This window comes from Myotis brandtii, unplaced genomic scaffold, assembly GCF_000412655.1.
Source record: "Myotis brandtii unplaced genomic scaffold, ASM41265v1 scaffold187, whole genome shotgun sequence".
Taxonomy (NCBI): Eukaryota; Metazoa; Chordata; class Mammalia; order Chiroptera; family Vespertilionidae; genus Myotis; species Myotis brandtii.
Genome location: NW_005356944.1, coordinates 3,063,649 through 3,134,876, shown reverse-complemented (window position 1 = coordinate 3,134,876; position 71,228 = coordinate 3,063,649). Strand labels below are relative to the sequence as shown.

Sequence of the window (71,228 nt, the reverse complement as noted above, 5' to 3'; positions counted from 1 at the left end):
AAGACAAGGGCCATGTGTCTGTCCCACTGTGACACACTTGGTTACATAGATAAACTAAGTAAATGCAGGGAGAGAGCAGAGAGGGGTAGTTGTATCTCAGATACAGCTCTATGCAATAGAAATAATTTTAAAATTTTTCAACTTGATTTTTAGTTTTTATTTGCCGGGGGGGATGGGGGAGAGTTATAAAAAGTTATTTTATTGACTCAGCTTGGTGTAGAAAATAGTTTTAATTGCTATAAAAACCACAAACTTAAATTAGTACAGGTAAAATGTAAAATTATCCAAAGTGCTTTTAAATTATAAGCATTAGGGAGTTCTAAACATTAGAACACAGTGATTTGGGAAGTCATTTTTTTGCTGGCTAGACTGCCAAATTTGAAATTTCAAAACATATACTTTATGTGAGAAGTGCTTAAGTTTGAAATGAGAATTAAACTGTGTAGTTTCAATGGCTGAGTTCCATTGACTCAACTATGCAAGGAAGGGGGGATCCCAAAATGAGGGAGTACTGCAGGGTTTTGTCTAAAGGACTTTTTTTTTTTTTAAATATATTTTTATTGATTTCAGAGAGGAAGGGAGAGGGATAGAGAGAAACATCAATGATGAGAGAGAATCATCAATCGGCTGCCTCCTGCAGGCCCCCCACTGGGGATCGAGCTTGCAACCCAGGCATGTGCCCTTGGCTGGAATCGAACCTGGGACCCTTCAGTCCGCAGGCTGACGCTCTATCCACTGAGCCAAACCGGCTAGGGCTCTAAAGGACTTTTAACAGGGGGGAAGTTAACAGTTTTCTTTAAATTATTTCTACCAATGCTATATCCCCACTCCCAAAAGAAAACCTCTACAAATCTGTTACTTTAGTAATCCCTTTTGTACCCCATAATTGGGTGTTTCTAGAAGGGTTGGCTGAGAGGAGAGATCATGCCTGATCAATATCTAACCCAGTATTCATTAATGTGATTGGGATTTCTTTTTGTTCTAGTCAAATTAAAGAACATTTTTTACCCACAGACATACCTTGTTTTATTCAGTAGACAGGTTCCCAAATTTTAGTCTTGCGTATCTTCTTATATATTTACTAGAGGCCCGGTGCACGAAATTCATGCACGGGTAGGGTCTCTGGGCCTGGCAGTTGATCAGGACCAATCGGGGCCTTCTAGCTGCCGGCATGGGCCTTCCTTCATTTCGTGCCACCCCCTGGTGGTCAGCGCACGTCATAGCAAATGATTGAACTGCTGGTCTCCCGGTTGAACTCCCAAGGGGACACTTTGCATATTAGCCTTTTATATAGAGAGAGATTTATTTATTATTATTTTTTAAATATATTTTTATTGATTTCAGAGAGGAAGGGAGAGGGATAGAGAGAAACATCAATGATGAGAGAGAATCATCAATCGGCTGCCTCCTGCAGGCCCCCCACTGGGGATCGAGCTTGCAACCCAGGCATGTGCCCTTGGCTGGAATCGAACCTGGGACCCTTCAGTCCGCAGGCTGACGCTCTATCCACTGAGCCAAACCGGCTAGGGCTCTAAAGGACTTTTAACAGGGGGGAAGTTAACAGTTTTCTTTAAATTATTTCTACCAATGCTATATCCCCACTCCCAAAAGAAAGCCGCCTCCTGCACACCTCCTACTGGGGATGTGCCCGCAACCAAGGTACGTGCCCTTGACTGGAATCGAACCTGGGACCTTTCGGTCTGCAGGCCGATGCTCTATCCACTGAGCCAAACAGGTTACGGCATTGCACATCTTATTTTAAATGCAGTCTTGGATTTTACTCTTTTAAAGGCATGCTGTAGAGAGACTCCATCTCTACAAGAAAGAATCATCACCTTATTTTTGTAATCCACATTAAGGTCTAATGTTAACTTTTTTTCCAATCCTCATCCGAGGATATTTTTTCCATTGATTTTCAGAGAGAGTGGAAGGGAGGGAAGGGGGTGGTGAGAGAGAGAGAGAGAGAGAAACAAACATCATTGTGAGAGAGACACATCAGTTGGTTGCCTCCCCCACGCACCCGACCAGGGCCAGGGATCAAACCTGCAATCGAAGTACATGCCCTTGACTGGGAATTAAAGCCTGAACCCTTTGTCCACAGGCTGATGTTCTAACCACTGGGAAAAACCAACCAGGGCTAACGTTAGCTGTTGATCCTGGTATTGCTCAGAGGCAGTAAGTTAGTGTAGGTATATTATCTTTATATAGTTCCTGATGGAACCAGGAATCATTTACATTAACTGTAAAATATCTTCACAAAAGGGAAAATAAGTCACTGATTTCCATAATTATTGATGCTTTAAATTATGTTTTGCTTCATAATTTTTCTTTCATCACGCTAAAGGGTTCCGAGGACCATGGACTAGTTTGATCACTCACTGTCTCTGGTTCCTGCATCTGCCAGGCAGATTGGGGGCTGGCTGGTGTCTGTGTGAGGAAAAACTCGACCACCACACAGTCTTCTAGGGCTGTATATAATTAGGACTATTACATATACATTCTCTTCTGGGACTAGTTGGAGGGCCACTGGAGTAAGTATCAAAACTAGTGTTCCAGCCCAGCTGGCGTGGCTCAGTGGCTGAGGGTTGACTTATGAACCAGGAGGTCACAATTCGATTCCCTGTTAGGACATATGCCTGGGTTGGGGACTTGATCTCCAGTGTGGGGCTTGCAGGAGGCAGTCAGTCGATGATTCTCTCTCATCATTGATGTTTCTCTCTCTCTCCCCTTCTCCCCTCCTCTCTGAAACTAATAAAAGTATTATATTTAAAAACAAACTTTTGTTCCAGTTTGCTCTGTTATTATTTATATAAGACCATCGAGAGGGCCAACTTTCTTCATCTGTAAAATAATGAAACATTAATCTCTTTCATTCAGTAGACAATCCTATATTATAGTTTATATTTTACATTTAATTGCCACCCTATTCTAAGGACTATTTTAATCATATTTTGACTAATTGGTTTATATAGTTCATCTGTATATTCATATACTAGTAGTTTTACTCCTTTAAAAAAATCAAATTGATGATATAGCTTACAGTCAATTGAGTTTTATAATCAAGAGACTTGGGTATATCACTGGTCCCAAAATTTTGATTCTTAAGGTCTATGTGGCTCCTACTTGTCAGTTGCATCTCTGCAAGATGTCTTATTTTCTGTATTATAACAGTACACTAAAGACAAAAGTAAATAGACCTGGGGAAGCATTCCTCAGTGATAGCCTCTTTATTTCTGACTGAAGCACATGTGGCTCGAATATCGGAGTAAATCCCCAGACTGCAGCTTAAACACTAGAGCAGGGGTCCTCAAACTTTTTAAACAGGGGGCCAGTTCACTGTCCCTCAGACCGTTGGAGGGCCGGACTATAGTTTTAAAAAAAAAACTATGAACAAATTCCTATGCACACTGCACATATCTTATTTTGAAGTAAAAAAAAAACAAAACGGGAACAAATACAATATTTGTATTTGCATGTGGCCCGCGGGCCGTAGTTTGAGGACCCCTGCACTAGAGCTTTAGATCCAGCCTTACCACTTAACTTCCATTTGACTTCAGGAAAGCAACTTTATTTCTGAGCTTTAGCCATCTCATTTGTAGTGATAATACCCGACTCACCTACATCATAGGGCTGCCAAGCTGGCGAACTCTTGTTCCTGTGTGTTAGGGTGAAACAAACGCCTGTGTTCTAATTGTGCACCTTTATAGAAACACCTGGCCTCTAATATAGGAACAGCAGATCTCTAATAGTACTGGGATTGCCTCTCAGGTGTTAGGCTAGAGACGCCTTCAGTGAAGGGTCATTCAGCTTCCTGTTCTGTAGACGGGTTTTCCTGAAAGCTGAAGCTCTTGTGCGCCCTCTAGTGTTCCTGGACACAACCAATATTCCAGCACCACGAACAGTGCCCAGTGGCTCCCAGTAGGTTCCTGATAAATGTTGGATTGAGTGGATTCTAAATCTGCAGGATGATTCATTTTGTCTGTCTAATTTGTGTAACAAGGTTGAAGTATCTGATAAATTATCCATGAGGTGTATTTTTATTTTCAAGAAAATGTTTATGTGGCACAATGTGGAGGGATATATTTCTTTAGCAAGAAAACCAACCTACTCTTAGGAAGGTGGACCTCCCCGACTGAGGAGTCGAAGGGGGCCTGATTCTTCAGCCAATGAGCCAGTGGAGTCTTGGGCTAGAGAGGCCATATGGAAACCTTCTCCCTCTCCCTTAAAACAGAAACAAAAGCAGACCTCACTCAGGTCCAAGAGGATTTACTAGTAGACAAAGCCAGTGGCCTTAGAAACTATGTTCATTGGATATAAATAGGTACCAGGAATGTTTTGACCCCCAAAAGGTGATTGTTTCTGTATTTATGCTTTTGATTTATTTTCCCTGGTCATCCAGTCTATAGTCTGTTCCCACATTATTCTGTCTCTTAGCACCCTATTTGTGTCCTTTAAAGCTCTTACCAGAATTTATAGTTTCATGCTTATTAGATTGTTTATCTCTTCCCACATTATTCTCTGAGCTCCGTGAAATCAGGAACCGTGTCTGTTTTGTTCTAGGGTCTTATTCAAATGTGAGGCAAAGTATAGTAAGTCCTCACGTAACACCGTTGATAGGTTGTGTGACTTTAAGCAAAATGACATATAATGAAACCAGTTTACCATAGGTTAATTGATATAAACAAGAGTTAAGCTCCTATGGCAGGCATCTCATCAGGGTTACAACAAAATGACATTATTGGAGGACCTGTCTATGTTTAAAATTTTGAGTCAGGATTGTATTGCTTATATGGTGTCAGGAGTGTATAGTCTCTAAACCCCAGCCTTGGCTTAATTTTTTCTAATTCTCTAAGGCTTGCTCTCATTTGTAAAATGGGCTGATAATAGTAGTATCTTTTATGTTACTGTATAATTTAATTTTTTATTATATGTGAATGAATATATTTAATATATTGTACATGTTAAGGGACTGTGATGTGGGCAAGTGACATACACATAAAGCTATCAGCACAGACCTTGGATCATAGGGCAGTACTGTGAAATAGTACCCAGAAAACCAGTGCTTAAGAGGTGTCTCTCAGTTGTGCCCAAGACTGCAAATCATCCCTACGGCATTCAGGTCTTCACTCACGTCTTGAGCAGATAGTTATTTACATGTGTGGTGGACACTGTGCTGGGCACTTTACAACAAATAACCCTGAACAGTGTAAGTGGGGATGCTGCTTTGCAAGACCTGTCTCTCCACAGTGCCAGTGCTCATTTTACTCCCTTCTCTCTTTCCTCCCCTTTTCACTTTCAGTTAACTGATAAAGCTCAAAAAAAAAAAAAAAAAGGAAGTTTGGTTTTATGTATTGGTAGCACATTATGTTGTCAGAAGAAGGGAATTACTTTAGGTAGGTAATTTCTCTCCCTGAGCCTGCTTCTTTTATTCTAAGACTGTTTGTTCTGAAATTCTGTGATTCTTTGAATTAAAATGATATTGGAATGCTTGGTAGTCTGTAAAGTCCTTTTTGTTAATGTTACTCTTTCACAGTCCCACTTCTCTCCTGAGTTCTAACATCCTATGCCAGCTTCACCTGGTTAGTGCCCCCTCCTCAAATTTTGCAAATCCAAACTTTCTCATCTTTCCTGCAAACTTTTCCTCTGTGTTAATGGCAACCTTGCAGTCGCCCCAACTAAAACTTTTGCCCCAACTAGAGATTTCTGACTCATTTGGAATTCCTTTCTGTCCCTCACCACCTAAATCTAATTTGTTTCCATATCTAGCCAAGTTTATATTTGAAACACCAGCGCCTTTCTCCCTTCCCACTCACTGCTCCTGTTGCATTTAATTTTCTAACTGGTCTCTCTGTCTCCAATCACATGCTTTTCCACCAGTGGGATCCTTTCTAGAGCACAGTTAAGCAAATTCTCTAACCTCTCATCTGTGTAATAACAACAGGTTTACAGGGTGTGAGAATTAACTGATAAAATGAATATAGGAAGTACCAAATGAATAGAGGGGCTATGATTTACTGGTATTTTTTTAAAAATGGAGTTACAGTAAGAAATAATGTTTTACCAGATACACAACAAACTAAATTCCACTATAATAAAATCGTTAGTCCCTCTGAACGTTGATTGTGAGTTGTAGTTTGGTATAATTTTTAATTTCACGTTGTTGCCAGAGGTCACATTCCCCCTGTTCAGGAGCAGTAGGAAAGCAGAGCTGGTCTCAGCTCTGGAGCATCAAGTCGCACCCCTGGCCCTTGGTTATTTTCCTGAAAACTTGTACTTTTTAATGGATGAGGTGATGTGGTTTTGTGTGGGAGGGGGTGGGGTGGGGGGGAAGTTTTGGTAGGGTGAGGAGTTAAGGGGAAATTTCTACTTGATTGTTTAAGGTTTTGTGAATAATGGGCCAGCATGCCTGGCCCTCTTTGATTCTGCTGTAGTTACTCAAAAAGAGACTGTGGATAACTTTATTTTATTAGCAATTTCTGCTCATTTAATCCTTTTGAAAAACTTAGGAGGTAGGCTACATTTTCATTTTATTATTAGGCATTAATGAGGTTAAATGACTTGTTCGTGGTCACACTGCTCACACTGAGAGTAACTAGTGGAAGCCAAGGTGGGACCAGGCACTTTGACTCCACCCAGAGCCATGTCCTGAACCACTGTGCACTCTGCACCCCGCAAAGTCCACATCCTGAAGTCTTGGCTTTTAAGACCCACCCCAAGAATTGCCTTTTGGAAGTTTTTCTCACCTTTGTCTTTGCCCAGTAAGAATTAATTATTCTTTGTTCTACTTGCCTCAGAGCTCCTGAGGAACTGAGGGCTGTACTTGCAGGCTTTTGACATTAGGTGGCATCTGTTTATAGAAAAGTAAAACGCCGTTTAGGTCTTAGAAGACAGTAACAAAGGAAGCATCCTTGATTTTATTCATAGGCCCTACTAGGTAGGTAGGTGGGTCAGATATGGAGAGATGGGCAAGCAGGTTGTTTTGGAACATCTACATCAGCTAAAACCTTTATTTTAAAAATACCCACTAAGGCGATTTGAGACACAAATTTTTATGTGAAATTCTTTGTTGTGTTATAATCAGACGTGAGTAAATAAGGAACTGTGAAGCAATATTTTCTGTAAGGATGCTGTTAGAGAGGGGTTTATTACATGTCCAGCTGTTGTGTTGTAAATGTCTGATTGCCGAATTACTAGTAGCGTATATTTTGCTGTTTAAAATATTCTTCTGAAGCCCTGGCTGGGTATCTCAGTTGGTTAGAGGGTCATCCTGATATGCCAAGGTTTGCAAGTTCAATCCCCAGTCAGGGCACATACAAGAACCAACCAGTCTAGTATATATATATAAAAAGCCAGCTACTGGAACACGGTAACGACCAGAACGACCACTGCAGCGAGTGAACCTGCCTGACCAGGGGGTGGGGCTGGCCCGCCAACCTCCTGCAGCCTCTTGCCCCCAATAGGCCCTCATCACCCCAATCGGCCCGCAGCTCCTCCCCCTGGCTGGCCCTGCCCCTGATTGCCTCCCAATAGGGGGCAGGGTCAGCTGGTCAACCTCCTGAAGCCCCTCCCCCCACCTGGCCCCACCCCAGAGCGGCCCCCACCCCGATCAGGGGCAGGGCCGGCCAGCCAACCACCTGTGGCTCCTCCCTCCGGCCCCAATGTGCCCCACCACCTCATCGGCCGCAGCCCCTCCCCCCAGCCAGCTCTGCCCCTGATTGCCCCCACACACACCAGTCGGGGGCGGGGCCCGCCGGCCAATTGCCCATGGCCCCTCCCCCCAGCTGGCCAGGGCCCCGATTGGGGTGGGCCAACCAGCCGACTGGACCCCACCCGTGCACGAATTCGGGCTTCTAGTGAATACATAAATAAGTGCAACAATGGATAGATGTTTCTATCTCTCTCTCTCTCTCTCTCATCAATTTAAAAAATAAAGTTCTAAATGAAAAATTCTAGTAGTTTTAGTTTTCATTTTTATTGTTAATTTCATATAAACATAAACATGTTCCATCCCAGTATTTCTAAGGAAGGTCTTGGTTAACTGGGCTTACGCACAGTTCGTGAGTAATTTAATTACATGTGGGATTGAGACTTTAGCTCCAAACTCCACTGTAGCTCTATCTATAGCTTTGTTTCACACTTCCAGTTGAAGAGGGGAAATGACTTTTTGAAAGTGTATCTAAAACAACTTTTTAAAGGTGTTTAACATCTTTTTTTCCGTGATACATTGGAATTTTGTGTGTTTTTGAAGTCTGTTAACTGTAAAGCATTTTTACTTTGGTTTACTTTTTCGTGGTCTCTATTAGTTTCCTGTGAGTGCTGTAACATGATTGCAAACTTGGTGGCTTAAAACAACAAACGTATTCCCTCTCAGTTCTGGAAGGCAGACATTCACCATCAGTTTCACTGGGACAAAATGAAGGTATGGGTAGGGCTCCACCCAAAGGCTCTAGGAGAATTTGCTCCTTGCCTCTCTCCCAGCTTCTGGCGACTGTGGCATCCCCTTGCTCGTGGCCACATCACTCTAATCTTTGCCTCTCCTCTTGTGTGTGTGGTGGCATTTAGGGCTCACTCAGATAATCTCTTCCATCTCAAAATCCATAATTTAATTACATTTCTAAAGACCCTTTTTCTTATAAATGAACATTTGCCAGTTTGATATCTTTGGGGATCATTTTCCAGCCGACTACAGTATTTTTTTTAAAATATATTTTTATTGATTTCAGAGAGGAATGGAGAGGGAGAGAAAAATAGAAACATCAATGATGAGAGAGAATCATTGATCAGCTGCCTCCTGCACGCCCCCTACTGGGGATTGAGCCCGCAACCCAGGCATGTGCCCTTGAATTGGAAATGAACCTGGGACCCTTCAGTCCGCAGGTCAACACTCTATCCACTGAGTCAAACCAGCTAGGGCTACTACAATGTTCTTTAGAGCAGTTATTGCAACCAGTTTAGCATAGTGAGTGATGCTGTCCTCTAGGCATCCTAAAAGGGTGGTGGGTGGAGCATCATTATGGGAAACTGCTCTGAAACAGGCCATCTCTTGCTTGTCCCAATGGGGCTTCACCACCTGAGCTGCCTGTGAAAGCTATTAAATTGGCTAAAGCAAAATGCATATCAGTTTGACTACAACAGCTGGCAAAAGAAGGCAGAAGAGAAACTTTTAATAATAACATGATAAGTAATTATTTTATAGGTACCTATAAAAACCTGTTTTTGCTCTGGAGTTTGGTGCTAGATACCCAATCATCATTGAGTTTGCACGATACCTCCAGTCTTACGGCAACAGCTCTGCTTTAAGTGAAGGCTTAATTGTGAATTCAGAAAAACAGAATTCCCCAAGGTTTCTCTTTCATAGCACTAGCTGAACTCCGACAAGTCACCTAAATTCTCAAATGACGTTTATTTCTGACCACAATATTTATAGGAGCAAGTTTTAAGGTTACAGGTGCTATCATGAATTCATTGTAGTTTTCTAATGAATTAGCAACTGAACAATTGCCCTATTTTACTGCACTGTAGTCTTATGAGAGGGTATTGATCACAAATGCTCCTGATAGCTTTGCAGGGCTTCCTATATTGGTACTATCATGTGGGTTATTACTAGAGGATTCCATGGAACCTTGGATATATATTATTGCAGATGGATTTGGAGTAACCATTGATAAAGACAATGTGGAATTCTTTGATATGTTGTAGGGTCCTTTTGTAATTTTAGATTTGAGGGAAAGAACTAATAACTACTTGGGCTTATATGTTGGCAGTTAGGTTTAAGACTAAAAAGGGGGTTGTGAATGGACCTATAGTGTGTTGGGCCTGTGCTAGGTTCCAGTGATATGAAAGTATACCTCAGTAGTTTATAGTGCAGTGGGGAAGACAGTGTCATCAAGTAATTGCATAAAGGAGTGAGTACAGTTGTAACAAGCACCATGAAGGAGAAATGTTAAAGCATGTAACAAGGCAGGCGGTGGGCTGGAGGTAGGACTGGTTGTCAGGTTGGCAGTATCCCAAGTATAAAGGCCAGTGCTGGGAAAATGCCTAGCACTCTACAGCAGTGGTTCTCAACCTGTGGGTCGCGACCCCTTTGGTGGTCGAATGACCCTTTCACAGGGGTCGTCTAAGACCATCCTGCATATCAGATATTTACATTACGATTCATAACAGTAGCAACATTACAGTTATGAAGTAGCAACGAAAATAATTTTATGGTTGGGTCACACATGAGGAATTGTATTTAAAGGGCCAGAAGGTTGAGAGCCACTGCTCTAGAGGGATGTAAACCAGGCTGTGTCTGGAATATTAGCTGGGCTGGATCTGCAAGATCCCGTAGCCGTGGGCTAGGTAAATTCTGTTAATAATGGTTCTTAACAATTCCGAATACTTTAATATATTTTTTTTTATTGATTTTTTACAGAGAGGAAGGGAGAGAGATAGTTAGAAACATTGATCAGCTGCCTCCTGCACATCTCCTACTGGGGATGTGCCCGCAACCCAGGTACATGCCCTTGACCGGAATCGAACCTGGGACCTTTCAGTCCGCAGGCCGACGCTCTATCCACTGAGCCAAACTGGTTTTGGCCCAAATACTTTAGTCTTGCTATTGCATGTAATTTTCACAAGGCTCACTTAACCAGTGGGATGTTGTTGGAAATGATACTCGCCAGAGTGGCCTCACTCCTGGTCCAGTGTGGACGCTTTTGTTCTTTTGGTGTGTGTTACTTGTTTTCTCTTTGGATAGTGCTTTCTCTCATTTTTAAAAAATATGTATTTTTATTGATTTCAGAGAGGAAGGGAGAGGGAGAAAGAGATAGAAGCATCAATGATGAAAGAGAGTCATTAATTGGCTGCCTCCTACACTTCCCACGCTGGGGATCGAGTCCACAACTGGAGCAGGTGCTCTGACTGGGAATTGAACCGTGACCTCCTGGTTCATGGGCCTCTGCTCAACCACTGAGCAACACCGGCTGGGTTATGTTAAAATTCTTGCTAGTTATTCAGAATCAGTGTTTTTATTTTTCTAACAGATTTTTAAAAATCCTGGTTTGTGTTTAGAACATTCATCAAAACTCCTGTCCAAAAGCTTTAAGTAAAAAAGGATTGGAACCACAGTTCTCAAATTAATTGGGCATGAACAGTTAACTCGGAAGTCACTAACGTTTCTAACCCTCTGTGTCATAGGGGACAGTAGGAGTGATCACGGTGTTGGCATCTGTTGGCCCATCACTGCTGGGAATAGAGTGGGCACTTCACATGAACCAGACACATTTTTTATGAAACAATTCTGTGCTTTCTTTTGAAACATTTTCAAGTATCAGTAATTTTTCCCAATTATTCATAAATAGGTTTACTATAAACATTTTGGGGGTGGGTGTGATTTTTAATGTTAATCCCATTCCCTCAAAGATAGCTATTCTGTTGTTGATTTGGGATAGGGGTGATGTGGTGTGCACGCGGTTTTCCCTGCAGTGGTATTTACATGATTAGACGTTTTCTCTTTAAATACAACTCTACATAATTCTTTAACTACTTTCCTCTTTAAATGCAATCTTATTTTAGCACTTTTCCAGTATGTTTTGTATTGCCATAAGTAGTCTGCCTTTTGTTTATGGTTGGTACTAGAATCTGGAGCATGTGCTTCCTCCCCACACGTTGGTGCAGTGAAATTTGTCAGGTGAACCTTCCTTTCCTGTTGGCTTAGTGTCAGGTGAGCTTCCCATGCCGGGCAGTCACACTGATTTCCTTAAGAGAACCTGATCGTTCTTGTGAACTCATAAAAGTAGAGGGAGCGAAACTTGCACTATACTCTCAGGGATTCCACCCCATTACCAGAGAATTTTTATTATGCCAGTCCAGAGAATTGGCGATGTACTCATCTACATCTATTCGGTTAAAAACGGTTTTGTTTATTGATTTTAAAGTAGGGAAGGGAGAGAGAGAGAGAGAGAGAGAGAGAGAGAGAGAGAGAGAGACAGACAGACACATGGATAGGTTACTTCCTGCACGTCCCCTCCTGGGGATTGAGTCCACAACCTGGGCATGTACCCTGACTGTGAACTGAACTAGTGACCTCCTCCTGGTGCTTGGGGCATTGCTCAACCAACTGAGCCACACTGGCTGGGCTCAGTGTTTTTTATATAAAAGATCCTTATAAACTCTCTCAGGACATACTGTTATCAAATTAACCTATCCCCCTCTTCTCCTACCCTTTGAATTTAATTTACATATATCTTTTCTGAATGTGAAATTTCTACTCTTTTTCTCTTATTTGAAACAGATGACATAAGATTTTAGGGCTCTTTTTATTCCTTATTTCCCCTCTGCTATCCAATTCTGTTCCCACGAGCCTATGTTTTGAGACATGATGTCTATTTTAGAAGTTCTCTATTTCTGAAAGAGGCTCACAGATGGTGAGTAGACCATCCTGTCTGTGAGTTTCAACTCTCATAAAGGAGGGATTTGCCTTCGGAGCCTGGCGGCCTGTGCCCAGCATGGCTGCTCCCTCCTGAAGTGCTGATCCCTGCTTTGCTCTGGCTTCTCCTCCCTCCTCACTAGTTGCTCCTTTCACTGTCCTGTGCTGCTGCTGTTTTCTCATGTTGATCCTTAAATGCTAGGGTGCCCCCTCAGTCCTTAGGTTTCTTTTATCTAGACCAGCGGTTCTCAACCTGTGGGTTGCCAACCTGTGGGTCGCGACCCCTTTGGGGGGTCAAACGACCCTTTCACAGGGGTCGCCTAAGACCATCGGAAAACACATATAATTACATATTGTTTTTGTGATTAATCACTATGCTTTAATTATGTTCAATTTGTAACAATGAAAATACATCCTGCATATCAGATATTTACATTACAATTCATAACAGTAGCAAAATTACAGTTATGAAGTAGCAACGAAAATAATTTTATGGTTGGGGGTCACCACAACATGAGGAACTGTATTAAAGGGTCGCGGCATTAGGAAGGTTGAGAACCACTGATCTAGACTTACTTCCCAGGTGATTTCATTCCATCCTCTGACTTGAAATAGTATTAGTACTGTACTGACACCAGGTTTAATTATCCAACCTGCACGCCAGGCCCTGGTGTCCAGCTGCCTCTCATCATCTCCACTTGGTCCCTAATGGGTATCTCAGATGTTACCAAAAGCAAACTCCTGCACTCTGACCCCTGCCCAAACCTGATTTCCCTGTCATCTTTGTCACCGTCATAAATATTAACTTCATTCTTCCACACGGAGGCTGTTAGCAAATCCCATCTACCAGCAAAACCTTCAGGAAAGATCCTGAAACTAACCACCTGTCACCACCTCTGCTGCTGCAAGCCACCAGGATCTCTCCTCTGCTGTAGTGCAGTAGTCTCTTAACTGGTGTTTTCTCTCTTGCCCCACAGATTATTAATAGCTTCATTAGAACTTCTTTTTTTTTTTAATATTTTATTTTATTGATTCTTTACAGAGAGGAAGGGAGAGAGATAGAGAGTTAGAAACATCGATGAGAGAGAAACATCGATCAGCTGCCTCCTGCACATCTCCTACTGGGGATGTGCCCGCAACCCAGGTACATGCCCTTGACCGGAATCGAACGCCTCCTGCACATCTCCCACTGGGGATGTGCCCGCAACCCAGGTATATGCCCTTGACCGGAATCGAACCTGGGACCTTTCAGTCCGCAGGCCGATGCTCTATCCACTGAGCCAAACCGGTTTCGGCAAGAACTTCTTTTTTAAAAGCATTCATTGTGAGCTCTCCACATAGCAAGTAGCTAGCAGGGGCCTTTACGACTGTAAGTTGAATCATGTCGCTGCTCTGCTTTGCGCCTCACTGAGAGTCAGTGTCCAAGTCTCAGCAGGCTTTGAGCCCTCAGTTGCATGATGTTTCTTCTGGCAGCCTCTCTGACCTTCCTCCTGCCCCTTTCTCTGCCCCCGCCACCCTGGCTCTGTGCTGGTCCTCAGATGCTCTTCCTCAGCTTCATCCGTGCCCTTTGCCTCTCACTCTCCCCACTGCTGCCCAGCTTTCCCATCAGGCCCCTGCGCCACCCAAAACACTTCCTGCTGCTTAGAAACCGCTTTGTTGTCTCCCAGTGCTGGCATTTATTTGTGAATTTGTTATTTCCCGGGGCTTTCTTCTTTAGAATATAAGCACAAATGAGGGCCGAAACCTTGTTTTGTTCTTTGCTGTATCCTCAGTGATTGGAACAGTGTCTGGAATATCGTAGGTGTCTAGTAATTTCCCTGGCATTTTTATATTTTGAGATCAGAACAAAGATTTGTAGCTGTTATGCCATTTAAGAAGTGGTCAGTACTCATTTCTGGAAATCTTTTTTTCTGCCAATTTTGGGATAAATTTGAGGTAATTTTAACTTCTAAATATAGTCAGTGGCCAGTTAGCTAGGTACTGTCAACCAAGCCAAAGACCATGGTGGCCTTTCCATGTGAGCCAGCTGTGTTCTAGGCCAGAGAGACGCACCCCTGCTTATGTTAGGAGGGGGACCTCCATGTAGCCACGAAGCCTCTAGGTTTTACTTGCCATCTGATGTCTGCAGCCTGTTTCTCCACAGTCTGCCTCCGTATTGACTGTTAGTTTTTGAAATTCCATCTCCACCTCTGATACATAAGTGTTCTTTCCTCCCACTGTAATCTTACAGGGAAGAACATGCCAACAAGAACAAATTCCACACTCATGGGGCAGAACAAACGATGACCTGATAATTATTTTTATTGTATATAAAGAGTTTTTATTGTTTATACTCATCTTGAGCCAAAACATTATAAATAGCCCCCAAATTTCTGATAGCTTTACTAGAACTGCTTTCACCAGGTATTCATTAGTCTTTTACCTTAATGAGCTGTCGTTTTCTGGACGAGTGAAGAGTATTGGAGTCTCTGCTAGAATATATCCAGACACAAGCACTCTCATACTTGAAGTTATGAATTTGTTCCAGTTTGGATCATTAACCCACATTTGGCTGAAATTATGTATAAGTTAGAGTGGATATCAGTCTACATTCCATGAACTGGGCTGAAGTGTGCTACTAGAATGATTTATTGGTGAACTTTTCCTAATTTTCGGGGGCGGGGGGGGGATTAAGTTGATAGGTACAATTTCCTCCAATTAAAATGTTTTATTCCACAATTTTCCTTAAAATGTTGGCATCTGTCCTTTGCCTTAACAACTGATCAATTGAATGGATAAGGAACTTAGAACAGTTTTCACACTGGAGCTTGGATCAGAATCACCTGGGGGGCATATTAAAACAAATTGCTGGGGCTCATTTCAGGTTTCGGCTTTTTGTCTCTGAGTGGGAATCTGATGGGATGGGACTTACGGATCCTCTGTGGAGAGATGACTAGCTATTTCATCTCTTAATTCTTTCTAGTTCTTGTGGGGTGGTTCAGTTGGTTGGAGTGTCATCCTGTTTATGTTTTGCACTTTCTTATCCTAGAGCCTTTTAGTTTGACTTACACTAAAAGCATATTTCCATAATGAGGTGATGTCATGGACATCCTTTTTCTCATTCCATTACCAACAAACAATCTATTATACCCTCACTTCCAAAGGTCCTTAAAATTACAGGTATCCCTCACTGTCCAAATTATTCAGTTCCCAAATTCAGCTAGTTAGCATTCATATAGTGAGAGATACCTCTATATGAGCAAATATAATCTCAAGTTTTTGTTGCCTTTGTAAAGGAATGCTGAGTAAGACATTTTATGATGGGCAATACTTTGATAAAATACCCCTAAATATTTTGAATGTTGATTTTAACGACAAAAAGATGTAACAAAACTGTTGCAGACAAGAGATAATAAATATATCTTTGTAGTTTACTCACAGAGTTCATAGAATGTTACCAAAATGTGTGATTTGAGCTGATTATTGACCTATACCTAGATATCATAATAAAGAGCAAAGATGATTCTTAATGGTAATGGAAGGATAAACATTTATTGAGCACTTGCTATTTACCAGTTGCTATTCAAAGCACAAGCTATGAGCAAGACCCAATGAGTCCCTCTTCAGAGCCTGGGGGCATTGAAGACCTCAGCATGATAGGACCGGCTGGAGCCCAGGTAGTCTAAAGAGTGGAAACATTAATTACTATAGTACTTTTAATACTCTGTATCTTTCTCACGAGTCTGTGTAGCATGGTTTTTATGTATTTACCTCCCCATTTTGTTTTGTTTTTCATATTTTGTTTCTGTTAGGAGAGAACATTGAAATTATTCTCTAAGCTATTTGAAGAGAGTGACTAAATGCACCTGGGTCAGGCTGTCTGTGGGTATGAAGTGGTTGGGAGAATCCAAGAACATGGTGGTGAATGGCAGGAGAAATGGAGGCAAGTTGTCTAATGACCATCAGCAGAATCAATCAAAATTACAGCACACGGGGAAGGACACCGTGAAGGCTGGCAAAAACGCAGTGGAGAGGAGGTCGAGCAGATGTATGTACACACTCAAACTGTCGCTCTTTTGATTGTGATATGGGGCAGTAATTCTTTCCAGTTTGTAATGTATTCTGTGCTCTGTTGTTTTCAAAACAATTCTTTATGTTCTCACATAGTTAACAATATAGTATTTTACTCTTTCAAAGTTGTATCAGTTTTTATTCTCATCAAATGTGTACAACTTCAGTTTAATGCTTAATATAATAACTTCAATCATCCTTTTATATCCATGGTTTTAAATTATATTTTGTAGAATTTATACCTAAATGGCTAATCTGTTCTATAAAAAGTACTAAAATACTGCTACTGACCTGAATTTCTTAAAAGTTCAAGCTGTATTTTTTATATTTGATGTAAGTATAAATATGTATGTCTTTGAAAACTTACAGTAATATGAATAAAGTTAACTCTGATTTGCGTGATAAGTAGAGTTTAGGGCAGCTTCACAAATTGTCACCATTTCTTATATTTATATAGGGTGAACAATCCTGTATCTGGAGGCACTATTGATATTAAGTTACTTTTTTACCTCTATACCTCTTGGTAAGAATGAAATGACTTGTTGAGAGTTGTGAGAAATTGTAGAGTTTCATAGTTCTTCTACAAGTAGTAAATCAACCCAGGATAAACATAAACCTAAGTAGACAACTATACAAAGGTTGTCCAAAAGTGTATGACCATGTTAAGGAGTACAACTTTTTCTATTTCTTACTTTTCCTAAGGTTAATTTAGCCACTGCTAAACAGCCTTAGTTTGTGTTGGACTTTGCCTACTCCCCGTAGATTGAATTAGCCTGAGTGTTCTGCAGTTTCAGTTAGATTGCTCTAGTTCTGATTCATTTCATTTTTACCTTTTAGGGGTTTATGCTATTCATTGGGCCCAGACTGCCCTTAACCTTCCCATGTCAGATCAGGTCACTGTTTTTGTAATGGATTCTCTTCTGCATGGACACCTCCTTACCCCTTAGCATGTGATGGGAACCTGAAGGGATTGAGAAATGTAGTGACTATAGCAGTGGTGTTGGCTCTGCTCAGTAAATTAGGTATCTCTTAAATTTTTAAAAAAATGTATTTTTATTGATTTCAGAGAGTAAGGGAGAGAGGGGGGGAGAGAGAGAAACATCGATGATGAGAGAGAATCATTGGTCAGTCGCCTCCTGCATGCCCCACACTAGGGATTTAGCCCCAGAAACTCTACGGATTGAATGCATTTCCTATCAAAATCTCAACTGGCTTCTTTGCAGAAATTGACAAGCTGATACTAAAATTCTTAGGAAATTTAAGGGACCCAGAAAAACTAAATCTTGAAAAAAAGGACTCTTAGTCATCAGGAAAATGCAAATTAGAACCATAAGATACAACAACCAGAAAAACTAGAATCAAAAGGATAGATAATAACAAGTGTTGGTGATGATGTGGAGAACTTAGAACCCTCATACACTACTGTTGGAAATGTAAAATGGTGCATCCACTTTGAAAAACAGTCTGGCAGTTCCTCTAAAGGTTAAACATGGAGTTACCATATGACCTAAGCAATTCCATTCTTAGGGATGTACCTAAGAGAATTGGGATAACATATGTACACACAAAACTTTCATATGATTGTTCATAGAGACATTACTCATAATAGCCAAAAGTGGAAACAGCCCAAATGTCCATCAACTAATGAATAAACAAAATGTGCTATATCGATACAGTGGAATATTATTTAGGCATAAAAAAGAATGAAGTACTGATGCATGGTACAACATGGATGAACCTTGAAAACATTGTGCTAATTGAAAAAAGCCAGTCGCAAAGACCACATATTGTATGATTCTAGCTATATGAAATTTTCAAAGTATGCAAATCCATAGAAACAGAAACTAGATTAGTGGTTGATGGGGCTGGGAGGGAGAAGTAGGTAGTGACTGCTAATGGGTATGGGGGTTATTTTGGGGAGTGATGAAATATTCCAAAATTGATTGTGGTGATAGTTATACAATTATGTGAATATATTAAAAAATAACTATTAAATTGTATACTTTTAATAGGTGAATTATACGGTATGTGTATTATAGATCAATAAAGCTGTTACAGAAAATAAAATGATCTGATAGCTTTTCACATACCCACATGCAAATCATATACCTATCCTTTGGCAGGGATTTTCATATAAGTGTTTATTTTTTTTTAAGAGTGGATGAAAAGAAGTTATACCTCTCACTGTGTGTTTCTCTCGTTCTTCCACATCTTAATTTTGAGAGGCTTAACGTCATACAGCTGGTATCTTCACTGACTGCTGATAAGACTATCAATGGCGTACTGAAATGAGCACTGATGAAACTGATATATACAAATTTGGCCTTCCTTTCCTTTCTTTACAATGTTTTTCTTCCACAACTAAACCCAATGACTTCCATCACATATATATTTCTTTCATCTTCCCTATTTTTCAGTCAACATTTTTTCAGACAGGTTAGTTAGAAATAGGCCTATCATTCTCTCTTTTCTCCTTTCCCCACCTCTACTACCTAGCTTTGTAATCTTAGGCAAGTAAATTGCTTAACCTTTGGGCCTGTTCCCAGCCAAGTGGAAATAATAATCACTCATCCATCTGAAAGCAGGAAGCTGGAGGTAGCTACACGGGACTCCTTTGGGTACTTAAAATCAAGCTCTCCCCTTCTGGCACTTACTGCAGAGTGTCTGGTGTTCGTTCATCCTGTTTCCTCACCCCAGCCCTGTCTGTAGTGGCCCTTTATGATGCTCTCTTGCTGCCTCAATGAACCTCCACCTTCCCATTTCTCAGCTCTTCCTTGGAGGGGCAAGGCATCTGAGCCCAAGATGCTCACAGACGCTCTTCTTGGGAAACCTGGTGTTATATGTAATCGAAATACTTTCAATAATTGGGTTTTAGTGTATTGCATTTGCCTTTATGTTTATGCAAATAGTACTCCAATCTCCATTATTAAAATTGATTGAAATAATTTTAGTTCTTGATTACTAGCTTGAATGGGCAAAGGTTTTTAAGGTAGACTTTAGTCATTTTCAATTTGAGTTACTTTTCTTTTTCTTTTTGCAGGTAATGGTAACTCAGGATTCGAAGGACAGAGTCGATATGTACCATCTTCTGGAATGTCCGCCAAGGAACTCTGTGAAAATGATGACCTAGCAACCAGTTTGGTTCTTGATCCCTATTTAGGTTTTCAGACACACAAAATGAATACTAGGTAATTTTAAGTCTTTATCCTGAATGACACAGATGATGTTGAATTTAAGAAAATAGATGGAAAGAAAGAAAATAGATTTTTACTTTCAGTCAAAAATTTAAACGACATTAAAGGAAACTACTTTGTTACAGAAAGATTTTCTATATGTGAGCCATGAAAAGCAACAAAAGCTTCTGAGAATCTTGTCAGTTTTAATTCTGTGTTCTTATTTAACTCAGGATATTACTAAAATATAAAGCTGGGGGAGCATCTTTATTCTGTTTTAAATGTTGATGCTAATTAGTGAAAAGAAATCTGACAGGCATTCTGTACAACCTTAAAAATGTATATTTTCCACTAAAAGTAGATTACGGCCTTTTTTTTCCTTCATAGTTTTATTATAGACTTTTCTTTTTTTAAATAATTGCCACTGTGTTTGATCTTTGAGATGCAGCAAAGCATTCAGCTAAGTAAGATTCAACTTAGTAAGCATGAATATTTTTAAAGACGTGCTTACATTCAGTGTGCAGATAATAGATGTGCAAGTGCTTTATTGAGTATTAAATGTCATCTACATAAAATATTACTGCATCACTCTTGAAATCTGTCATCCTTTAAATTTCTATATTTTACTTCTCTTAAATACCTTCTCTCCCACAAAAAGGCTCTTAGATAATTTTGTAATTGACTTCCGCCATACACTAAGTCAGAGCTTTCCAAGTTTTCTCTGTCTCTTTAACTTCCATGGCAAAGGGTTTTCAAGTCTGATGGAAAAGTATAGGGATTTAGAATGTAGAACAAGTTCTGGGCCACCTCTCACTCTTACCTCAGTCACCCTATACTGGTGTTCAGTAGCTCCAGTGTCAGTGACCAACCCTGGAAGGACTTGATCACCAGTGGATAGTCATGGATAATTAGCTAGGATGAGGTAGGAATTGGTGAGTAAAGGTGATTGGAGGAAAATCTGTGTTCATCTTTTTCCCTTTTAACTCTCCCTCGCTAGAATGAAAACAAAATACTGTATGATGCATTTATTAATTACACTCTAAACCCAGAAAGAAGTAATTCTGGTGAAAATGTGCCTTTGGTATTTTCATGTAATTTTCTGTCATCATATATCTTTACTTAGTAAAATGAAGTGAAAAGCTGGGATAGACTTGAGAGGTTCTTTAAATAGTTTTTCTGCCTTCAGAGGGACAAATATCTAAATTTTCTAAATAGGCAGACAGTTGGCTGTCCTCTGGAAAGTCAGCAGACTCAAGATGCCATAGTGTCCAAGTAAAATCTAGTTTGCATTATTTTAAGTCCATTTCTCTTTTTTTTTCCAGTGAACATAGGAGACCAGTGCCCATTCTCTAGAGCAGCGGTTCTCAACCTGTGGGTCGCAACCCCTTTGGGGGTCGAACGACCCTTTCACAGGGCTCGCCTAAGACCATTGGAAAACACATATATAATTACATACTGTTTTTGTGATTAATCACTATGCTTTAATTATGTTCAATTTGTAACAATGAAATTGGGGGTCACCACAACATGAGGAACTGTATTAAAGGATCACGGCATTAGGAAGGTTGAGAACCACTGCTCTAGAGCAAGCATGTCACACTCGTGGCCTGCTGGCCATGAGTGTGACATGCTTGCAGAGGATCCTAATAGTGTTTAAGCCACCCTTTAGCCTTTTTTTCCCCTGAGTTAAGAAATGTGAATCACTGATTCTCGTAACAGTCTAGTACAGTGATGGCGAACTTTTTGAGCTCGGCGTGTCAGCATTTTGAAAAACCCTAACTTAACTCTGGTGCTGTGTCACATATAGAAATTTTTTGATATTTGCAACCATAGTAAAACAAAGACTTATATTTTTGATATTTATTTTGTATATTTAAATGCCATTTAACAAAGAAAAATCAACCAAAAAAATGAGTTCGCGTGTCACCTCTGACATGCGTGTCATAGGTTCGCCATCACTGGTCTAGTAACATTCAGGATTTTACTGCAAAGGCCCATAATTATGACCTGGAGTCATTAAGAAAGGGATTATCTTCATTAAGCCTTATATACTGAAATATGGAAGCATATAAACCATTTTAGAAAGGGTTCCATCAAAATTATAAAATATTTTTAGTGGCTTAGGAAAAAAATCTGTGTGTTCAGAATCCCCATGCTTTGACTATTCCAGAGGGTGAAGGGTTACCTGTTACTGGCTTCTGCTATAGGAAATAACTCCTGTCCTATCCTATATAATAAAAGGCTAATATGCAAATTGACTGAACAGCAGAACAACCAGTCGCTATGATGCGCACTGACCACCAAGGGGCAGACCTCAATGCAGGAGCTGCCCCTTGGTGGTCAGTGTGCTCCCACAGAGGGAGCGCTGCTCAGCCAGAAGCTCTGAGCTGAGCTTATGGCTGGTGAGCACAGCGGGTGGCGGGGGCCTCTCCTACCTCCATGGCAGCACTAAGGATGTCTGACTGCCAGCTTAGGCCAGCTCCCTAAGCCATCATTCAGACATCCCTCAAGGGCTCCCGGACTGCAAGAGGGCGCAGGCCAGGCTGAGGGACCCTCGCCCCCTGAGTGCACGAATTTCAGGCACTGGGCCTCTAGTTTTCTATAAAATCCTCCTTGGTAATTAGTTTATGAGAGTTACTTGGGGAATCTTATTAAGATGCAGCTGTTTAACCAATGGACACAGACACTGGGGTGGTGGGGACTTGCCTGGGGTGGGAATCCGGGGTGGGAATGCTTGGGGGGGGGGGTCAATTGGGGAAAACTTTTAACAATAAAAAAAAAAAAAGAAAAGATGCAGCTGCTGACTTAATAGCTGTGGGGTGGGGCCTGAGAGCCTCCATTTCTACTCTTGGAGTAGCAGGTCCTAAAGCACCTGGCCTACTGCGCCTTCTTTTGATGTAAGTGGATAAAAAGCTCCTTACCAGTAGTTTCCTAGGACTCACTTAAAAACTGTGTCCTAAAATGTAAAGTTCAAGATTGCTACACAAATATTAAAACTCAAAACCTTATCCAAGTGCCCCTAAATTTAAAAAGTATCCAGTATGTAAAATTTTTTATGAATAGAAATTGAAGGATCTAAAATAAAAACTGGTTAAACCAAGTTAAACATGCAGAAGAAAACATGTATTTTTCAGTACAACACTTAATTCTTCTCATACAGTTTCTAAAATAGCCATTGATGGTGTAGACAGTCCTACTCCCCCTGGGCAGACGGGTTGGTTTGGCAGCAGGGGGGACCCTTAGCGCCTGTGTTCGAGCAGTTGATGCAAAGGTACTTTAACGGGAATACACAGAAAATTTATTAATGAAGCTTTAAATCTTGGTGGACTTACTTGAATATGAAACTATCTGCTCTGGCTCATCTTTTGAGCAAGGATTTACCAGAATGTTGACTCACGTCATGTTCAAAGATATCATTTTATAGAAAATAAGGAAAATCTATAGTGCTTTATTTGAATAAACCATAAATATATTTTAAATTACTAATTTGTGGGCTTTTCTCTCTTTGGGGTTCAAACAAAGTGACTGGAAGAGAGAAGTTTGGAGCTTGGATTTTAATACTTGCTGTCTGTTTCTTATAGAATGGTCTCTTTGTTTCATGTTTATACATTTGTAATTGATTGTCAGTTTTCATTTCCTCTTATGTTCCTTTTCCTCCTTTCAACTTCTTTCAATGTACTGTGTTCAGAAACAGTAGATGTTTAATGATTTGAAAATTTCCCAAACTAGCTATATTATGAATGCTCATGCTTTCATCTTAATATACCCCTATATTTACTCATAAGCAAGTCAGAGTTACAGCATGAATTCCTAGAAATAGTATAAACAAAATAGTAATTTCAATTTATTGGAAAATATTTAGATTTAGTTGACTTATCAATTATGAAAATTAAATTCTTCATTTTAGCTGGAAAATAGAGTTGTTAGTAATACCTCTGATTTTCAAAAGATCAAAGTGGGGAGACAGATACAGTAAAGCTGGTACAGGTGCTTCCAGTCATGCCCCTTGTGGAGACTGTAGAACCCAGAGATCGGACAGTGTCCTGAGGAGTGGGCGACTTGGAAGTGAGCTGAGCAGGAAATAATGTTATAAAGAAATGCACGAAAAAAAGAAAAAAAGAAATGCACGAGTCACTTTTTCTTTGGAATTTTTCTGATCTGCAGTCTGTATAGTCCTTACTCATCCTTCTACTGTAATTATATAATTTTATTTTACTTTATGTATTTGATTATTTATATCCACTGTTGGATATGAATTTATAAATCATGTTAAGTGTCACTTTGAAATTAAGTGCTTGACTAGAAAGCATAAAGAAATTCTTAGATCTTCTAACTCGGTATAATGTAAAACGATGTTCTATGGGAAGAAAGAATTTTAGAATCTGGCTTTTATCATGCTGAGACTGGAATACCAGTGTTTTAAGGATTTTTGCAACAGCTAATATTGTGAATCTGCTTAGAGATTACAAGTACAGGTTGTACAAATAGTTTTTTATTGTTGTTGTTTGTTTTTGCATTTATATAGCGCCTTTCCTTCGAGGAGCTCAAGGCATTTTTCAAAATCTGACAGTTTTCCTCACAACAACCCTGTGAGGTAGGTAGAGTGCATTACAAACAATAATAAGATGCCCGCTAACCTGTCACAGCCTTATGATGTTCTTTGATGTTAAATAATGGAGGTGTTAGCATAAACATGAGTTTTGGAACATGTTGCAAACCTTTTAAAATAGTTTGGTCTTAGTCATAGTTGTATTTAAAAAAAATCACTTGTACTCCACAACAGGGTAATTTTAAGAGAAATCTTTCATCAAAAGATCAGGAGTCACTCCCTGGGATTAGCTGAGCACTGAGTGCAAAGCTCAGCCAGGTATGTCTCTGGTTGTTATTTATTTTCAGGTGAAGAAGGAACGAAGAGCTGTGGCTCTGGCCTGCCTCCTCCTCCTCCTCGGCACCTGCGCGCTGTCAGTTTGCAGTTAAACTTTCTTCAAAGGGGAAATGTGTTCACACTGTTGCCTCGTGGTTTCTTATTTTATATCTTAAATATTTGAGCATTTTTCTCTCTTTTCCTCTCTCCTTCCCTTGCTCCCCTTTTTTCTGTCCTCCTCTTCTTCCCCCTCCTCCAGTCAGCTCTTGGTTGTACATGCTATGGAAGGGACAGTAGTACAGCTAACACAAATCTACAACCTTTCTTCATTGCCACAGTGCTCTCTTGGGTTTGGATACAGAAAAACCAAATAGCAAGAAAACCTGGGAAGTCAGTCTCTGGAAAGAGTGGGGAACAGGTGTGTGGGAGTGTGAATTCATGTTTTTTTCTGCCCCTTTTATTAATAATGATTGTAAATGACTTTTTTTCTTATAGCAGCCATTCATCAGAGATGTGGGAAGACGAAAAGAAATGTTTGGTTTATTTAAAGTAGCAATTTTTGTGTTAGAGAGGGAGGAGGGGCATATTGATTTGGAAATCCAGATACCTGTTTCCCCACTGCCACCCCACTTCACCCCCAAATACCAAATTTAAAAGTATATAGTACCTTTCACTGTATTGCTAGAATACCAGCCAGCTCTGTTGCTGGCTGGGCTCTGGGCTGGTGTTCCATGGCAGACACAGGTCAAATCCTATTGTATGTGAAACAACATGAGAGGGCCCTCTGAGTCCACATAAGAGCAGGCTGAGAAAGGCTTCCCTTAATTAGCCCTCAGGGGCCTATTTTCCTCACTTATGGAATAAGAAGGCTGTTTTAGATAGTCTACATTTTCTTCTAGCTTTAAGAACCATGGTGTAAGGAGAGCTTTGTGCAATGTGTATGGGAGCTTTATAGCGATTGTGATGAAGGAGAGGGCAGAGGGTATCTTTCTACTCAATAATAGAAAATTATTTTAATTATTTCATTGCTGATTGCCTGGTCCTAATAGTTGTAACAATCTTAGGCTATTAAGTAATTTTTATTTCTCCTTCAGTATTTGTTATACTGGGATTTGACTTGAACTGTCAGCCTGGTGATTTTAATGTCTATTTGTAGGATTATTGAAAACAGCTGTCTCTTTGCCTCACTATCATTTCACGCCTATGTCAGCCAACTGTGACAGGAAGTTTGATGGTAAATTATATTTTAAGTGAAACGGAGGTTCTTGCTATTGGCAAGTAACAGTTTTGCTTGTGTTTGATTCAGGAAAGCAGAAACAAAAGTCAGCACAGGAAACGTGGAAAGCAGAATATAGCTAAATCAAGAGTAGATTATTTTGTGTTGGTTTTAGCATATAAATTGGCATCGTGAACAAAGAGTAAACAAAATTACGATAGCTGAAGGGCATTTTTAGGTAGGAAGCTACAGGTTTCAGGAAGTGGAGTGCACTTAGCAAGCCCATAGGAATAGCCAGTGTCCGTTCCAGGGCTGCAACTTACTTGTCTGTTGTGTCCTTAAAGCCTTAGGTGAATTTAGCCCTGACTCTGACTTGCTTGCTAATGTGTTGAGCCATGCAATTATTTTAAGTAGGGTGTCACCACTAGTCAATTCCATGTTGGACATAACAATATTTCTGGGTTCTTTCTCTGTTGTTTGTAGCATTAATGTCATGGATTTTACATTGTATTTGCTCAGAGTGAAGTACTAGTATTGGCTTTTCTGTTCTCTGCATAAATCATGGGTTATCCATTTCCTAACATTTCATATTTTGTATTGTGTGAAGTGGCATGCCTTAGTAACAGCTGCTTGGTTATCTTATCTGTCCTTCATGTGCAAACACTCCTAGTGTAGGTTTGCAGCAAGAATGGTTTAAGAAACCCGATCTTGACAAAAATCACTTGTGATGTCTACAAGTCATTTAATATTATAACTGGATGGAAGTTTGCAGACTTTCACAATTCTGCAAATCTTTAGATTATTTTGACAATCCTAGTTAAACACATTCTGAATTGTTTAAAGGATTTCCACCCATCTATCTGTCAGAGTGGGTATGCTAATAGAACAGGGAAAATAAAATTTGACGTCCATTTCTCTATATGACGTCTCTGGGATATGTTTGAACTCTCTCAGATGGTTCTGCTTAGTAGTTGTGAGAGCTTGCCGAAGCTAGAGTCTGAAGCTAGTAAGTTCCTGGAGGGGTCAGCATGCATTAATGTATCAGAAGTCCTGTCATCAGTAGTGTTATGCCTGTTCTCAACCTCATGCCTTCTCTCTTCCTGTTCTTTCCTTTACTGTTGTTGCCCAGCTGATTCCCTCAGTCCCTGTTCATCTCTTTGAATGTAGCCTTAAGATGCTCTGCTTAAATTCCCTCCCACTTTGCCTGCCCTCCTTTGATTCTTTCCTGCCTATTCTGGAAAGCTGAATTCACACTTCTCATTGCCCATACATATCTTCACTTCAGTTATGATTTCCATACTTTAAAGTGCTATAGTGTAGTTGTGCCATAGTAACCTGCTTTTGCCTATCGCCACTTTGCTTAACTGTTGATGCATGTGTATGTCTTTTAGTCCTGGATAAATTTTCCATGTAAGAGCAGTGGCCTGTCTGTCACTTCTGTATTTCACCATAAAACCTGTGTGTACACAGCACTTAATAAATAAGCCTTGGTGAAATATTGTGGCTTAAAATTTTACTGAAATGTTGTGACTACATTTATGATGGCTCATCTAGAAAGAATCCTGGTTGAGTGCTTCCTTTCCTAGATCTTGTCTCAGTTTTAGCATTTTCAGGTTTATGAGGTGCACAATTTTAATTGTTATAGTTAAGGTGCATAGTTCAAATTCTTTTACTCCTTGGCCATTAATATTTTTTTTTCTTAATGTATTCTATTTGAATAGCAGTCTGTAATTCCTTTTTTTGGTTGGATTTTTTTAACTTTATTTGGGAAAATAAGCCAAATGAAATTGACATGAAAAGACATTTTTAAAATATTTAAATATTGATTTTTAGAGAGAGAGAAAGGGAGAGAGAGAAACATTGATGTGAGAAATACCGATCGGTTGCCTCCTGCACACACCCCAATGGGGGGGGGGGTTTGAACCCACAACCTGGGCATGTGCCCCAACTGGGAATTGAACCAGTAACCTTTCAGAGTACTGAATGACATTCAACCAACAGAGCCACACCTGCCAGGGTGACATTTTAAAATTAAGATCCAAGTACCTTTAATTGTAGTACATGTTTTATTGAGAACACAACTTTAGAATGAGGGACTTGTAAACTTAATTTTATTTGGACTATGATTGTATCATGTGTTATTTTATGACTAGAAATGTAATATACTGAAGTCATTACAGCTAATTTTAGAATAGAAGCCTTTTATAATGCTATGCCAACTGTTTTTCCTTACATCACCATACAGCAGTTGTACTTTTGCCCTCTTTTTGCTCTCTGAATGCAGTTGTGAAAGATTAATTGACATGGTGTTGGAACATCAAGGTGTATTTCAGGACTCACTAGGGTACTTGGTTTGGGGTTTTTCTAACTGTACGTAAAGAATGTTTTGTTAGCGGCATAATTTTGTTTGCTTCGTCATTCTTCTGAAGCTCATTGCCTGGCACTCTTCTGGCTTGATTCTGCATGTTTTTAAAAATTGTCATTCTAACCCACAATTAGATGAGCTCTATTGTAGGTCTTTCATTTTGTACCTTCAGACTGGAATAAGCCTGAATCAGAGAGCATTAACTTGAGTCATCTGGTCACTTCTCAGTTAATGAGATAACAGTGAAATAACAATATTAAAATGCATTTTGAAGACAGAGAAGTTATGTTTCATGGTGGTTAATATTACTTGAGTAGTAATTATAAAGATTATTGATTGTTCTCTTTTGTTCTGTCTCGCAGTTTTTAGGTTACTATCTCTTTCTCAGTATCTCTTAACAGTGGCCCACGAGTGATGGCAGATAATTAAAGTTATCATTTTGATTTTGTTCAGATTTCGGCCTATTAAAGGAAGGCAAGAAGAGCTGAAGGAAGTAATTGAACGTTTTAAGAAAGATGAGCACTTGGAGAAAGCCTTCAAATGTTTGACTTCAGGCGAATGGGCGCGACACTATTTTCTCAACAAGAACAAAATGCAGGAGAAATTATTCAAGGAACATGTAGGTTTATTAATAAGATGAATACTGTTTATATGTTTGGATAAGAGTAAAGGAAACTAAAGCCTAAATTTTGGTGAAAACTTGAAATCAATTTTTTGTGAAACTAATCGTATGAAGATCTAATAACATATAGGATCCTTTGACTATCCAAAGAGAAAACTTTGTCATCTAGAAGTGAAATTTGTTGTGAGCTTTTAGAGTAATATGGCCAAGCCATTAGGTACTCAAATATGTGAAATGTTAAAATATCAACAAAGGATTTTAAAAGTGCAACATTTTTATATTGTTGTTAGTGGTTTGCTTTTATAATTCTATGAAAGTCTAGCAGGACAAACAATTTTCTATAATGTTAATGTCAATTTTTTTCTTTTTTAGGTGTTCATTTACTTGAGAATGTTTGCAACTGATAGTGGATTTGAAATACTGCCTTGTAATAGATACTCATCAGAACAAAATGGAGCCAAAATAGTTGCAACGAAAGAGTGGTAACTATTGTACTAGTATAAACCCATAAAGTAATTTTATTTAAAGTTCTCTCTGAAATTACTGTTCAAGTGCTAAGGAAGTCGTGGAAGGGATGAAACCAGAGCTCACCTAGAGGAGCCAGTGCAGGGCCAGTGCCTTGGCCCAGCAACTGGGGCCTATTCTAGGCTCCTTATTCCCATCTTTGTTGTTTAGAATTAGAAGTCTGAGTTGACCAGATTCTATGTCTAAGCTGAAGGGTGTTTTGTTCTCTTTTGGTTAAATCTGGGTTCCTTGCTCAATGACGGGGCTACTGAAAGGTTAGGGAGGCCAAGGTTGGACAGACTGGCTTCCGGAGTTGGTCCTTTACTGGCTTAGAAGAAAAGTTGGGTATGACGCCTTCATGATCCTAGGAAGTTGACAGGTGGAAACTTCTTAGCACATTGCCTGCTTTAAAAATATATATATACAGCTGAAATACAAGTAGTAACATTGAGCTCCATTTGAGCGGTAACAGCCATATGGAAAAGGGAGAGTGTGTATTATATCTTCTTTCCTCTGATGCCTGTTCCCTACCTTTTCTCCCCAAAAGAAACATGTAGTCCCTTTCATATACCACCCTAATATATTTTATAGTAGAAATTTAGGGTCAAGTGCCTGAAATTGGAGGGCAGAGAGCATTACTCTCAGGCTCGATGTGTGTGTGTGTGTGTGTGTGTGTGTGTGTGTGTGTGTGTGCGCGCGCGCATCTTGTTTATCTTGGGATAATATACCTGCTTGCCAGCTCCCATGGCTCCCTATGGTGTCAATGGGTGTGGAGGTTTGAGATCTCAGTCCTAGAGCTGCGCTGTCAGTACAGTAGCCTCCAACCACATGTGGCTCTTGAGCTCTTGAAATGTGGCAAGTCGGAATTGAGAAGTGCTGTAAATGTGATACACATGCCAGATTTCATATTAAATTAAATTTTTCATTAATATTTCTTAAACTGATGACCTGCTGAAATAGTATTTGGGGTATATTGGATTAAAATACATTGCTAAAAGTAATTTCACGGGTTTCTACTTTCTTAAAGTGGCTGTTAGAAACTTGAAGATTCTGTGCTTGGCTTGCATTGCTCTCTGTGGGATGGCGCTGCTTTAGAGGATAGCATCCCAATTCTGGGTCCTCATAGCTCATTCCCACACTCATCTATGTCTCCTTCATCCAGTGTCAGCAAGTTGAATTCCGTGCAGCAGGGATTTGAGTCCTTTCTGCTTGCAAAGCACTATGCTAGGTGCTGCAGGGTGTTCAGAAACATGGATAGGTACACAGTTCTGTCCTGGAGGACTCTCCAGCCTCTGGTAGGAATAGGGCAGCTGCACAAGTAACCATGGCAAAGATTCTGGGGCTTCCTGGTGGGGATCCAAGCGAGTCAGCTAAAATATGCAGAGCTGGGTCTTCTCAATACTTGGATATTTATTGGACAGGCTTGTTTTAATAAAAGAAGCCACCTTATTTATAATTACTAGTAATTTTTAACATCGCATATTTTAAATAGGAAACGAAATGACAAAATAGAATTACTGGTGGGTTGTATTGCCGAACTTTCAGAAATTGAGGAGAACATGCTACTTAGACACGGAGAGAACGACTTCAGTGTCATGTATTCCACAAGGAAAAACTGTGCTCAGCTCTGGCTCGGCCCTGCCGCATTTATAAACCATGGTAAGCGCTATTTCTCAGGTATCAGCACTAATGTTGGGTGGTACTGCTCAAAATTAGAATGGCATAGCAATCTGAGTAAGACCTTATCTTCCTTTAAAGTAGGGTTAAGAATATGATTCCCCCCCCCCCCGCCCCAAGTTATTAAAGTAAATATTTCTGTAGTTTAACTGAAGACATACATTTCTATCAAAGATTGTAAAATTACATGGAAAGCTTATTTCAGATTTCTGTAATTGTTCGTGTTTCAGATCTTATCAACAGTTAATTGACTTTATTTTTGGACATTTTTCAGATTGCAGACCTAACTGTAAGGTAAGCATAAAAACTTTTTATCTCAAGTATTTAGTTTTTGCTTTAGGTATGAATTTCTTAATAAGTTCATTTTATTTCAGTTTGTGTCAACTGGTCGAGATACAGCATGTGTGAAGGCTCTGAGAGATATTGAACCTGGAGAAGAAATTTCTTGTTATTATGGAGATGGGTTTTTTGGAGAAAATAATGAGTTCTGCGAGTGTTACACGTGCGAAAGGTAAAGTATTAAGTAAGATGTTCAGCTTTTCCATTCTTTTAACCACCTTATGATCATGGGCATGAAATCACATTATCTCCTGATTATTTAAATGCAGGAATAGTCTTTTACATTCTAGAGCATTGCAGCCAGTAGCATGCATAAACAAAATCAAAGCGTCCTTAACTTTCAAGGGCATTGGCACCTGACCCTTAAAAATATTATTACCAGCTGTTCTTATGAATGGATCAGAGTTCAAATGCACTTAAGTAGAGAATGGGAAACACCTTTACACACACACACACACACACACACACACAGCCACAGCCACAGCCACAGCCACAGCCACAGCCACAGCCACAGCCAGAGTGGGGTTGCCCTGAAAATGGCAAGTGAAGTTCAGCCGCTGACAGTCATGTAAAAACCCTGACATAGTTTTGTGTATTATCAAGCTGTGTCCTCTGGATTTTTTTTTATGCACATACTTTCATAATTCCTAAGTTCTGTCACTTTGTGTGGTCCATCAAGGTTTTGGAGTCCTTGTGGATGCCCCCGATCTCCCTTGGCAGCAGTAATGTTCACAACACTCAGTGGAGTGGCTTCTGCATGCAGGAGCTCACAGGGGCAGCTCCCCAAGCTTATCTGGGTGGTGCTGCAGGAAGGCTTCGTTATGTTTGTAGAGCCCATTTCGCGTACCTTGCACTGCCCTGGACACTACTGATCTTGACTCATTCAGTCCTCACAGCCATCCTGTGAGAGAGAAGTAGTAGTGTGGCCCTGTTGCAAATGCAGAACTTAAGTACTGAATCCAGACCAGCCTTGCTTCAGAGCCCTCACAGTTTCCACATCATGTTGTGTTTGCAAATATGAGCAAAGATACCTGGTGGTGCTACTTCTCCCACTAAGAACACCCAGCCTGCAGCCAGACTAGAAGCCCAATTTTCTTCTTCCTTGGTAGCCAGACATTTCCCCTGTGTTGGGGGTGGGAGTATAAAATGTATCTTTTTCTATATAAAAAAATGGTGTAAGCATTGGTTGAATCTTAGACCAGTCTACAGAAAGACCCTTTAATCCATGAAGTAGTTTAATTATAGTTGAATAATGCTTTAAAATCATTTCATAGAGATGACATAGCGTAGCAGTTAAGTAAGTGCCTGAGATCTGTGTCAGACTGCCTGAGTTGGAATCCTGTGACTCTGCATCTCATTAGCTATGATTTCTTGGGCAACTTAGGTGCTCTTGTACCTTAATTATCCATCTGTAAAATGGGAATAATACCAGAAGTTATTTCATAGGGTTGCTGTGAGGATTAAATTAGTTATTTCACATAAAGTATGTAGAACTGTACACAGTTAACAATTAAATATAGGTTATTTTCCCATTAGAAAAGATGCTCCAAGAAGGCAGAAGTCTTTACCTTTTTTATTTACTCCTATATTCCCAGCATCCAGAATAGTACCTGGCACATAATAAGTGCTTGAAAAATATTTGCTGAGTGAATGATCAAATGAAGCAAATGATGTGCTAGTAAGGTTTTGGAGGTTGTCCTGAAAATGTAACCACACACTCAGGATTCCAAACCAGCCCTGAAACAGCTCTTTTACTGGTTCAGAACTGCACGCATTGTCATGTTCCTTAGGTAGATTAGTTCTCTTTATTGAGCCTCCGTTTCTCACTGGTCATATAGTGGTAATCCCACCTACTCTCCAGGCTTAGTGTGAACAATAGAAACATGCAAGTCCTTCCGAAGTGGGAAGGCCTAATATACAGAACAGTTGACATGGCTAAATCAGACTCCTTGAGCAGTTTGACTGAAAGGGTGGCTATGAATATTCTTTAAATTCTCAGGAACACCAGTTAGATGAGAGGATGACACTAGTCAGAGAACTCATTCAATTGTTAACTGAACAGGTACTTTATATTAGGCCTACAAATGCAAGGTAAACAAGACTAGCATGAGGGTGAGAAGAGGTGGCCCAGTGAAGAGTTGAGAGTGGACAGAATGTTTAACAAGATGCTGAGGTCACAAGTGGAGTGTCCTGGGTGCATTGGATGCATGTGTCTGGGCTGTAACCATCCTGACACAATAGTGATTGTAGTATGTTTCTAATAAGTACTACAAATTTCACTTTAGAAAATTTGAAGAATAAAATCTAATGAAGGACAAAATTATTGTAAAGTTTATATGAAAGTATGTTTGATAGCCAAGAAAAATTTTGTGAAGTATAGTTAGGGGAAATTTATCTTAACAGATATTAAAAGTTACTATGAAATAATTGTGATCAAAACTTGATGGATATTGGCCCGGAAATGGACAAATAGGTAAGAGGGCATGAAGAGAGTCCTGAAAGAGAGATGAGTATGATGTTGGTGCAGTATTTCCAATCCATGATTGGGAATCTGCATATGTGGAGGGCTGAAGGAGTTATATGTGGATTTTCAACTGCAAGATAGGGTGGTGCCCCAATCCCCCCGTTGTTCAGGGTCAGCTGTAACTCATCATGTGTCTGGAGGAAAACCAAGCTAAGCTCCATCTCACACTATGTAAAAATCAATTACAGCTGGATGCTGGGAATATAGGAGTAAATAAAAAAAAGTAAATTTTAAAATACAATGCAAAACTATTTTTAAAACTTTAGATTACATGTCTAACCTTGGGGAAGTAAAATTCTTTTGAAAGAAGACAAGAAATGGTGAATACAAAAATTCTTGAATGGCTGGAAGTAAGTCAAAGACAGATGATAAACTGAAGGGGGAAAAGTACATGTATAGCAAAGAATTAATATTATAATTACAAAAAGCTCCTGTGAAGTAAGTCAAAGACAGATGATAAACTGAAGAGGGAAAAAAGTACACATATGGCAAAGAATTAATATTGTAATTACAAAAAGCTCCAATAAAGTAAGCTCATACGGAAAAAGTAAATTCCACTAGAAAAGAAAGGTAAGAAAGATGCTGCACAGAAAATGATGGCTACAAACAAAGAAATTAAAACAATTAGGTATTCATTTTCACTATCAGGTGGCAAAATTTAAGGAGTGCACTGTATACTGCTGGTGAAGACATAGAGAAACAGGCAGGTGTTATTAGGGCTGTGAATTGCTGTAATCTTTTGGGAAAGGAATCTGGCAATATGTGTCAAAAAATAAGTGCATCCATTTACCTGGCAGTCAGTCCCATATGGAAGAATTTACCCTATGGAAATATGAGCACCAGTTAGTAAGGATTTGGTGTCAAGAGCAGTATAGCAGCTGTATTCATGGTGGCAAACAAAAACAAAATCGCCCATAGGTTTTACTATCACTGATGGGGAGTTATTGAATAAATTATGGAATGTTTATGTAAAAAGTACAACTTTTAAAACATATGTTCAATACCAGTGTATTTGTGCATGGTTGTTTAGTGAATGTATGGCATTACCCTGCTGGTTTTGTTTGCCTGGAGGGCTCCCACAGTGTATGGAGGTGTGTAGACCATGGTAAAGGAGTGGAAGCTGGTGTGCTGGCAGGTGGTTAGCACTGGACCTCAGGGCTCTGGGCTCCAGGGGTTAGGAAATACTACCAACTTCTGCTTTATGCATATTTATATCCTAGGATTGTTTGGCTTGTTGCAGCAAGCATAAGCATGTATTACTTTCCTAAGTTAAAAAGAAAAAGGGAGGGTAGTGTAGAAGCAGATGAAGAGTAGAGCTTTCTTTAAATGTGGCCCATCTTTCTAGAAATGAACCAGAAATGTTGCATGTTATGGTAAAAAGGCATGGAATATCTAAAAATAACTTATTACTTTCTTTGTCCATATGAAATGAAATGGCCTTTGGGATTTATGGATTTACTTTCTGAATATATTTTGGGGTGGGGTGGAGTGTAATTGGTTGCCTGCCTCAGTGAGGATTTCTAATGCACCTTTTGAAAAAAAGAATTGAGGCAGTCCCACAATAAGTTTGTTGTTGTTTTTACAAAAGCCTTAATAAAAAGAGAATTCCATATCCATTCTGTGAAGATGAAGAAAGCAAAAATACTTACATTACTTAACAAAAATAGATTCGGCATTAGGTTTGGGTCTGTGCTCCCTAGCATGAAAAGGTAAGAGGGTGGGGAGAGAAAATAAAACTGTTGTCCTTTAGCAAAAAGTGAAACGCTCTGATTCCTTGGGGGAGGAAATCCTGAAAGATCAGTTCCAGGGGATCTCAGCGGGGCCAGGTCGCTTTCAGAGGAGGGCAGTTAGGATTTTGTCACAGGTCAGAAGCTGTTATATGGCTTTTCCTTAATAAGCGAAGGCCAGTGAAGGGTCAGCCAGTGAAGGCAGTTCTAGCCAGAGAGACTTCTCACTTCTTAAATGCAATAGGAGTGCTTTTAAAAAACCTCTTAACATATAATTTACTCACTCTTTTGAATAGAGCTGAGTAGGAATTTTCCTTTATACGCTGAATAAAGCAAAGCTTTGCAAAACTACATCCTTTAGGAAGTCTAAGAACTCTCTTAGTAAGTACCCTCACTTCAGAAAAATTACGTCAATACAAATAGTTAGAGCAGGTTAGAAATTGTTCTTATCCTGTGGGAAAAGCAAGTTTTTAGTGTCTTATTTAGTAACATTTTTATAGCTTAATTGTGGTTATTTATGTTTAATTCACTAACTTTAAAGAATCATTTAATAGTTTTTATAGTTCAGAAAGTGAGCCTTGCATTAATACAGCCTAGCCTTCTTAGACAGAATTTCAGCTAGAATTTGTATCTAACATTCAGTTCTATCAAGTAATGCCTCATTTATGGAAATTCTCTGGTTTCTTTTTTTCATTTCTTAATTCTCAATATTCAGTGATGTAGTGTTAAATTGTGCAGAACAAAGCTAGAATATAATTAACAGGTGCGTTATTTAAGCTACAATTTAGACCTAACTATTGCACCAACCAGTTTTGAAATTGAAGAATTAGTTATCTACACATGAAATTCTATAGGGTTCAATGGTTTCTCATGGGCAGTTAATAATTGACAATAGTCATAATAATTTGTTTTGTGATTTTAAGTTTAGAGTTTTTTGTTGATTTTATATACATACTTAATTCCTTTTGAGAGTCCTAGACTTGGTAAATTTCCAGTGATGGTTGAGGCCTCATCAGTTCATCACATCTGTAGATCTGATGCGTCCCAGAGCCCTCGGCAGCCGACCTTATGGTTAGTAAGTACGCTGTTTGTTTGACGTGTGCTGTTTTCTCTTTCAGACGAGGAACTGGTGCTTTTAAATCCAGAGTGGGACTGCCTGCGCCTGCTCCTGTTATCAATAGCAAATATGGACTCAGAGAAACAGATAAACGTTTAAATAGGCTTAAAAAGTTAGGTGACAGCAGCAAAAATTCAGACAGTCAATCTGTCAGCTCTAACACTGATGCAGATACCACTCAGGAAAAACACAATGCAAGTAAGTAAGGGAGATTTGATAAGCATCTTTTCTTAAGTGTTTTCACACAATTTGTTTTCTAAAGTGTGTTTCAGTAGTTTTGATCTTTTAAATATTGAGAGAAACCCTGGGACTCGTGCACTCCAGCAGCATCGCAGGATTCTAGAAATGATTTGCCACAGAAGCAGGCTGTGTTGGCCTCCAGACTCAGTGCACTCGTCTAGACTGACCTGTCTGCTTTCCGTGAATACTTGGTAACTGGATATTCTTCAGCCTGTGTTCCAGGGTCATCATATATGTATGAAAGAAACATTTTCCAGGTGTTAGTTTCACCATAATCATATCATTATGTCTTCTGAGAAGACAGGATGGGGTGGAATCTGACAGGCACATACGTGTTTCTGTGCCTAGCCATCCTGTTAGGGTGGAGGATGGACTTGGGGAGGTGATAGCTTCTGGCTTCAAGGTTTCCACCTTTTTACTACTTACCCAATTTACTAAGTTATCAGTTACCAGACTCGTAATTGTGATAAAGGAACATTTTAGATGTCACTGTGCTATGACGTATTAGCCACTAACAGAAGTAGCAAGATGAAAGGAGAAAGAAGCAAGCTTCAAGAGACCAGGTCAGGGAGGGGGCGCAAGACCTAATGGAACTGGAAAAAGAGGGAATGAAGAATAAAGAGAAAAGAAAGAGAAGAAAGCCTAAACGAACATAAGAAAACACATCATCTTGATGGAGCTTTGAAGTCCTGGGACTATTCTGGTTGCGGCTGCATTTCACCTCGGTGATGCCAGTTTTCTCTGGCTCCACTCAAATAGTAGGCTCCTCAGTCCGACTGATCTGACAGGCATTGAGTTCGCACGTTTTGGCTTGGTGATCCCCTAAGTATGCCAGTTTGGGCACTGAATGTTCACAGATGCTTCTAGTGCCTGATGCCCTCTGAGGTCTGGTTATTTCAGGCTCTTTTCCCTGTTTTCACACCCAGCACTGGTGCTCCCCTCCTGTACAGAAAATCCCAAAGAAAAGGGAAGAATCCCACAGTGGCAAAGCTCAATGCCGTGAATTCCCAAATCTACCGCTGCTGGGAGTCGGAGGCCACACGTGACCTCTTTAGTGTAAAAGTTATCCTGTGTATCGTCTGGTTTATCAAAATGTCCAACGTGAACAAAAGAGCAGTTAGTCTGTCACTCACTGTGGACTATTGGTTCTAATAATAAATACAGCACAATCACTATTTGTTTTCTGAGTCTGGTTCCTTGTGAGATGGGAGACTTGTGAGACCTACATGTGGAGACGGCCACCGTGCTGTCCACATTGATTGGCTCTTGACATTCGTGGGGGTGCTTTGTGTTTTTATTCATTAACTATATTTAGAATGCATAGATTCTGAACTCAGTACAACACTTAGTTTAAAAGATTGGAATACAAATATTTTTGGAAGGTTTTGAGTATATTACTAAGTGACCATCAGGGAATATTTATTAATAAACCAAATACTTACTAAAAGCCTGGTGGTAGTTGAAGAGATACATATATGTAGGACACTCAGCCCCTCGGGGAGCTTATGCCTAGTTCCAGGACAGGACAGGTGCACAAGTAACAACGCAGAGCCACTTTCCTAAATTTAGAGGGAACAGTAATCCCTCTGAGCTGTAATCTCAGCATTGCAGAACAGGTGCTCACTTCCCGGGGGCTGCGGATGTGGGGGCGCTGACTTCATTCAGCTTCTTTCTGCAGAATGACTGACTGACTGGTACAGAGTTAATGTGCGAACTGAGGGTAGTGTGGTGGGCGTGCTCTGCTCTAAAGGAGTTACAGGCTTACTCCAGTCACCTCCTCGGCCAGCATACACTCAGCCGTGTTCACGCAGTGTTTTCCCGAACTCTTCCATGCATTCTTTTAGGCTGTGTTTCTTTTGGTTCTTGTGTCTTAAACACAGCCTCCGAGCCGTGTGAGAGGAAGACTTGTCAAGAACACAGCTGGTAGCAAAGCCAGAGTGCCTGAGCCTTTCTCCTGAGGGCGGTGGTATCCATTGGGTCAGAGTGCACTCTCCGTGCATAGCTGCCCACTTTGATTCTGCAGCTTGTCTGGGATTTAGTGGCTGATGGAGGAGCTGCTTTCCTTGAGCAGTGTGTATATTCTCAAACATTTCTGCCTAGTGGGAAGAAAAATTATTTCTTTCTTCCACACAGATCCTTTTTTAAAAAGTTTTTTAATCCTCATCCGAGGATGTTTAATTTTCATTGACTTTAGAGAGAGAGGAAGGGAGGGAGGAGAGAGAAACATTGAGATGAGGGAGAAACATCAATCAGTAGCCTCCCATGCACGCCCTGACATGGGATCGAACCTGAAACCCAGGTATGTGCCCTGATCGGAATCAAACCCACAACCTTTTGGTATGTGGGGTGATGCTCCAACCAAATGAGCCATCTACCAGGGCCAGACCCTTTTTTGAAAGGTGTCTTGGGAGCCACAACCTGTTTGCTTCAGCATCTACAGAGCGGAAACAAATGCTTTTTTTTTTCTTTTCTTTTTTAAGTATTTTTTTAAATATGTTTTTAATGATTTCAGAGGGAGATAATTAGAAACATCAATGATGAAAGAGAATCATTGATCAGTTGCCTCCTGCATGTTCTCTACTGGGGATCGAGCCCACAACCTGGGCATGTGCCCTGACTGAGAATCAAATTGTGACTTCCCGATTCATGGGTCAACACATAACCACTGACCCACACCAACCAGGCGAGAAATCCTTTTCACAAATTCAGTTCGCATGCCTGAATTGTGCCATTATTGGAAGATTCTGGTTTTTTAGGTCCTTGTGCCTGAATGGCTGGGCCATTCCCCATAATCAGCGCTGTGATATGGAATGTGTGTCATTGCAAATGCCTCAGGTCGGTGCAGAACCCAGAAGACTTGGCCAGTGGAGTAAGCTTATCTTAACTAAGGATCGCCTATCCTGGAGGTAGGGGATGTGTCACTGCTTCTCTCTCTCCTGTCACAGACAGCACTCCTTTCTGCTGAGCCCGTAGGCCCGGTCCAGGCAGTCACTGCCAGTCTGTGTTGGTCATGTAAGATGGAGGATGCTGGCTCCTCGAGTTCTGAAGGTGTCAGCTGTGTGTGGTCCTCGTGTCACCTCGGTTCATGTTGACTGTGCTCCTGGGGTTTCTCCACAGAGCGAGGACGCAGCCCTGGCACTCGGGGAGCTTTGGGGTCCTTGTGCTGCTCTTGTATCTGCCTGCGATTCTTGATGCCCAGGCAGGGCTGCCTTATGATTTTGAGGACACCCTGAAATGACTCTGAGGGCCGTGCGTGGCTTCTTTACCCATGAGCTGGGACTGGCTTACCTTAGAGCCAGTGCTGAACAAGTTGGGATCTTAAACCATATTCCTCAGTTCAAATCCCATCCCTGCCACTCAGCAGATGGACGATCTGAGGCACATTAGTCCATGTGAGCTTGGTTTCATGTAGTGTAACAGCTCTTACTCCAAAAAATGCTTATTAGCATTGAGATCATACGAAGGTGGCCATTTGCCCAGCACCTGCTATATAGTAATTGTTAAGAATGTGTATTTTCACCTAAAGTTACTGTTAGGTTATGCATTTGAGGTTTGTCCTAGCCAGTAGGGAAGAGTCACGCCTGGTGTGTGAGTGCTGGTGCCAGGGCCACCACAGGCCCACCTTATCTCCTACGTCAGAATCCTCAGTCTCTGATGGACTTTGATTAGTTTGCCACTGGGGCCACCGTCTTCCTCCGTTACCCTCCTGTTGCTGATGTTCTCACAGCGCCCAAGGATAGTGTGACCCTTTGGGGACAGTGAAGAGCCCTTGGCACTTGCTACCCTTTGGTCTTAGCCACTTTGCTCACACTTCTGCCCAGCTTGCTTATGTCCTTTTTGAACTTTGACTTGGTAAGCACACTTTTTAGCTGGACTTTTGATGAGATCATGCCTTTTGAGACAAAATGAGAATACACTATAAATACATAAACATAAGGAAAACAAGTTGTAGCATCAAATCGTCTGTTTTGAGCTGTTGAGAACAAACACCCAAGTGCTTTGTGAGTGGTTCGCTGTGGTCAGCTAACAGTGATTCCATGGGAAGGAGGGGTGTAAGAGGAGAGGCAAGCTCCAGAATCACCATAACATGAGATTCGTCTAATGGCTTAAAATAAGTGTCCAAGTAAGGGAACTCTCTGGTGTCGCGGGATATGTAGCAAGAGTACCCTGTCCTATGTAGAAAGTCTGGACAGGCTCCCTGGAAAAGTGTTTCCTACGCTGAACTTTAAAGAGGGTGAGAAGTTGGCCAAGTGAAGCACTTGGGACTTGTATTTTTAAAAATATAGTAAGGGGATGAGTGTAGGACTTGAATAAGTGAAGTTTATCATGGGTGGAATTGAAGGTAGGAAGAAAGGATGTGAGCATAACTTAAAATTTTAGATTTGATTCTTAGAGCATTAGGTTATTGAAAGGTTTAAATCCCAGAAGTGACATGGGTACTAGGAAGATCATTTTGTCTACATGATGGAGGATGGGGTGTTGGGAAAGCAGTAGGAGAGACAAAAAAAAATGGTGGAAGCTGTTGGCCCTCATTCAAGCAGAAGGTTGTGGCATTGACAATGGAGAGAGGTAGACACTCCAGTGACATTGCAGGAATGGACTCCACAGGACCTGGAGGCTGATTGGGTGAGGCAGTTAGGGAAAGCAAACGTCAGGAATGACCTCCCAGTTTCTGGGGTGATTGGCCAAGAGGAGAACTGAGGCGGAGAAGCAGCCATGAGACTTAAAGGCGAGTTCAGTTTAAGCATGTTCACCAAGGGGCTACGAGGCAGCCTCGGGAGATCCGGATGATAGCGGGTATTTGGTGGTAGGGCCTGTGATTCAGGAGAGAATCAGGTGAGAGAAAGTGGCTCAGGAAGGGGGTGGGTGCTTCTCACCAGGAGACTTTTTTCAAGGGCCTAGGACAGCAGAGGCCTGAGGAATAGTGTCGGTGTGGGCGGGTGGAGGGAGAGTGCTCTCGGGGACAGCAGAGGGGAGAGGGTTTTCCAGGAAAAGGAATGGTCAGCAATCTCACATCCTGCAAAGGAAGGTAAGGGCGGAAAGTGCTCACTGGGTTTCACGACCTGGAGGTGGTCAGAAATTGGCCAAGGCTCTCATTCGAGGGACAGGCTGGATCCTGATTTCAGGGGGATCACTGTGGAGAATGCAACGTATACGTGATTATAGTTACAGCTGATTGCAGGTGCGAAATGAGGAAAAGGGAACAATAGGCTGAGGACCACTAAGCTTGGTCATAGGATGGTCCTTGAAGAGTCAGGCTGGGCAGAGGACCACATAGCCAACTCTGAGAAAGTGAGCACAGAACACTGGTGTGGACTTACATCAGTGAACACATCAAGCCTGGCTGGTGTGGCTCAGTGGTTGAGCATTGACCTATGAACCAGGAGGTCATGGTTCAATTCTCAGTCAGGGCACATGCCTGGTTTGAGGGCTCAATCCCCAGCATGCAGGAAACAGCTGATTGATAATTGTCTCTCATCATTGATATTTTTTCTCTCTCCCTCTGCCTTCCTCTCTGAACCGGTTTGGCTCAGTGGGTAGAGCGTCGGCCTGCGGACTGAGGGGTCCCGGGTTCGATTCCAGTCAAGGGCATGTACCTGGGTTGCGGGCACATCCCCGGTGGGAGATGTGCAGGAGGCGGCTGATCGATGTTTCTCTCTCATCAATGTTTCTAACTCTCTATTTCTCTCCCTTCCTCTCTGTAAAAAATCAATAAAATATATTTTAAAAAATACATTTTAAAAAATAAGTAAATAAGTACCTCTACCAGTTCCACCTTAAAGGAAGCCTTGAAAGCAGAAATTCTTTAGCCAAAGAATTCCCCAAATATCCTCATATTTTAAAAATTATTTCTAGCAAGTTCTGTGTAATTCCAGTTCATATACACATTCTCCAAAATTACTACTGTTCTTCAAGAAATAGTGGGCCCCATTTCTGGGAGTTTTGCTGGTTTGGGTACCTCACTCCGTTTAGGAGCCAGGCTTGAGTACAGAGCTCCATTCTTGGTGGTGTGACGCTTGGAATGCTTGTTACTCATTCTTGTTCTCCATAAAAACTAACTAATGGTGACTTACTTGCTCAACCAAGCAGAAGGAACAGCAGTCGCCCTGGCAACCTTCGGGCATGTAGTAAGGGACCATCTTTGTCAGCAGTGTGCTGGACTTACCCACATTCCTTGTTTTCTATTTCCTTGTTTTCAGATGAGAGATGGTGATTGTTTGGTATTCTCAGCTTCTCTGTGAATAATTTAAAGGGCATTTTGATGGGATGAGGTTTTCAGGTGGGGAGTGTGGGAAGCTGAGAAGTTGACTCATGTAAGACACTGTGTAGGTCCAAAGGTAAATGCAAAGGAAAACAGAGATGGCAGCTGGTCAGTGGCAAGGTCAGAGGTTCTCGGGGCACAGCTTAAACTTGAGTCACATATAAGCCTTTTGTAAAGCCCTTCAGTTGTCACCTTAGTTCCCACTAGGATCATCCCAGCCTTTCTGTGTCCTTGTCCAGAGGAAGGAAGTTGGAGCCCCCTTGTCTGAGAGTAATTCTGGCAGCATGCTTCTCCCCTCTCAGTGATTGTGGGCAGCAAGCAGGCACGGGAGGGACGGGGCCAGGTGAGCTCTGCTGACCTCCCCGCGCCTCAGGGAGAGGTGTTAGATAGGCAGTTCTTTGGGGCGGTTGTCGGGGATACAACGTGGTTCCTCGGATCTCTTGTTGAAACCATTGGAATAGAATTTGTCTCTGAGCCCATTTGCAATATATATTTCCTGGTTAAGGAGTAGTTGGATTTTAGAAACCTATTTAAAATGATGATTTTAAGAATTTGTGAAAGAAAATAAAACTATGATTTTTTTCTTAGGTCCACTTCAAACCTTTTACAAGGTAAAATACTAAATCAGGAAAAGAAATACTTATTGTGGACCAGTATCATGTTAGATTAAGGACAAACATAGAGTGAAATCTAGGTACTTGGTAGTAGGAACTCTTCAAACACCCAGTTCAATGTGAATAGATGCTCCATGAATCAGAGGCTGAAATTAGAAAGAGAATGTGAAGGAAAAGTGCGGGGAGCTGATGTGCAGGCAGAAACCTGACTGGGTCTGTCTGCCATGTGCCTGTGTAAGTGAACGTCACATGGCCGAGAGTCTGGTTTTGGATACTGTTTTGTGTTATCAAGGCTATTTTTCATCTTTTTTCTTTTTTTTTTTAACTTTGCAGCTTCTAGCCGAAAATCTTCAGTTGGTGTGAAAAAGACCAGCAAGAGCAGAACATTAACAAGGCAATCTATGTCAAGAATTCCAGCTTCTTCCAACTCTACCTCATCTAAGCTAACTCATATAAATAATTCCAGGGTACCAAAGAAACTGAAAAAGCCTGCAAAGCCTTTACTTTCGAAGGTAAAATTAAGAAATCATTGCAAACGGCCGGAGCAGAAGAGTGCTTCACGAAACCTCGAGATGGGAAACTTAGTCCTTAAAGAGCCTAAAGTAGTTCTATATAAAAATTTGCCCATTAAAAAAGATCAGGAGCCAGAGGGACCAATACCAGCCACAGTGGCTAGTGGGTGCTTAACCAGACACGCGGCAAGAGAGCACAAACAGAATTCGGGGCGAGGGGCCCCTTCGCCGGGGGAAGGCGCCCCCAGCACCTACACAACCAGGCGATCTGCACGGACGAGAATGATTTTGAAGGAGCCCTCTGACATCAAGCTTGAACCAAATACGTCGGACGACTATGAAAGCAGCCTGACTGAGCCTTGCCCAGAGAGTGGCGAGCAACCACCTCCTGCGACGCAGGAAGAAGAACTGGTGCATGACACTGCACACAACGGGGAGGCGAAGTGTCCTAGGAGTGACAGCAGCATTGCAAAAAAGAAGTCACGGCAAGGGAAACTTGTGAGACAGTTGGCAAAGGCGGGGGAGTCCACTCCGGAGCACAGTCCCCCTGGGAAAGCCGGTGTGGTACCCAGTGTGCTGGGGTCCCTCCCCGATCAGGGTGAGCACAGCGGCTCGGAGGGGCTGCCCGGGAGCTACATGGACTGGGCCCCTTCGCCTGTTGATGGTTCGGTGGTGACATCAGATAGCTTCAAAACAAAAGACAGCTTCAGGACTGCAAAGAGTAAAAAGAAGAGGCGAATCACAAGGTATGACGCACAGTTAATCCTGGAGAATAACTCTGGGATCCCCAAATTGACTCTTCGCAGGCGTCACGATAGCAGCAGCAAGACAAACAATCCAGAGAATGATGGGATGAATTCTTCCAAAATAAGCATCAAGTTAAGTAAAGACCATGAAAATGATAATAATCTCTACGTAGCAAAGCTTAATAACGGATTTAACTCAGGACCGGGCAGCAGTGCCACAAAATTAAAAATCCAGCTCAAACGGGACGAGGAGGGTCGGGGGCCCTGTGTAGAGGGGCGTCACGAGAATGGGGTGTGCTGCGGTGACCCGCTCTCTCTCCTGGAGTCGCAGATGGACGTCGATGACTACAGTCAGTACGAGGAAGACAGTACAGACGACTCCTCCTCCTCTGAGGGGGACGAAGAGGAGGATGATTACGACGATGACTTTGAAGATGACTTTATTCCCCTCCCTCCAGCCAAGCGACTGAGGCTAATAGTTGGGAAAGACTCAATAGATATTGACATTTCTTCCAGGAGAAGAGAAGATCAGTCTTTGAGGCTTAACGCATAAGCTCTGGGTCTCAATTTGACCTGGGATAAACTACTTACAAATAAAAAATTCCAGTGTATTATTCCTCAACTGAAACGTTTTAGCGGCAGCACTTCTCTCATTTCTTCACTTATCGGCATAACACGTAGAAAGTGTACAGCGTACTGACTTACCTGAAGTCTGATTTGTGCACATTTTTATTGTACTTTTTGAATAGCCTCCTTACGTGCAATTCCGAGTTAGAGGGAGAGCCCTGTTGTAAAGTAAAGGCTCAGCAAACTACAGTGATAGCAACTTTCCACACGACGTTGAAAACAATAATGTGGCTACACAATTTTTTTAACTTGTAAGAGCATCAACTGGCTCTTTAATATGTGACTAAATAATAACTTAAACCAATCCTAGTAGCAGCATATTAAGGTTTTCTAGTCCATGCTAATATCACCAGCAATGATCTTTGGCTTTTTGGTTTATTTGCTAGATGTTCCCCCCTTGGAGTTTGATCAGTTCCACACTGTTTGCTGGCCAGGTGTACTGTGTGTGGCCTTGGTTAAATAGCAGACCATCAGTTGGGAGTCAAATTGGTTTATTATTTTTTTTTTTTTTTAAAAAGTACAATCCCATGCGTGACAGCCAACTTTTCAGTACATTATATGTACGAGGGTAGCAGTGTGCAGGATGAGTTTCGATACAGCGTATTTATTGCTTGTCATGTAAATTAAAGACCTTGTATTTAACACTTTTCAATACTTTTAGATAAAATTGTTCTTTGCAAGAATGATTGGTGCTTATTTTTTCAAAAATTTGCTGTGAACAATGTGATGACAACAAGCAACATTTAATGAACTACAGCTATCTTAATTTGGGTCTTCAAGTTTTCTGTTGCACTTGTAAAATGCTACAAGGAATATTAAAAAACTCTATTCACTTTAACTTATAATAGTTTATGAAATAAAAACATGAGTCACAGCTTTTGTTCTGTGGTAACCTATAAAAATGTTTGTCTTTGAAATTCAATGTAAAGAACTGAAAACAATGTATATGTTGTAAATATTTGTGTGTTGTGAGAAATTTTTGTCATAAGAAATTAAAAGAACTTACCAGGAAGGTTTTTAAGTTTAGAAATATCCATGCCAATAAAATAGGAAATTATAAATACATAGTTTTAAGCACTGCATCAGTGGAAGTTCTTGACTTATGTTAGTTTATGTATGAAAATGTCAAAGAGTTTTTGACTATATTATCAGTTAGACAAAAAGAAGAGTCAGATTTAATTTGTTTTTGAAGCACTTTGAAAAGATAAATTAATTTTAAGTAAGTTAATGAACGAAATTTTACTACTTTATGTTCAGTACCCATCTTTGCTTTTTCTGGATTGTTTTACAAATCATTGGACAGAGAATTGGGGAATGTGAATCTGCAGCAAGCGTTGAGCCAGCGGGTCTCTGTTCCCGGGAAGCGTGTGCGTATACTCTCCGACACACAGTGCTCCTATGTACCAAGTCCAGGGATCCATAGTGTCTGGAAAGGGAGCCCCAGTTTTAAATGTTGAAGGAATCTGCAGGTAATGGAATCCCTTGGAGAAACCTCTGTGCTCACTGTCATTCCTAATTGATTCCCCCAGTTCCCAGATTCTGGGAAATTCATTTCCTTAACACTATTGCCAGTAGGATCCAAGTAAAAATTAATAATATCCATAAAAGTTTTTTAAATGTAGCGGTGTTTTTTCTTTACTTCCTTTCCAAGGCATTACTTCTGTAGTCTCGTGTCGCGCCCTGTGTGTGACAGTGCAGTTCAGCCCCCAGGTAGTGATGTGGCGCACGTGGCACACACTCGGCCGCTTTGCTCAGCCAGCTGTCTCCTGTGCCAGCAGGGCGGCCCCTGGGGCCTGTCCCACGGCCCTCAGAGCACTTGACAGACCAGTCCAACCCTCACAGTGTCCCTGCGTTGACGCGGGACTCGCACCATAAGGGTAGGTCAGGCCGAGACCCCGTGTGGAAAGCCCAGCAGGCAGAGGGTCGCCTCATCCCCACCTCCGATTGGAGTGTTTTGTAGACGGTCATAGAACACATCTTAAACTGTTTCTTGGAATACCAACAATAGCCATTACAGGAATGTCAACCTTAAGGGAAAAGTAATAAAATGTCATATTGCCCACTTTTCTCCATTTTTAAGCTTCTTTTCAGTAACTTATTTATGATGTTAGTTTTAACTGTATGGCAGCCTTGTCCTTTGAGACTGGCCTTCCCAGGGTCTGAGCAGTGACACCTGGTAGCCGTCACTGTCTCAGGAGTCTGTGCGCCCCAGCCTGGCCGTCAACGCTGACGCTTTCCAAGGAGCTGATTTTCCGTTGTTCTGTTGTCCTGGCTCTGCTGTGTGGGATGGTGAAACCCACACTCTGGTGACCACTTGGAAGAGGTCAATAAAACTTTGATTCAATAAAACTCTTAGCTTGAGCTTATGCAATGACTGGTAAAGACTTTTGCATTGTAAGAATTAGGAAATGATCATAGAAATATATGTATTCAATTTTCAATCATTTTTCAAACTACTGTTTTAAATTGTTTTGCTGAGTTGTAATACTTTTGAGATACAATGTATTCCTTGTACTGAAAGAATGAAAAAAGGACTTTTTCAGCATTTGAGGTAAGTTCTTTAACGTTTCATTAAAAACATTTTTTACAAATATTTTGTACATGCACTTGCAGTATTGAGGTTAATCATTTTAATAAATTCGGAAATTAAAACAATTTGGCCGGTGTTCGCTGCATCCGAGAAGGGAAGATCCAGGTGCTTTTCTCCCACGAGGATTTCATCTCAAGTAGAAGTTGTTAATTCAGCGTTTCTAAAGCCTTTTCAGTCTCCGAGTGTTGAGTTCTCAGAGCCCTGATCTCCTTTGCTTCTGGTGAAGAAGACCTTTTGGCCACTCAATTTAAAAGAAAAGTAGGGGCCAAAACCGGTTTGGCTCAGTGGATAGAGCATCGGCCTGCGGACTGAAAGGTCCCAGGTTCGATTCCGGTCAAGGGCATGTACTTGGGTTGTGGGCACATCCCTAGTAGGAGATGTGCAGGAGGCAGCTGATCAATGTTTCTCTCTCATCGATGTTTCTAACTCTCTCCCTTCCTCTCTGTGAAAAATCAATAAAATATATTAAAAAAAAAAAAAAAGTAGTGGCCAGGCTTGCTCAGTGTTTGAGCATTGACCTATGAACCAAGAGGTCACGGTTAGATTCCCAGTCAGGGCACATTCTTGGGTTGTAGGCTGGATCCCCAGTGGGAGGTGTGCAGGAGGCAGCTGATCAGTGATGCTCTCTCATCATTGATTTTTCTACCCTCTCCTCTCTGAAATCAATCTACACTAATAAAAGAGAAACATGGTAATTGGTGTACGACCGCTACCCTTCCCATTGGCTAATCAGCATATCCTTATGCAAATTAACTGTCAGCCAAGATGGCGGCCGGCAGCCAGGCAGCTGGAAGCGAACATGAGGCTTGCTTCAGTGACTGCAGACTCCAACGTTCCCCGCCTCACTTGCCGGCCTCTGAGTTGCAACTCTAAGCAACTATGTACTATGTTGCAAATAAGAAGCTAAACAAAACCCTAGAAACCAGCTTTCAGCCTGCCGGGATCTCAGAGCTGAAGTTATACATTGTTTCAATTATAGAATGGCAAACAAACCAGATACGAAGCCTCAGAGCTAGAGCCAGAGCTAAAGCTGGCCCAGAATAAAATAAAAAAAGAGAAAAAAAAGGAGCGGTTGGGAGCTTCAGTCAACAACCGCCAGCCTGAAAGCAGCCCTCAGCCCCTCACCCAGACTGGCCAGGCACCCCAGTGGGGACCCCCACCCTGAAGGGGGTGTGACCAGCGGCAAACAGCAATCATCCCCTCATCCAGGCTGGCCAGGCACCCCAGTGGGGACCCCCACCCTGAAGGGGGTGTGACCAGCTGCAAACAGCCATCATCCCCTCATCCAGGCTGGCCAGGCACCCCAGTGGGGACCCCCACCCTGAAGGGGGTGTGACCAGCTGCAAACAGCCATCATCCCCTCATCCAGGCTGGCCAGGCACCCCAGTGGGGACCCCCACCCTGAAGGGTGTGTGACCAGCTGCAAACAGCCATCATCCCCTCATCCAGGCTGGCCAGGCACCCCAGTGGGCCATTGGCCCTGCCCCGAGTGTGACAGTGGTGGCGCCCCAACCCCCCTGATGGGCCCTGCTCTGTGCGTGACAGGGGGTGGCGCCGCAACCTCCCCATCGACCCTGCCTTGAGTGTGACAGGGGGCGGTGCCCCAACCCCCCACTCGGCCCTACCCTGAGTGTGACTGAGGGTGGCATTGCAACCTCCCGATCCGCCCTGCTCTGTGCATGACAGGGGGCAGTGCCCAACCCCCTGATTGGCCCTGCTCTGTGCGTGACAGGGGGTGGCGCCGCAACCTCCCCATCGACCCTGCCTTGAGTGTGACAGGGGGCGGTGCCCCAACCCCCCAATCGGCCCTACCCTGAGCGTGACTGAGGGTGGCATTGCAACCTCCCGATCCGCCCTGCTCTGTGCATGACGGGGCGGCGCCCCAACTCCCCAATCGGCCCTGCTCTGAGCCTGACCAGGGGCTGCACTTAGGGATTGGGCCTGCCCTCTGCCACCCGGGAGCAGGCCTAAGCCAGCAGGTCGTTATCTCCCGAGGGGTCCCAGACTGCGAGAGGGCACAGGCCGGGCTGGGGGACCCCCTTCCCCCCGCCCCCCGAGTGCACAAATTTTTGTGCACCAGGCCTCTAGTTATATATATAAAAGCCTAAGCGATCAACCCACTGGTCGCTATGACGCACACTGACCACCAGGGGGTAGACAGTCAATTCGGGAGCTGCCCCCTGGTGGTCAGTGCACTCCCACAGTGGGAGTGCTGCTCAGCTGACCAACTGGCACCAGATGCCAGGCTCACTACCAAGCAGTGGCAGTGGCAGGGGCAGCAGGGCCGGGATGAGCGGGAGCAGTGCCAGGCCAGGCTCGGACTCCTCCCTGGCTGCCTGCTGTTTTAGGCACTACCACATCCCTTGGGGGATGTCAGCTGGCCTGTGGGATCGGGCTGAAACCAGCAGTCCGACATCCCCCCAGGGGCCCAGGATTGTGAGAGGGCGCAGGCCAGGCTGAGGGCCTCGTGTGTGTGTGTGTGTGTGTGTGTGTGTGTGTGTGTGTGTCTGTGTGTGTGTATAAGAAAAGTAAAGGGGGGGAGCACTTGTTCTCTCTATGGGGAGGCTTTAAAGGACATACCCTCTTAGCCCTCGGGCCCATGAAGGCTTTTGCAACCCAGTTTTCAATGGTTCCTATTAGTTGGGTGTTGTCTCACTGGATTGGACAGAACTGGTGTGAGTCCGTCCTCCCAGATCAGCAAAACCTGGTTGAAAGAGGAAATAACGACTGGCTTAGGAGTCGGGAAACCTGAGTTTGCCCAGTTCTGCAACGTCTGGGTGACCCTGGGCAGGCTGCTAATCCAGATCTCTCTCTAGCACCTGAAAGTCGGTGGGGACGCCTGGTGCCATGGCCAGTCCAGCTTCAGGCCGAGCTGCCAGCTCTCTATGAGGCGGTGAGGGTAGCGGTGCAGACCAGAATGGAAAGCCCTGACCCTGACTGAAATATCCACCCTGACGGGTCCCCAGGGTGAAAGAGGCTACCGGTGGCATGCCCATATTCAGTCTCAGGTGTCCTTTCCAATAACCCGCTGCAGCTCACTGGTCCCGGGCTACCGGAGCTCCTGCGGATTTCCATTTCTCAGGTGCCAGGGCTCTTGTCACCGCGTGTCATTGCATTTGCTGCAGACCTCAGTGGTGCTCAGAGCAAGGTGCAGCAAGCTGCCGACCTCGGGCACTCGGAGCTCCAGGGTTATGGTAAGCCTGACCCTAGCATGCAGGGCCGGGGTGCGGGGGGTGGTGAGTAGGCCTCCAGCCTTCTTCCCCATGTCATTAACGCTTGGGCTTGGTGGTTGCTAATGCCCAGTGAAAAAGCAGGTTTGGATTCTTCAGGAGGAGCAGGTGTGTGAGTGGGTCTCCCACCCAGGCTGCCTCCGCCTCCCTCCTGAGGCTGGGCCGCTCCAGTCCTCCCAGGACACCAAGCTTGAGTTCATGGACAGCTGGGACGCCTCCCTGGAGGACTGCCTTCTCGTGGCTATGGCTGTGGTAACGTTCTTAAAAGTCGGTATGGCCCGGCTGGTGTGGTTCAGTGGTCGAGCGTCCACCCAGGAACCAGGAGGTTACCGTTGGATTCCCAGTTGGGGCACATGCTGGGTTGCAGGCTCGATCCCCAGAGGGGGGAGCGTGTAGGAGGCAGTCTATCGATGTTTCTCATCAATGTTTCTCTCCCTTTCCCTTCCTGTCTCAAAACGTATTTTTTAAAAAAATAAATAAAAAGAAAGCTGCTTACAAACCTTAAAAAAAAGTCTGTTACTAGATCCGATACTGTCATATTTGTGTTTTCTGCTAAGATGCAGTAGACGGTGACTTCAGTGCTTGCGGGGTAGACCATCCTGTTGAGTCTGCTCTGCTAAGGGGAGGAGCGCTTGCTGGGGCCGCTCAGGCCCCCAGGGCTGGCAGATGGGTTTCCCAGTTTGACCTGAGCAGCGGGAGTCAAGGGAGGAAGAGTTGCATTTCTTTAATATGCGTTGAACACATAATGTGTTACATGTTTTGGAGGTGGAGGCAAGATTTGAGAGCCTTCCTTGTGGGGTGTGATTAAAGCAGGGGTGGGCAAACTTTTTGACTCGAGGGCCACAATGGGTTCTTAAACTGGACCGGAGGGCCGGAACAAAAGCATGGATGGAGTGTTTGTGTGAACTAATATAAATTCAAAGTAAACATCTTTTTTTTTTTTAGTTTTATTCATTTCAAACGGACCGGATCCGGCCTGCGGGCCATAGTCTGCCCACGGCTGGATTAAAGCCACCCACGTCAGCATGTGAAATAGCCTAGAGACAGAGAACTGAGAGCCCTGCCCGCACAGGCATGGTCCAGGCATGGGTGCAGGTGCCATGCCAGGAGAGACGGCCTGGCAGCACTGTCGGGCGGAGGCAGAGTGGTTGAGAGGGTGGGAAGAGGGGAGGTTTGGCTGTGAAGGAGGAAAGGATGACAGCGGGAGGGGAGGGGATTCACTGTTAATGAAGGACCAGCAGATCAGACTGGAGAGGGAAGCTTCCCCGGGGATGAGTTCCAGGAAAGGGAGGGAAGGATTTATTGAGTCTGGGGGAGGAAGTGTTATGCAAAGTGCTGAGGTCCCAGAAAACGTCAGTGTGTTCATGGATTCCAAATAACCCGAGGACTGGCTGTGAAGACACGGGTGCACCAGGGGCTGCCGGCCGGTGCTGCTGTTTCGCCACCACCCAGACATTCCCAACACAAGGTTTTACGGAGTACACAACACAGAAAAACAGGCGTGCAGGGGGAGTAGTGCTTGCATGAGGTCAAAACACCAGCTGTTTACAATCCAGACACACATCTAGAAGTTTCTGTTTGACCTTAGACTGAGTTGCTGGCCAGGTTCCCAAGGTCTCACCGTCCCTACTGCTGGCTTTCACTATATTTCCCACGGGGGGCGGGGGGCGTTGGAGCCTTGGAAGGGGCCCATTTACCATATAGGAGGGATGGTCTTGCGAGTCTAGATCCAGCTTCCTCGGTACCTAGAGGAGGAGAGGTGGGGGCAGTCCCAGCAGGAGGGTGTCTGTCCTGCAGAGTAGGAGGAGGGCATTGAGAGTGAGGAGGAGAGGAGGGCCCCAACGCTTGAGCATGAAGGAGGCTTGAAATTGAGGAAGGGACAGCAAGCTGACTAGAAACCTAGTGTCATTCATGGCGGAAGTCTTTCCCGGGCACCACCTTCTAGGTACCAGTGGGTGTCCAGGCACCCACGGGCCCAAGGCTGATGGGAGCACGCCTCCGACAGGAGCAGACGCAGGGCTGAGGATGAAGGGTCAGGTGGGCAGACAGCCCCGGAGTGCAGGCAGGTCAAGGAAGAGAGGCGTGCAACCCAAGTGAGGAGTGGGCCGGGAAATAGAGGTGCTGGAGGCCTGGAGGCGCTCCTGTGGGCAGTGAACACTAGCAGGGAGAAGACAAGCACACGAGGACAGGAGGCGGAGGCCAGAGGGGTTGTAAGGGCAGCATTTGCAGTGATGAAGAGGTCCTGGGAAGGTCCGGGGAGAGAGAGTGTCCTGGTTCAGAGAGGCCAAGACGTTGGACAGAACTGAGGGCACCCACGTTGACAGCAGACAGACAGCCTTCACCATGAAGTCCTGGAAACCAAGGAACCATGCCCGCAGGCCAGAGACGCCCTACCCAGGAGCTGGGAGGTGAGTACTAGTAAAAGTTCTGTAATTCAGGGAATGAGTGAGTCAGCCTGCCTGAGGCCACGAAGCTGGTGGTGAGTGGCAGACAAATGTCAACCGCCATCAACCCCAGATCTGGCTCCAGGGCCCTGCCCTCACGGGTCATAGAGTCCAGGGTCACTGGGGCCAGCCCAAGTCATAGTCACGAGGCCTCACCTTTGCCAGGTAATTATCTTGGGTGACAAATAGCAATCACTGCCTTTCACCCTCATTTCCAAACTCTGTCCAAAGGTTATTGTGCAGGTAAGTGGGGTGCCCCACCCCCAGTAGTCAAATAGACAGGGAGCTTGAAAAGTGGGCCAGGTGCCACGCGTGGCCGCCGAGGGCTCTTGTCTGTATCTGAAAATGTGAGTCAAACACGAGGATGCCTCGAGACATCGAGAGTTCAAGGTTTCCTCCAGCCTGGCCCGCCGCTGGCTGCTGCTGTTTCAACAGTGACCTTACACAGACATCATTAACGCTCAAAGGAGGGGCCCACTCTGACTAGGGGGTTTCTTGCGTTACCCCTAAAATATGGCTCTGGTCAACATCAGGTCTGTCCCAGGCCCGTTTTGGGAAGGGGTGTATTTACAGAAAGTTGGTTTACGTCTCAGAGGCACACCTGGGAAGCCAGCTACACTTCCCGCTATCAATGTGTTGAAGTGCAGCCTTATTGGGGATGGCGAGTCGATGCTGACGGGAAGGGCCTGGGAGCAAGCCAGTGGCTCTCTTCTCTCCCGGCCTATGGCGCTTGGAAGAGATCCTTCCCAGGCTCACCCCCCTCTAACCAAACAGAACAGTATTTACTTCCTCCTCTTGCCAGTCAAACCACATTTTTCCTCTTGGGGTAAGAGGGTGAGTGAAGGACTGAGCCTTGCCAGCCTCCACGGGGGCAAGCTGACCCAGGAAAGGGCTCTGTCTGGGTCACGGCGGGCAGTGGGCGCCTGACCTGATCCCCCGGCCCAGGCTGCCCGGGGCTGGCGGCCCACGCTGCTGACAATGGCTCACGCATGGCCTTTGGTCTTTCTGCCCTTTCTTAACTGTGAGCATAGACACAAACTGCCCTTCTCTGGCCTCAGTTTTCTCACCTGTGAAACGGGCTAATGCTAGCACTTAAGTTTGGAATTGTTGAGGATGGAGCGTTCCAGTGGCACCCAAGTCAGCGGTTAGTGTTGGCTGCATCAGTATGTGCTCCCTCCACGGGCTGTGCATGCACCCTGACTCTTACGGGCCTCTTCTCTCTGCCTCTGCCCTCTCAGCTGACACCTGCCCACTGGGCTGTAATCACAACCTCCTCCACCCCAACTTCCAAACGCCGGGCTGCTGGAGCTGGTCTCCACTGCTGACACGGACACAGAGTGGTTCCAGTTCTCCCTGCCTCTGGCCGGTGCCCCCTTGGCAGTCAAGCCACGCTCACTGCTCACCGGAGGACACTGCTGCATCCCTGTTCCCCGCCTCCCAGGGGTCTTTCTGGATTCATCTGCTCCCTCAACACTCAAAAGGCACAGGGCTGCACCTGATTCCAACCCAGCCCTCCCCTCACAGACAGCAGAGACACAAATAGCAGGAAAGTGTGGTGAACGCTTGACCAGACGTCCTCATCCACCTCACTGAGGATTAAATAAGACAGCGAGTGCCGCGGGGACAGCATCTGGCGCACGGCCAGCGGTCAGTCCCTCTCAGCTGCTTTGATTTCCTGGAGTCTAATCGCAAAGGCTTCAGCACCGGCAGGGCCTCCCCAAACTCCTCCGCCTTTTCCCCAACTGGACCCAGCCATCCCAGAAGGCCAGAGGACAGAGGGAAACTGACCCCCCAGCAAGGGACAGTGCCTGGCCTGGGGTCACACAGCCAGCAGGAGACAGAGGTGGGTAGGACTTGAGCCCAGGCAGTCCTGGCAGCCTCAGCCCATGCGGGCAGTGGCAGGCAGGGGCCAGGCAGGGCTGCTGGTGCCTGAGTCAGTGCCTGGCAGCTGCTGTTGACATGTGATAACGGGTGTTTGTTTAGCTGGGGCCACTCATCAAAGGGGTTAATGTTCAACTCCCTCCAGTCCCTGGGGCTGCAATGGGAGCTGAGTGGTCAGACTTCTCAGGCCGGAGCCCCACAGCCTATCTGCCCTGGACGATGACCTGAGGCCTCAGGCGAAGGCCCAGGTCTGTGGGGGGGTTCTTTGGGAACACAGGGCCGCAGGCTGGACTCCTTGCTGGGAGGAGAAGCCTCAGGCTCCGGACAGTCACACAGCCCGTAGGGACCCACCACATTGGACTGGGCTGGGGGGCTGGAGACCCCTGGGGGGACCCAGTGGCTTGTGGCTCACAGTATGGAGGTGGGGCTGGTCAGTGGCCCTGAGCTCACTTGGGTTTGGGAGTCTTTGCTCACCTTTCTCTCAGCCTCACTCCTGATGGAGTGGCTCCTCTAACCCTTCAGCTGTCCACCCAGGTCCCTCCCAGATCCTCTCAGACCCTCCACCCCACTCTTCTCTCTGCTCAGCCCTCATCCCTCCAGCCTGTGGGGTCCTTAGGGCCGGATGGGTCTTGGCACAGAGAGGCCTGGGCAAGCCTCAGGCTGATGGGGAAGGGGATTCCCTCCTGGAGGAAATAACCCCGGGCGCTCAGCCTCCCTCCTCACGGGCCAGCTGGGCAGGGTGCAGGTCACCCCAAAAAGCCACAGCCTCGGGCTGCCTCCAGCCATGGGAGCCCCAGGCCAGTCTCTGCTCCTCGCTCCCAGTGAGGCCGGGAGGCTGGGAGCCCATGCAGGGCAACGAGGCTGTGCCCAACCTGTGCTGGGGCCGGGCCACCCTGCCCCAAGGAGAAAGGGCCTGGAACAGGGCAGAGCTGCTGACTCCGCGTTGGGCTGGGGACAGAGCCTGAGGTGTGGGATGGGGCGGGAGGGCTGAGGGCCAAGGGGGACATGGGGGGTGGGGTGGGCAGCAGCCTCTCTCCCACCCGCCACAGCTGCAGCCTTCATGTCAGGTGAGCACTGGCCGGCCCTCTGGCCCACCTCTGGGCACAGAAGCTGCCGCTCCCTGGGGGTTCCCACGCAGCCCCGAGGGCCCCATGAGCACTGAGCTCAAAAACTGGGCCTCATCCAGCCTCGAGGAACCTTCCAGATCCACCTCTGTGCAGCCAGGAAATCCGAGAGGGAAGCAGAGGCGCAGGTGTGAGGGGCAGAGCAGGCACGAGGAGGACGGGAGAGGGACCCCCGTCTCGCTCCAGGCTGGCTGCTGTCCTTGAGGGCGAGTAGGGGAGGGGTGTTCTGAAGAGCGAGCAAATCTGGAGGCACGAGAGAGAACAGGGCACCCTCGGCACCACAAGGAGGAGGACTTGGAGGGGGTAAAGTTGAGGGATGCCCAGTGGAGATGAGAAGCCGGGGGCAGCTCTGGCCCCACCGCCAACCTGCCTACGCAGGTGGTGCTTGAGCCCAGCGCCACCCAATGGAAACGCTAAGCTGACCCCTCCGAGCCCCAGTGCCCTGTGGACAGGGGGCACCCTGAGGGTGCAGTGGGGCAGCCAGGCTGGCCTCCAGCCCTGGGTGGGAGAATCCACACACTGGGCTGACCTGTGGGTGAGCCAGGGTATGACTGCCCTCCCCCTGTGCCAGGCAATATTCAGGGCACTGGGTCAGACAAACAGGCTGCAGCCAGGGTGGCAATGTGTTGTTGCCACATGGCTTCCAAAGGCCTCGGTGTCAGCCGGGTTGAGAGTGGCCTGTGAAGATGGCTGACTTTGGACTTCGGCCATCGGGAGCTACAGAGAACTGTACCCTTCCTTCCCTAGCGTTAGCCCAGCTCCTGCTGCCAGCACCTTGTCACTGCACCCAGTCACTCACTCACTCACTCACTCACTCACTCACTCATCGCAGCTTCTTCCTGGGCTGAGAACTGAGGCCTCGGATATGGCCCTTGACCTGACAACACCTCATTTTACAACTAAAGCAGCCCTGCTGTGACAGCGTATCGATGACAATTCAAAAAGGAAATAGAGGGGTGCGACATCTGGCTCCTGAGCCTCAGTCTCTTCGCCTGTGAAATGGGTATTCATGGAGCTTTGGTGAGGATTAAACACGACATCTGCTTCAGTGGGCTCAGCATTGCGCCAGGCACTTGATGCGCTTTTGATAAGCCCCAGACCTCGGCTGTTGGTGGAAGCCCCTGACAGAGGTTGGCCTGGGCGCGGTATTTGTGTGAGGGGAGACTGAATACTCCCCTCCCCCAAGAGAATATCCCTTCCTCCAAGGCGTGTCCCTCCAGCATGTCCCTGCCGCCACCTCTGAAGTCCACCTGTGGCCAAGGAGGTGAAGAAAGGACAGCCACTGTCAGCAGGGCGGGAGCCAGGGACAGGCGTGGGCCGCGGTTCCCTTGTCGTGGTCACTCACTGGGTCCACCTCCAGGAAGAGGCCACTTCTCTGTTCTCAGCACATGTGGCTCAGGGTGGACCAGCCTCCCCAGTCACCCCAGCCTGACTGTAGGGCTGGCCAATCAGAGGGCAGGTCCCCGGGCACTGTGCTGGTCCAGGGATGGACATACGGTCAAGCTGTGCCAAGGAAATGCAACTTTGGGGCCCGAGACCAAGGACGCTCTCTCCATCGGGGTTGACAAAAGCCTGGAGCTGTCATCCACCTTCTCGCCACCCCAGGGCGAGGCCACCAAGGGAGGAGGTTGGGTTGGACCAGCGTTTACAACCCGGGTGCCTTAGCCGGCAGCCCAGGTACATCCTTCGGGCCTTTAACACCTGCTACTGCTGGGACTCGGAGACAGGTCCGGCCAGAGGCCAGTCTGCTCACGGATTTGCTGTGTGACTCACATCCAGGGATTGCCCCGCTCCAAGCTTCTGTCCACAGCAGGCTCTGAGCCCTGCCTTGTGAAGTGCACAGGGCTGGCAAGGCCCTGCTCAGTCCACGGGGCCACAGGCCTGGGCCTCGGCCACTCGCTGCTGCACTTGGCAGGAGCCGCAGGAGAGAGTGGAGGCAGGCGGGCGGCCGCCCCTGCCTTCACGCAGCCGCCTTTCCCGGACCCTGACTCACTCAGGCTTGCTGGGTGCGGTGAGGCTGGAGGCAGAGCCGGAGAGACGAGGAGCCGGAGGTCTCGTGCTCCTGGGTTTGAATCCACACCTCGCCATTGCCTGGCTGTGTGATTTGAGGCAAATGAAGGTTTTGAGCCTCCCTTTTCTCATCTGCTAAATGGCAATAATAATAACTGTCACCTCCATGTCGGTGCGGGGCTTCAATGTTCTGTGTGTCATCTTGGTTTCTCCCCGTAGCCCCGAGAGGTAGACCTCACCTCTGCCTGTTCCAAATGAAGAAACTGAAAGAAAATGACACGAAGCCCTGGCTGGGTGGCTCAGCAGGTGAGTGACATCCTGATACGCCAAGGTTTCGGGTTCGATCCCTGGTCAGGGCACACACAGGAATCAACCAATGAATGCGTAAATGATGGGATGACAAATTGATGCTTCTCTCTCTCTCTCTCTCTCAAAATCAATCAGTCAATAAAATTAATAAAAAAAAAAAGAAGAGGGCACTAAAAACCATAGGCCCACAGAACCGACAGAGCTGGGTCTTGAATCCCTGTTTTTCTGTAAGTCAGCTTCCCTAACGACTTACCAGGCCCTGTTCAGGCAAGGTTCAGCCAGGAAAAACAGGGTTTCCAGCAGAGGGACTGAGCCCAGGCGCGGACGGGCTTGCAAAACCATTGGAAGAGCTGGGGGAGCGAAAGGCAGGCAGCCCCCGCCGGGGATTGGAGATCAGAAAGCACAGGAATTGCAGAATTGTGTTCCTGGTACTCACGATGGGCATCTGTGTGTGTCCTATGGGGGGCGTTTTGAAGAATGGTGTTGCTGGGTATCGTTCACGCGTGGCTGTTGGTGGACATAATGCTCGCTTCCATCGGGTATATGAACAGGAGGGCAACTACAGGTTCCTAAGAGAGGCGAGTTCACAACCCACTGTTTCCCCACACTTTGTTATGAAACATTTCAGACCTACAGGAAACTGGGAAGAATTGTTCAGCGAATCCCATGTCCGCTCTACCTGAGTGCCCCAGTCTGCCTTGGGGCTCTCTTTCCACCTGCCCATCCTACTATCTCCTTTTCTTTTTTTCATTTTATTAATCGTCATTGCTTTTTAGAAAGAGTAGAGGGAATGAAGGAGAGAGAGAGAGAGAGAGAGAGAGAGACATCAATGTGAGAGAGACGCATCGATTGGTTGCCTCCCCAACTTGCTCCGAACAGGGCTGGGGATTGAACCTGCAACTCGGGTACAGTACGTTCCCTTGGCCAAGTATCAAACTGGAAACCCTTCAGTGCACAGGCTGACGCTGTAACCACTAAGCATACTGGCCAGGGCACTCTATCTACTTTTGTTGATGTAACAATATAATTTTTTTAAAGAGAATTTTTAAAAGAGTTTATTTGAGCCAAACTGAAGACACATGCCAGGGAGCAACATCCCAAATGCTCCCAACAATTTAATTTTAAGCGGGGGTGGGGAAAGCAAGATACAAAATTATCCAAAGCCATTGACCCAGAGAGACTGGGAGGAAGTGCAGCAAACATCCTGTGTCCACATGATCTCTGCCTGATAGGATTTCCCAACTTTTCTGGTCAACATTTTTGATGAAGGGGGAAAAAAAAATCTGTTTTAAGTTAAAAGGAGCTTTGTCTTTTATAGGATTGGAATGTCTCTCTTTGGGGAACGGAGTCCATGGAGAGATGAATGGAGAGGGTTGCCCCCCTCCCCCTTCAACGAAGAAGGAGCCCGAGAGAAGCTGTGGAGGGACCGGACCTTCTGAGAAGGCTCCAGAATGTTGCAACATTTCGGCTTGTTCAGCCCAAACGGAGATTTAGAAGAGGATGCTTCCCCAGCCTGAAGTACCTGATGGCGCCTGCATTCCAGGGAGCGCTCGACAGGAAGTAAGCCAACCCCGGTGTCCAGCTCGCTTGCGGTGCTCGAGAACACGCTTTAAGCTGCTTGACTCAGTGCCAGTACCATCATGTGGTCCCGTCTGAGTTGCCCAAACTAAGAACAGCTCAGCTGAAAATAACACTGAGCTAGTTCCCCCATGGCCCATCCTAGCCCCGTGGCCCATCCTAGCCCCGTGGCCCATCCTAGCCCTGTGACTGTGGCCGTGGCATCTCAAAGATGGGCCGACCGGAGACAAACAGGCAGAAGGAGGAGGTGGAGCGTGGGTCGTCTGCACTGCAATCCCCTGTGGAAAGTGGTCAAGCAGACAATGAGCGTGTCTGTGAATATGGCCTCCTTCACCTTTGCAGTTGGATTGGTATCAGCTCAGAAGATGGAGAACATTGACGGGGAGATAAAGATCTGGAGAGAAAAGGACTCCTCAGGAAGAACATCAGCTGCTCACTCGTCCCCCAGGACAGGCCTCCAGGGAAACGCTTCGCTCTCTCCGAAGCCAAGCATTGGAGCTGGTTACCCAAAACTGGCACCTACGAGGGCGAGTGACGCGATCGGCATGGGAAATTGGGAGCTTTATCCGATCAAGGAACAGCCAGGACAACATCAGAGGTCAAAGGAGCCGCTCAGCTGAAACTAGTACAGAGTAATATTGAATGTAAACTGTAACTGAAAAAAAATAAGAAGCAGCTCAACAACAGGAAGATCAGGAACAAAGGAAGGAAGAGGATGATGGGCAAACATTGCACCAAGCTCGGGAGTGGGATGACGCATCCGAGGGCTGATAACTGAGAGAACCTGGGTCAGCCTTCCCACAGCAAGACAGGCCTGCGGGGGGCGGGGGCGGGGCGTGCACATCTTCCCATCCCTGGGCTCCTGCTTCCATTCTGGACCACGAAGGCAAAGGTGCTTAATCTTGCTTTGTGTTCAATAAAGTGTCAAGCAATTAAGTATTTATTTGTGTCCTAGGTGATGAGCCAGCGACCTTGTTTTGGCATTATCATCCCTATCAGAGTGCAACCCAATTTCTTAAGTGAAAGAAAAGAGGACTGAGAAATGGCTCTGTATAGTCAATGGCTGTATGAATTCTCCTTAAAAACTAATGAAACGCCCTGGCCAGTGTGGGTCAGTGGTGGGAGCGTGGGTCCGTGCACCGAAGGGTCTTCAGTTCGACTCCCCATCAGGCGCAAGTATCTGTGTTGCAGGTTCCATCCCTGCCCCTGTCGGGCTCTCGGGAGGCAGCCAATCAATGTGTCTCTCTCACATTGATGTTTCCCTCCCTCTCTCCCGCCTTTCCTGAAAATCAATGGAAAAAATATCCTCGGGTGAGGGTATGTTTCATGAGCCTGTGCAGGAAAAAAAAAAAGAAAAGAAGGAAATAAAAGAAAAGAAAAGAAAAAGAAAGGAAAGAAAAACAAAGAAAGAATTTATTTGAGCCAAATTTTTGAGGACATGCCCAAAGCAAAATCTCAACAGACTGAGAAAATGCTCTGGAGAATGGCAGTCTTGCAGCTCATTTTATTTTATTATTATTTTTTAAAATATTTTTATTGATTTCAGAGAGGAAGGGAGAGGGAGAGAGATAGAAACATAAATGATGAGAGAGAATCATTGATCGGCTGCCTCCTGCACGCCCCCTACTGGGGATTGAGCTCGCAACCCAGGCATGTGCCCTTGACTGGAATCCAACCCGGGACCCTTCAGTTCGCAGGCTGATGCTCTATCCACTGAGCCAAACCGGTCAGGGCAATTGCAGCTCATTTTGTACATTTCATCCAAGGAAAAACATGAGGAGGATCACCTGAAACCCATTCGTGATAGATTGACGGGCAGGAGAAAGCAAAGAGGGGACATGCCTACAATTAGATAAAAGATGAAGGGAGAGAGACATACTTCTTTGCCATCGGTGAGTGCGAGATGGCTAACATTTCACATCCACGGCGCGTGGAGATGGCTGCGGGCAGCGAGAGAACACGAGGAGTTCGTGGTCTGTGCTCCGTGGCCTGTGCTCCGGTGCAGGTGGTGGCGCCCTGAGGCGTCTGGAGAAGAGAACTATCTGACAAGTCGGAGGTGTGTTGTCCGAGGCCTGAGAACAGAGGACAGGGCTCACAGCAGAGCTCGAGCTTCACGTGACGACCTGCCGCGACCTGCCCAGTCGGGAATTTGTGGTCAGACCCTCCTGTGCGGTTTTGTTCGGCCAGTGAGCTTGTCAGTCCTGCCACGCGGCCCCCTGAGCTTGTGGGGTCTACCGTGTTGCCCCCCCGACCCCGGTTCACAGGTTTATATATCTGCAAGCATTGCCGCACAACTAAAAAGATCAAGTCCTCAGGGTAGTTAAATAAAACCATTTTCCTCGTGTTTCTGCCCCCTCTGATTTTTGTAGCTTGACTGTCGATACTTTATTTAGTTTCTTCACTCTTTCCTCAAATCCTTTAATAAAGCCAGTTAGAGCTACAAATGTACTCAGTTGAAATCTGTTTTTTTTTTATTTTATTTTTTAACATTTAAGGAACCATATTTTTTTCTTTAAATATATTTTTTTCATTGATTTCAGAGAGGAAGGAAGAGAGACAGAAACATTAATGATGAGAGAGAATCATTGATTGGCTGCCTCCTGCATGCCCCAAACTGGGGTGGGGGGAAGAGGATCGAGCCGGCAACCTGGCATGTTCCCTTGGCTGGAATCGAACCTGGGATCCTTCAGTCCAAAGTCCAACGCTCTATCCACTGATCCAAACCGGCTAGGACTGAGTTCTGGTTTTTAACAAATCTTAACAACCATCTGAAGGAATAGAGGCACAGAGAGGACAATCAATCGCCTCTCTGGCGCTAAATAGGGAATAAGTAGTGGAACTGGGATTAGAACTCCGGCCGCAGGGTGCCATGACCTCAGTCCACTCATGCATTCAAACATCCACTGCCCAGCTACGATGGGCAGGACCTGGAGGCGGAAGAGAGACGGGGTAAGTAGATGCAGGCAGCCAGGACAACAGAGGCTGGGGGCTCGCAGCCTTTGGGGGAGGGCTGGGCGGGTGCTGGCCTCGTGGGAGGCCTGGCTTCGGGGAGAATGTGCCGACCAGCTTGGCTAGTGGCTCACAGCTCCGGGCAGTTCCTTGTTTGCCCCACTGTGGATAGAAGCTCTATTTGCATAACCGGTAAAGCTGTTGGCTGCTCCCAACAGAACATTTGGGGGTGACTCCCAGCAGGTCCCCAGCAGTGGGTGGGGGTTTGGGGCAGACTTGTAGGTGAGGGAGGCCCCACAGTTGACTGGAATCTCCCTAGAGGTCCTGGTGCGGAGGGAGGTCTGGGGCCCCAGGCCTCCTCCCGGAGGAGGCCCTGCTCACATCCCCTGATCTCCTGACTCCCCCACCTGCTGCGGCCCTTGTGCCCACTCCAACCTCTCACATCAGGGGAGAGGTACAGGAATCCTGTCGGGCCAGATTCCTGCTCCCTGGGACAGCGGAGCTGGGGGAGAAAGTTGGCCACAGTCTCCCAGGATATGGCAGATCTTCCAAAGTCACCTCCCCTCTTCTCTTTCATTCCCCTCCCCCTCACTGCCTGCACATCGTCCCCTCTGCCTGGTTAGATGGCATTCTGAGAAGCTCTGGGGCAGGCCACGGTCACAGAGGGTCACCAGTGGGGCCCCACCGACCTGAGTGGCTTCGCCAGGCCCTGGTAGGGTAGGGAGCTAAAGGGGGTGGGGACAGGGCTGGGGCATCAGTCTAGGGATGGACAAAGTGCCCCTGAGGAGTGAGAGACCCTCACAGGAGGTAGGGACCCTGGCTTGAAGGAATGGGGAGCAGGGAGGGCCCGGTGGCAGCCAGGCATCCTGGGTAAGCAGAACCCCTGACTCCAGCCTGGGCCTCAGCTTACCCATCTGTAGGGGGTCCTCAGGTCCTGCTGTTCCTTCTCCACAGAAAGGTGAGCCTGCAGGACCCAGGGCTGCCTGAGGAGAGAGGAGCTCAGAGGGGGCAGTGCCTGAACCACGGTTTCTGGACTCCCAGCCCAGAGTCTCATCCCCAAGGCCTGAGTGACTTCCCTCATAACTGGGATCTTTATTTATTATTTTTAAATCCTCACAGGAGGATATGTTTTTATTAATCTTGAGAGAGGAGGAGAGAGGAGAGAGAGAGAGAGAGAGAGAGAGAGAGAGAGAGAGAGAAAGAGAGAGAGAGAGAGAAAGAGAAATATCAATTGGTCGCTTCCCTCATGCACCCTGCCCGGGGATCAGGCTTGCAACTCAGGTATGTGCCATGACTGGGAATCAGACCCACAACCTTTCGGTGTACAGAACGAAGCCACCCGGCCAGGGCATAACTGAGATCTTTAGAAAGACACTATCACAAAGGTGAGGCATGTAGGGCACAAAACAACAGGTTTTCACCACATTTGGAAAGTGAGTTTGGAAGGTCTGCTTTAAAACAGGCTGGGGACACAGGAAATGCACACCTGGGGGCCCTGGGAGTCGCTTCTGGTAGATGGACAGCCATTGCCCAGGGTCTACCACGGGGGACCCAGCAGGGCCGTATGTGCCCCCAGGGCCTCAGGGTCAGACTTGTGGTGTCGTCTCTAAATAAGCATAACCAGGCTGCCACAGAGATACATGATCAGGCTCGAGAGATGTTCATACCATACCCCTCCCCACTGTTAGCTTGTGAACAGGAAGATTAGCTTGTTTGGGATCTTTTCATGTGTATTAAAATCATCGGTTTGTTCAATTTAAGTGTTTCAAATCTGCCCCCCGTTTGGATAATCCTGTTGAGGTATTTCTTCATTTTTGAAAGCGACAGGAGCCTGCAAGAATAGGAAAGGGCCCAGGCCCCGATAGGCCTCTGGGAGGCCGGGGGATGAGCCGCTGCAATCCACCCTTACTCACAGCAGGCAACACTTGCTCTCTTTCTGCCTCTGAGAAGTCAGCTAACAACCCACAGGGCACAGCGACCCTTTGAAGGGCCTTGACGATGCCCAGCACTTTGCCCACTGGTTTCAGTGACTCCCCAACAGCCCTGTAGTGTAGGAACAATGATCTCCACTGGGCTTAGAGTCAGGCAACTTGTCCAAGGTGTTAGGACAGGGGTGGGCAAACTTTTTGACTCGAGGGCCACAATGGGTTCTTAAATTGGACCGGAGGGCCGGAACAAAAGCATGGATGGAGTGAACTAATATAAATTCAAAGTAAACATCATTACATAAAAGGGTACGGTCTTTTTTTTTTTTTTTAATATATTTTATTGATTTTTTACAGAGAGGAAGGGAGAGGGATAGAGAGTTAGAAACATCGATGAGAGAGAAACATCGATCAGCTGCCTCCTGCACGCCCCCCACTGGAGATGTGCCCGAAACCAAGGTACATGCCCTTGACCGGAATCGAACCCGGGACCCTTGAGTCCGCAGGCCGACGCTCTATCCACTGAGCCAAACCGGTTCTGGCGGTACGGTCTTTTTTTTTTTTTAGTTTTATTCATTTCAAACGGGCCGTAGTTTGCCCACGGCTGTGTTAGGAGCATAAATGAATCAGGAGGCTTTGCTAAAATTAAAAATAGCAACAATTTATTCAAGGGGCTTAGCATTTGTAAATTGAAAACACAACTAAGTATTCAGAGTGTTCTGAAGAAGAAAGAAAAACTGAATTCCTATAGTAAAAATGAGAATGTCAACGTATGAAACGTTCAAATCTGTGGAGAATTTTTATGAGTTTATATTTGAGTCAAACTGATGACAATTGCCGGGAAGCAAGATTTCAACGGATTGAGAAACTGCTCTGGAAAACAGCAGTTTTGCCAGCTATTTTATACATCAGAACCAAAAGTGAAGGTGCAAGGGGTTACATGAAATTCCCTGGTGGTAGATTAGGGAGGCGGGAGAAAGCAAAGCTGGGACACGTCTAGGACTGGATAAAAAGTAAAGGACTAGGCACATACGTCGTGTCCATTTTGGGATACAGGATAGTTAACAGTCAACAATTAACACAGTAACAATGAGGGGATTTGTGATCTCCACTCTGGTGCTGTGGTTGTGCCCGGAAAAAAAGGAAATTGCCCTGACATTCCAAAGGTATGTTATCTGAGATGCAAAAAGACAATAGACAGGCTCAGTTAAGATAAAGGTTGACCTTTGTCAGGGAAGATACTGGCCCACGACAAGACTACCTGCCAGGACCTGCTTAGTTAGAAAGTTTTCATTTCAGACCATCCAGTGTGGTCACTTTTGGTCTCTGCGCTTGAAGGCTGCCATGTGGGCCTCCCCTGAGCTTGTCGGGTTTAGTGTGTGGCCCCTTTTTCATCCACAAGCAGAATCAGTCCTGCATTCTTAACCTCTGGATTGGTTGGAGATGGTGATCCCCTAGATCCGTGGTCGGCAAACTGCGGCTGCCGAGCCACATGCAGCTCTTTGGCCCCTTGAGTGTGGCTCTTTCTAAGCCTTAGGAGCACCCTAATTAAGTTAATAACAATGTACCTACCTATAGAGTTTAAGTCTAAAAAATTTGGCTCTCAAAAGAAATTTCAATCGTTGTACTGTTGATATTTGGCTCTGTTGACTAATGAGTTTGCCGACCACTGCCCTAGATGACCAGGGGTCTGGCTACTAGATGTCAGGTGGTCTGGACACGTGAACATTCTTTCACAAGTTCTTCCCAGGGTTCTCTCTAGGATTCATATACATATCTCTAGGCACTGATGCACAACGGAAAAATTCAAGTTCAATTTCCCAGGCCAGTTAAAGCAAGAATGGAATCATTTCCTCATACTTCGGTATATCTGATTTTAGTAATTTAGTAATATAGTGACTCCATGTTAGTTCCTCAATGGTCACACAGGGGGTGGAGGCACAAGCTCCAAACACAGGTGTTTCCCCTTGATGCTATACTCAGGCTCCCTGCAAATGGGGGGCGGGGAGGGGGGGCGGGGGAAGGACCTGTCCCATCCACCTACCACACGATATGTGGGCATTCAAGTCACCTGCTTTCATGCTCTACCTGTGACCCCTAGACAGCGAGGCCACCAACTAAGATCACACTTGGGCTCAGAGACATCCAGAAAGCTGCTGGGCCTGCTCAGCCTCTAGCTAGATCTTGGGGTGGGGCCAAACCCGGGCTGTGTAAAGGGGCCCAGAACCCTGTCACCCTGCTGGCAGGACTGTAACCCAATCCTTAGCATGTAGGATTTCAGCCCGTCGGCCTCTCTGTGCTCACATGAATATTTTAAGGCTCCGAACTGAAGTAGGGCACGGGCCCTGGGTGCAGCCTGGAAGGGATGGTGAGCACTGCCCCGCCAGGGCTCTGCTTCTCCAGCTCCCTAGCGAACCTCCTCGGGGCCAAGCACTAGTGCTTCCTGGGCCAAAGGTGCTTTTGGTGCAGAAGGAAGGACGAGGCTCCCTGCATCCAGAGGGAGGAGCCCTGGTGGGTCCCGGGTTCTGCCCTTACTAGCTGCCTGCTTTGGACAAATGGCTTCAGCCCTCTCGCCTGAGGGATGCATGCTGATTACGCTCGGCTCACTGCCGGTCATGAACGTTCAAAGATGCTGGATACGGGTAAAGGGCTGGCACCGTGCTAGACAAATGGTCCCTCCATTTGGGGGTTGGCAGACTCACAAAGCCCTTCTTCAGAACAGGCCTTGCAATTGGAGTTGGTGGCAGGGCTGGGGCCCATGGGTGGACCCCTAAATACCCTGGTAGAGGCCCCTGGTCTGCCCTTTGGCCCTGAGGATACCCAAACCTGAGGCCCCTCCTGAGGCTCATCACCCACACCCTCTGTGTCTGCTCTCAGAATTCAGCGTCAATCAAAGAGCTTTTGGAAATTTTTTATGTCCTAGAAGAAAAGCTTTGTTATGGAACACCCTCTCCCCTGCACCGGTACCTGCCATAACAAATTTCTCTCCGAGTCTTGTCCACTTCCTCCCAATGTCAACATTCTGCTGATCAGAATGTACCTTCCAGTTTGAGTTACCTTCTTACACAACATTGCCTTCCCAGGCTGAGTTGCTACAGGTGTGTGCATTATTCATTACCAAATGCCAGCCGCTGGCAGATGCTATGCCACGCAGCGCACCACGTAACAGCAATACGGGGTGCTTCCTTCTTGCTGCGGGCACTGCACACATCCTCTCGTACACCCCTCACTACAACCCTGTGCCCTGGGGATTGTAATCCCTATTTTACAGTTCGGGAAACTGAGGCTCAGCCCAAAGTCACCCATTCGGCAAATATTTCTTGAGTGTCTACAAATATCAGGGCCTACTGGGCACTGTGGTAGAGAACAAGATACACATGCAAAGTCCCCAGTCTCCTGGAGGTTCCAGACTCCGGGAAGGAGACAGACAATACACAATAAACAAAAAGGAGGGTGAGGGGAGAGGAAGAGGGTGGCAGTCGGTGGAGGGTCAGTGTTACTGGCGCCTGCTCCAATCTAGGAGGAACGCACGAGGCCAGAATGGTGAGGGATTCGATCATCCGCACACCAGGTGGCTGAGCCTGGATGGCTCCAGCACCCAGTGATGGGAGTCAGCGGCTTTTAAAGGTCTTCTTCTGGGCAGAGACTTCTTTACACATACCCCGAGGGGAGAGGATGGAATGTAGTCGCATCAAGTGAAATGTGGTCTCAGCAAAGGGAATGTCCATAGTGAAATGACCGGAGAAGCCAGTTGCCCAGAGAGAGGTATCAATTCAATTGCTTGATCCAACCTAACAGTCACAAATTCCTAACTGGGCAGGTTGTGGCAGGTAGCCACATCCAGGCCTGTAGCTTCCTTAGCAAAGGTTAATCTTTAAGTGAGCCCTATCCACTGTTCTCATGCATCTAGGATAACACACCTTTGAACTGTCAGAGTAATTTTCTTTTCCAGATCCCGCAGGGCACCACCACCAACACTAGAGCACAGACTACCGATTTCCTCATTCTTATCTTGCTGCCTGCATATTGTCTCCATGCTGTAAAGGTTAAGTATCCTGTAACTATCAGTGTAAAAGATGTGTCTCTCCATTTTGCCTTATATCCAATCCTAGAGATATCCTAGCTTTGCTTTCTCCCACCCCCTCAACCTACCACCAATGGATTTCTTGTGACCCTCAAGTTTTCTTCGATTCTAATGTATAAAAGGAGCCGCAACACTGCCCTTCTCTGGAGCATTTTTTCAATCCAATTCATTGAGATCTTGTTTTGGGCATGTCTTTAACAAATTGGCTCACATAAATTATTAGTTTTTAATTAGAGAGAGAGGACAAGAGCAAGAGAAACATCCATTTTGTTGTTCCTCTTATTTATGCATTCATTGGTTGATTCTTGCCTGTGCCTGGCGGGTCATTGAACCTACAACCTTGGCTTAGGTGGGACCACGCTCTAACCAACTGACATACCCGGCCAGGGCAAAATTCTTAGTTTTCCATTGGTTTGGATGTTCTTTTGTGGACACAGTGCTGCCAAGTTCTATGGCTGGCACTCGAGAAATATGCGGAAAATGAGTCCTTCCTACCAACTTCAGCCTGGCCACGCTGAAGTTCTGGCTGATGCACCGACGACACGTGGGCTCCGCATTGAAGCTGTTTCCAGTTTCTCCAATTGGAGCTCACGTGGGATGGGCAGTTTTCTGCGTGGAGCTTTTTGCTTCCGACGACTTGTTTTCTTGGGAGAAAGTCTTGAGAATGGGGTTGCTAGCTTGAGTCCTATGCATATGTATCACTCCGGGTTTCTCCTTTTGGAAAAACAGTGCATGTCTGGCACTTTTCCTGAGACCTGTGTCCCAGGCCTGGCCCTCATTATACCTCCTCACAGATGGTGCAGCTGTGAACAGCAGGGACTCCTGACTGCCCGGCAGATTCCTCCTCAGCCTTTCAAACCCTGCTCAACCACCCGCTACGTCCACAGGCAGGATGACTCCTTTTTCATGTAAAACCTGTTATGTTAGCATTCCTAGACACCCAGCTTCCTCAGGCTCAGTATTGGAGGTTTTGCCCCAGCACCATGGGTGGGTACTGACTATAGAGAAGGAAGTTTTGTATCCCTATGGAGGCAAAGCACTTCACACTCAGAGCCAGGACACCTGCCTCGCCCCTCCCTTAGCCTAGGACTATGGCCAAGGCTCTCTCAGCCTCCGACTCTCAGCATCTATCACATGGAATGGGAGCAATGGCAGATAAAACTTTCCCAACATCTTTATCGAGGTAACCTCTTACTCCCATAGGGAATTGCAGCCCATAAAGGCGCCGGGAGGTTCTAACAGCCCAACCAGCAGACACCAGAACAAGTTATTTCAAACGAGAGAGGCCCAACCCTTACTTCTGGTGTCCCTTCCTCCTGCCCAGATTTCTCGAATTCCTCTGGGATGACCAGGCCTGTGCCAGGGTACAATGGAAGGGCTTGCAATGCAAGGCCCCACCTCCCTGCAGGCTGGTATTTTTAGACAAAGTCCTTGGCTACCTTATCTAAATGGCCAGACTGGAGACCTTGATTTCTCAGCTTTCCAAACATCCAATGGGGCTCCCACCGCACCTCCC

At 45.1% G+C, this 71,228-nt stretch overlaps 1 protein-coding gene and 1 long non-coding RNA gene across 5 annotated transcripts; both read left to right on the top strand.

Annotated features, from left to right (window-relative positions):
* The first annotated feature begins 15,952 nt into the window (after positions 1-15,952).
* Positions 15,953-47,650, top strand: SUV420H1 (suppressor of variegation 4-20 homolog 1 (Drosophila)). 4 transcript variants are annotated; one of them, XM_005864345.2, is made up of 11 exons: positions 15,955-16,065; positions 16,201-16,436; positions 19,500-19,647; positions 24,158-24,226; positions 28,531-28,696; positions 29,072-29,181; positions 30,696-30,862; positions 31,155-31,174; positions 31,255-31,391; positions 36,589-36,785; positions 44,037-47,650. In XM_005864345.2, the coding sequence occupies exons 2-11, from the start codon at positions 16,277-16,279 to the stop codon at positions 45,512-45,514; spliced, it is 2,652 nt and encodes an 883-aa protein (XP_005864407.1). In that variant the 5' UTR covers positions 15,955-16,065; positions 16,201-16,276; the 3' UTR covers positions 45,515-47,650. The 4 variants fall into 4 exon arrangements, with proteins under 4 accessions (XP_005864408.1, XP_005864407.1, XP_014393611.1 ...); XM_005864346.2 differs by lacking the exon at positions 24,158-24,226 and having other exon boundaries at positions 15,953-16,065; XM_014538125.1 differs by lacking the exons at positions 15,955-16,065; positions 16,201-16,436; positions 19,500-19,647 and adding an exon at positions 24,416-24,499.
* Positions 47,651-55,183: 7,533 nt separating this feature from the next.
* On the top strand, positions 55,184-61,968 carry LOC102257491. The gene is made up of 3 exons (XR_313492.2): positions 55,184-55,695; positions 59,087-59,173; positions 60,495-61,968. It is a non-coding gene; the product is annotated as an uncharacterized LOC102257491 (long non-coding RNA).
* The last annotated feature ends 9,260 nt before the right edge of the window (positions 61,969-71,228 follow it).

Bases quoted from the DNA above. Each gene is read 5' to 3' on its own strand.
- SUV420H1 (XM_005864345.2), top strand. From the start codon at position 16,277: ATGAAGTGGTTGGGAGAATCCAAGAACATGGTGGTGAATGGCAGGAGA. The intron at 28,697-29,071 runs GTAGGTTTATTA...TTTCTTTTTTAG, and splicing joins AGAAATTATTCAAGGAACAT to GTGTTCATTTACTTGAGAAT. The intron at 29,182-30,695 runs GTAACTATTGTA...TATTTTAAATAG, and splicing joins ATAGTTGCAACGAAAGAGTG to GAAACGAAATGACAAAATAG.